Here is a 59,361-nt window from a genome sequence, read left to right on the forward strand (position 1 = left end):
ATCAGTGGAGGAGGGAAACAGTAGAAAGCCATTACCTGAGATGACACCAAGCAATCATATTGGATGAGTGCATACTGTTTAACAGTGCGGGCAACAGGAAAAAAATGTACTTGCCAACCTGCATGACTTCTGTGCTTCAAAATAAAAACAAAGAAAATGTGAATAACCTCTGACATAGTGGTGCTTTTGTTGTACTCAACATATATATATATTTATATATATTGATGGCTCGTGCAAGTGATAAGTGCCAGCACTACTCCTTTTATTCATGTTGGCGTGTGTATCAAAAAATTATTTATACTTTCTAAATGTCTACAGTGAATAAAAGATACTAAGAGATATTGCTGATGTTCACAATATAAATGTATTTATTTAACGGGGAAATTATTTCAATTATTGGATTATCTAGAGCAGTTCAAAACCTAGCATATGGCTAGACTGTGTATGAAACACTAGATGGCTTTTAATTTGAAACGATACAAGAAGTCGCAGCATTCGACAGGTTGGCATGTTGTATTATCTCACATCAGAACAAACAACCTTTTTTTCAGATGTTCACTTATTTATAGTTTGGTATGTGTTAAAGTTTTTGCTGCAGGTGTTTTTGCTGTTGCTAATGTTACAATAAAAATAGAAGATTCATTTCATAATTTTTTTTTGTTACGATTTTGGATGACATTTTTATGACATGCTGGACGACAGTTTTGTACGAGATTTTTTACAAGGATTTCCAAAGGCCTTTCATTTTTTCATGCTTAAATAATATGTCCAGTGAAATTCACTCTGGTATACTTGCAAGGCTGTGCTGAAGGACTAGTGTGCCATACACAATAGAATAAATACATTATGAGAATAAGAGTAAAATAAAAATCCAAAATTTTGAAATATAAAGATAAAAAATTAAAAGATGAAAATAATTATAGAATCAATTAATTCTCTTTTAAACTGTGTCATGCAAACAACTCCCATGTGCACACAAGACACCAATTATTCATACAAGCTAGAACCGGAAGGTAGTAAAAAAAAATTTATTTATTTTTTTTTTTTTTTTTCTTTTGTCATGTCCTGTCATGTCATGGGTCCGTGTTGCACGCACTCAGTCATTCTGTCTGATGTCTATCTGTGCAGGCTTAACAGGTTACCATGGAGAAGACATTGGTTTCCTGTCATGACGCAAACATATGACCGCTGTCTCTGCATCTCTGCATACCTGTTTCGCACTGTGTGTGTGCGTGCGTGCGTGCGTGCGTGCGTGTGTGTGTGTGTGTGTGTGTGTGTGTGTGAGAGAGTGTGTACAGGTGTCTGTATGTGAAAAGGTGAGGGAAGGGTGGTGCTGCCCATAGCAACAGTTGCCTTCACTGGTTGGTTTAGTTTGACAGAGAGTCCCTGCCTCGAGCAGCTGATTGGCTGAAAATAGAAAATCAGTTCCTGAAGTAGGCAGTCGTTTCTCACCTGCTGCTTGCCCTTTTAGAGTTACTTGCCGGGTAGGACAGGAGTGTTTCATTTAGTTTGTAAACTTGAATTTAAGAGATCAAGATACAGTCTTTCACTGTAAGTATGTATGAAGGTGTGTGAGTGTGTGCATGTGCATGAGTTGGAAGCGTTTACTTTTCATCATGAGTCTGAAAAGCCGGAAATTCTCACTGGACAGCTCTGTGTGAGTATTCATCTTTTTCTCTTCTGTCACTTTTATTTCCTCACCTGTCCCTTTGACATCCTCGATTAAGTTTGTTGTAGATACTGTTATTTTAAACTTATTAACAATGTAAATAAATCACTCTAAGCACCAGGTGTGCAGCATAGTTTTGTTATGACACCAGGCTTTGTGGTGGCTGGCTTACAAAAGGGAAAGAGTTCTCCAGAGATTCCTGCTGTTGCCCAGAGACAGCAAACTAACCTATTGGGCTGACAGCTGAAGCAGAGAGAGAAAGTCTTTGCAGCTGATAATCAAAGAGGTTTTATTAAGGACTGTGAAGCTATTTTTACTTATGCCTTCACATAAAAGAACTATTCAAACAGACAGAGATATTAGATGGGATTCACAACAAAGCATGTTCACTTCTTGTACCCATTTACTGTTCAGTCAAGTGTGCAGGGACTCTGTACAGATATTTTTTGTTGATGCCTTACCTAATAATTTATTTTACATAAACTACATTAATCTCAATGAAAAAAAATATTCTTCATTTGAGGCAAACAATAAAATGAGCATAATGAAATGTTTACTATGAGCCTGCGAGGGTTGTTTAAATCCATGCTGTTAAATTCACTGATGTTCCCATTTATTTATCATTATTATTATTATTATTATTTCTATTTTTATTTTTTTATTATTACTATTATGTGATTTCATAACTTTATGTCGTCTATATCGATCTGATTGTGTGCGTCATACAAAAGCTGGAATATCAGTCTGACATTTATCTCCTGGTCTCTCAAGGTAGCTGTCTGGATGGAGCTGGACTTCTCAGCTCGAATAGAGGCAGAGGCAGATTTAGTAGTAAGAAATATAGACAGAACCAGAATCTGGACGAGGCCCAGCTGGAGATCCAGGAACTACATCACAGCCTCAATTCCAACATGTCCCTCAAGTATGACTCGGCCTTCAACATTACACATAGTTTAGAGGAAAAACTGAGCAGGGGATGTCTTAAAATTTTAAACTTACATATCTCCCTGAAAACAGCTTTATCTGATTTGTGTTAGCACCGTGTATTTGAACTGTGTGTGTCCTCAGGGAGCAGACCATAGCTGAGGAGAATCTTGAGCAATCAGACATGCTTATCAACAATCACGTAAGTCTGCTTCACATCATCCTGCTAACTCCTGTTTCCTGCTTGTTTTGTCACATTTTTTGCCACACAGGGAGAATTAAAATGTTCATATATTGTATTTTTATCATAACATATTGAATGGCAATGTATAAACAATGTGAAGACATGAATGTGATAAACCTACAGAGAATTAACAATCAAATATGAAGCTCCTCTTGAATTTTCATGACATTATAGTGAGTTTCCTAACTCAACTTTATACTGTACTGGTTCTCTCTCACTGCTTTTTTTTCTGGACAGCAGCCGGAAAAGTTTCAAACCTGCAGCACGCTATCCAACAGCAGATAGACAGTTAATGACTATCTAATGAATAACTAATGGAGAATTTAGAGCCGGATATTTCCCTCAAGAGTAGGTAGTGACCAAAAACAGCTAAAAGCAGAGGGAATGTCAGACTTACATTCTCCATGTATCCAGAAACACAACTCCAAATGAATGATAATGCTCTTCAGTGACTGCTGGATGCATGAATAAGAAACTGTTAGCTAACAAGCTTCCATTTTGAAAGGTGTTGATGCTGTGTTCATAACTTGTTTCCACTGCTCCTAAGTGGCCAAAAACTATTATTGCAGGTTTCAAATCCATTACGAAACCTGCTTCTTGTGTATTTAAAAAACAGAAGCAAATTGCAGATGTGTCATGCAGTTCACACTTTGTAATCACTTCACTATTTTTCCCCACAGAGCTTCCTGAAGCACAATAAAAACTTCCACAAACTGTTTCAAGAGATTCCTGAGGGGGAAAACCTGATACACAGTGAGTTGAGCAGAGGTCCAGAGTCTGTTACTTATTTGCTGATATTGATTATGGAAATGGCATCGCATTGTGTCCTTTTTTCACTTTGTCCCTGATGTGTTTGCTGTGTGATTAAGTGCTGCCTCATACTTTGTTTGCCAACTGGTCTGCAGTGAATGCAGAGCTGAAACACTTTAGTAAATGATTCAGCAGACATGCCTCTGTTGTCTAGGAGACACTGCAGGGGTTTTTATTATTAGAAAAACACCTACCTAATATCTTTTAAACTGTGTGTGTGTGTGTGTGTGTGTGTGTGTGTGTGTGTGTGTGTGTGTGTGTGTGTGTGTGTGTGTGTGTGTGTGTGTGTGTATGTGTGTGTGTGTGTATGTGTGTGTGTGTGTGTGTGTGTGTGTGTGTGTAGCATTCACCTGTGCCTTGCAGAAGGAGCTGCTGTATCATGGAAAACTCTTTATTTCTGAGAACCACGTTTGCTTCTACTCCTCTGTGCTGCTCAAAGACACCAAGGTGACACGCTCAGACACGTTGTAGTGAAGCATAATCCACAGTGGTGAATTTAATTAACAGCACAGTGGCACTACATGTGCTTCCTCTGTTTCAACATTACATTGAAGGCCAATCAAAATGATGTTTTAAATTTTCCAGCAACAGTAAACAGCCTTTTAACTCACGTGTCCCAAAAGATGGAAATAAGCAGTCAATATTAACTTAAGCTATCCTGGGAATTTACTTGATCTTCTCCATTCAGGTGTTTTACCCAAATATCAAAGACTGACTACATAAAGGGAAACTATTTAAAAATGTGATAACAAGCTGCTTCTTTGAATTGTTTGTGTCACTTTGAGAGTGTTCAAGCAAATGTAATACGACTTTAATGTTCTCTCAAAGGCTGTAAAAGCAACCAGAATCAAATAATAACTCAGTCAACACATTTTAGGTGGTGATTCCTGTTTCCAGTGTGAGGGAGGTGAAGAAACACAACTCAGCTCTGTCCATGCTTTCTATTCAAACTTCTGATGGAGAGAAGGTCAGACACTACACACTTTTCAAAATACATATTTATATATACATATATAATATATATAAAGACTACTTTACAATATATATAAATGTGTAAAGTCATCTATGGGAGATGTAGCTATTTAAAGAAATGTTAAAATTGTTTGTATCTCTGCATTACAGATATAAAATATGACAATGCAGCTGAAATTTTAGATTGGAAGCAAATATAAACCGCATTTGCTATTATTAGATGTTCATGCCTAAGCATAATAATCAGGCTCCGGAGGTGCTCAGTAACACAGTGAAATCTCTCAGGGTTTCTGGCTCAGTAACACAGCATATATCTAAAGGGAATTACCGTTTTAAAACTACACTTACACAGATGTCTGTTTTTGTTTAACTTCTAACATAGAAATCACAACTGATTAATTATGCGGCCATTTTGAGCTCAGGCTAAAGCAGACAGATCAAACATGGAGGCATTAATGATCAGACTCATTTCATTGAATTTATATGATATTCTTATTGTATTACTGTATGTATTGTTTGTTGTCTTGTTTGGGTTTAGCTTTGTTTTGTGTATTTGTATAATGGGTCACTTAGGGACAGACAGTACAAGCTAGCTTCGTTTATAAATGCTCTGGTATGGCATGTACCAATAATATATTTGTTCCTATTAAAATAACATTAATTGGAGTCGTAATTTCTTGTTGATCATGTGTATAAATTAGTTAAGAATAACCATAATAGTTACATTTTGACTTGATTTAAACATGTCCATTGGTTTTAGTGTCAACTACCATTAATAAAAACGAAGATGGAAACTGGTTTTAAAGAAAGGAAATTGTGATTCAGGTTCCTGCAGTGAAACTGACATCTTTTATTCCAGCTCAAATCGTGTCTCTTTTTTTTTGTCTCTCAGTCCTCATTTGTGTCTTTGAGAAACCGGGACATGTGTTACAAATTCCTCCAAAGTGTCTGCTCAAAAGCACAGGTACGGTAGGTGCTCCCCTAATACGCAATCACATCACTGCATAATTTCTTTAAAACAATTTCACAATTTTTTTTTGTGTTTGTTTGAAACAGAAGGAGAGCGCTGACATCATCCCTCATCTCTCCTCTGCAGAGAATGAAACTGATCAGGATGTGGTAGGTTTGCTGCTGAGGAGTTTGCAGGCATCTTGTTAGAGTTGATTAAATATGAGTGCATGATTTATGATGACAGATAATTGTTAACATCCCCGTCCTTGCCTACAGCCCTCCAGTTACTCCAGTTTGGAGGACAGTGTGGATCATGATTTCAGCAGCAGCTTTTTAGACAACAGCTTTTCCCAGATGTCTAGTGAAGGTAGAGAGAGAAGTGTACCTGAGAAATAATGTTTATCTTTTTTCAATTATGACTTTAGTTGTTAAAGTTCCCTTTTCCATTTGAGATGATCATATTGAGTATTTTATTGCTGAGCTGAAGTATCTGAACAATAAAACAACAACACATTTGTGCCTTTTCAGGTCCCAGTAGATACAATTCCACCCATCAAAGGAACTTTACAAATGAAGACGACAGAGGTGTGTTTAAATGTACACGAATACACACACGAATGGCTCACAGTAACTCAAGTTACCCACAAGGTACAGAGTAAAGTGTCACTATAGAAAAACAAAAGTTTTTTTCTGCCCTCGTCAGATGTATTTTGGATTTGGAGAGTCGCCGAGAGAGTCACGCCGTTTTTCTTCTCCATGGGAATCAGAAAGTTCAGCCTTATCTTCTACATCTACATGATGCTGTGAGTGTTATTATTTCTCAGAGGATATGAAGTACTTGTACGTGAGCATTTTTATTTTGTGATACTTCAGATATTCTAGATAGATGTTGTATTTTTTTTACGCCACTCTTATGTTGTGTTTGGAGTTTAAGAAGAATATGAATTAATCTTTATATCCTACTTTATAAAGTTGTTAAAATTAGCTCCATATAAACCAGCTACAATAATATGATATAAAAAGTGCATGGGCCATTTTTCTTCATCTTTGAATGTTGGCATTTTCTTACATTTACTGAAGTAAAGCGTCTAAGTTATTCTTCCACCACCGTTTACCTCCCTGCGGTTTGATACACAGGTGTGCACTGAACCAATTTTGCTTTGTGCAACCTGTTAACGGAAAATGGTTGGAAGAAGATCCCTGAAGAACATGGATGTTAAAAAAAAAAAGCTTGAGGGACTTATTCTTTCAGACAATCTTCCTCAAGCATGTGCTTCGAGCCACGGCTGTAAATTTGGCCTAAAGTATTTTACGAGTAACGAGCAGCGCACAGACGGAGACTCGCTGTATGTCAAAATCTTTCCAGAACCCGATTTTTTAAGTGCTACGATGTGAAAACACACACCTATTTTGGTATGTTGACTTTCTGGATTAGCTAGAAGCTGTCAAGGAAAGGAAAATATCTAGAATATCGGAGAAGGGGAGGGTGCTGTGTTCCTTTGGAAGTTTCAGCACTTTCTCTGTGAAAGCTGTCAGTCTTTGATCACACTTTGTATTTTTTTTTTTTTTTTTTTTTTTTTTTTTTATAACCCAATCTGCACCAGTCCCCCCTCCCTCCCCCCCCACCCCCACGATCTCCCACACTCTCTGACAAGGAAAAAAACTGCACTTAATTTAAAAGTCTATAGCCTTTTTTTTTTTTTTTTTTTTGCTCTTCTTTTTTTTCTGAGATATTCTTGTTCTGAAGTGCCCGCCATGTGTTTTGGGAAATGTTCTCACACCCTGTTCACTCAGGCTCTGTACAGATATAGTTTCTTGATATCTTATTGTTATTATTGTATGGTATGTACACATTTTAGATTACATGCTCAGCCTTTGATTCATTCTGCACAGTGCACTTTCACTTTGTGAGTCAAGGTACATTGCAGTGAAAGACTGTGACACTTTAAGCATGTTTTATTGTGGTGGTTGCAGACTGGTGTTGCTCCTGTTGGTGTCTGGTTATATCGGGCTGAAGATCATAGCTCTGGAGGAGCAGCTGAACTCTTTGGGAGCCCTGACTGAATTGTCTTCATACCACAGAGAGTGAGTACACACACAAGGATGAAGGGTCTCAGGAGGAAGATGCAGGAGGAAGTCTGTTGGGGAAAAAAAAGTCAAACTGGCTGAAACCGGTTCTGGAGACTTGTAAAACCATTACTTGCAGATTAGATTAGACAAAGGTGAAGTAGTTCTACTGGTTCGAGTTGTATAAGTAATCACATGCCACGAGAGTCACACCCACTGGGAAGTTAGCTTTTTAAAATGAACATTTTGAGACGATGCGTTACACCACAATGGAAACACGCTTAAATCTCAATGTTATATTGATCTTTTCAGTAAAGGTTAAGAATTTAAAGTGCTAACAATTAAATGATTTACAAAAATTGCATGTACTTGAGTTTTTTTTTTTCATTTAATGCCATTTTAAACTTCTTACTCGGCCACATTCTTTAAGAGCCCCAGTCAGATTCAGGTTTTACACAAAACAAAATGAAAATATGAGAAACCACACACCTTCCATATTAAGTCGTTCAAATTAGCTTCACTTTGACTAACTACACCAAAACTGCTTACATCTATCATTAGAGCCAACTTGCGATGGCTAATGAAAAGCTTCAGGTTTGATGTTTTTATATATTTTGTTAATAATATTTTACAATTTTGAAGGAAGGATTTTTACTTGTGTTTTTAGATTATGGCATTGCTACTTTTACTGAATTAAAAGACTGCCCTTGTCTTATGCTGATTCCTCTTTTTTTTCTCTTTTTGACCAGGTACCAAGAAACATAGTCCTTGGCAGGGAGCAGTGACAACAAATCCGTCTAGGAATTCAATCCAATGTACCCCACTGTTAAAATCATTCAGTACATTGATCTCCATCCAGACAGTCACCCAAATGCATCTTAATACTGAGACTTTGTCCATTTCACTTACACTACGTCTGTCAGGTGAAAGTTTTTGTCCAAAGAAATGTTCAACATTGCCTTCGAACAATCCTCCTCGCAGGAGCTATGAAACCCCTGTGTTAGCGCTGTGTTCTCCAGGGGATGAAAATCAGCATCAAGATGCTTTTGGGATGTCTGAACCAGGCCGCACATCGTGAACTACATGGATGACTGATTGTGCTGGCAGAGAGTCATCAGGACAATATTTTGTGTTAGGAGCACATTAATTCTGTGCTGACAGATCAAAAACTGAAAGGGGCCTCTCCTGCACAGAGCCATATGGAGGCAGTCTGCTGAAGCCATGTTTATTTCCTGGCCGAGGAAGAGCTGAGCTCAGCTAGCAAAAGATGCCAGAGTCTTGGCTGTACATTTCTAGGATCAACACAATCTGCAACAGTGAGAGCATAGTGAAGTTGATCTTGACGATCTGTTTTTGCTTGATTTTAAGTTAATTTTACATTATGAATATGATAGTTCACACACTGTAAGTTGTCTATTATGTGGTGGTATGCTTTCCAGAAAGATTGTTAATGACAATAATCAGCCAGCAGGGGGCGGTCACTTCCATTAAACCCATGGCAGGATTCAGTTCAAGTGCACTTATACAATATAGATTTAGGCACTGAAATTGCTTTGACATCCAAAAAAAAAACCTCTTCTTCCTAACAATAAATATTGGGGAATTTATCACATCCAGGGTTTATGGACATTTTGGCCAAAGTTTTCCAGGAATTTAAACCCATTTTCATAAAGTTTATGGATGAAAATGTATCATATGTCTGCTCAAACACAATTTCTTTTACATAATACAGGGGTCCAGTTTAAAACAAATATTCTTTGAAATACATTAAACTGTTTTGGAAACTATTTTCCACAACTTACAATGGCATTTAATGGCCATTGAACCTCATCTGCATCTATCCCCTCTGATTGGAGAAAAGAATAGAAATGATGTTATATGGATTTTTTTTTTTTTTTTTTTTTTAATATATATATATTTATATAGTTTATACAAAACTCTTACTATCACTGGAGCGTTAAATCATCATTTACAAACAAGTTTTGCTATATTTTTGTCACTGCCTCAGATATTGGACACAATGTTATTAACTTATTGAGTGTGTAAAATCAAATGTCTGTTTTAAATCAATCCTGTCATTGTCATTGTTTTTGTACATAAGTGATTTTATTTTGTTGTCCATAAAAAGGTCAAGATTCAGTCCCATGAATTAATTTCAGTACATCATATTCTCAGTTCAAAAAAGCAACATAAAATTACAAATCATAATACAAAGAATAGAATAGGTAAGTACAGTAACCATATAAACAGTCCACTAATATTGTCTATCCCCCCCGACCCACCCGCCCACCACTGCCCCACTCAAACTCTAGCACAAAACTCAACAATACATCAGTTAGTATCAGCAATAAAAAAAAAAAATTCAAATGTCCCGTTTTTTTAAAAAGCGCTTCAATGTTCCAATGCCATGAGTTCAGCTTTACCCTCACATAGACTACACAATAGATAATGTCCCGTCATTTGCTCTGCAAAACACAACAGACATGCATACAGTTTTCACTGTTCAGCCCACCCCCACCCACCTCCCCCACACCCCCCATCAATAAACATTCAAGGCCAGAGGATACAATAAACATCAACCGTAGTGGTGCATCAATGAAACGACAAGTTTCCCCCCTGCTTCTTTTACCACATGACAGAAATGTGGCTCCAGAGTTTTTCCCTGATAACCCAACCTGTCCAGGAACAACTGAGGACTATGTTTACTTCCAGAGAGGCAGCGACTCGCTCTACTTCTTCTGACAGCTCAGATCCGTGTTTCAAGAAGGGAACCGATTTCCATTATTCAAATATCAGAGACGCAAATCACAGGATGAGAACGGGAAGAATCCCGGTTCAAAATGATGACAGGAAGTGAGTGGTGTTCAGTAACCTTTCCGCTGCTCGCCGAGACCCGCTTTGTACCCCAAGAATGGAGTAAATCAGATCAGTGTTAGTTCAGTAAATGTTCCCTTTAACAAAACACAGCTACTATCACCGAAACTGATGGGTCTCCTGTGGAGCAGGCGCCTTCTCGGACTTTTTCTGCTCTATTAGTACTTAATCCAAACAGGACCCTTGTATCCTTGATGCTGGCCTGTAGTACACAGTCAATAATAATGAAGAAGACACAGAGACTTACATTTTATACCCTTATTACACTTTGGATGCTTTGTACAATAGTGCTGAACTTAAGACCTGCTTTTTGTCATGCTTGATCTGATATATATAAATGTGTAAATATACTGTAAACGACAGTACGTGTATGTATGTGAGATGATGTGCAAGTGTGTGTGTGTGTGTGCGTGTGTGTGTGTGTGTGTGTGGTGGAACCTGCACCACACCAACAGTGAGAGGCTCACATATGGCTTGTGTCAGACATGAAGCGTGCTGCCACCCATAAGAGAGCTCCTGTACATTTAGGGCCACAGAGGTTAAAAGAGAGCTAGTAGGCATGATGTCCCCTCCTGGCACCTGATCTTAATTCGCATTGTTAGTCATAACAATCAACAAACATGGTTCTGAAACAAACAATCCATGGCCCCACACCACGACAAACACATTTGGATTAATTACATCAAGACAAAAACGCTAGGGAAAAAAAAATGTGCTGAAGGTGAACATGAGCCGGAGGCGGACTCTGGTGATGAGTGCTACAGGAACAAGACTGAAAACAAATTGTGTTGTAAGACTAGAAGTTAATCAGTGAAACTATGATGAAGCATGATTATTTTTGATTAAAGTGGACATAATCCTTGTTAGTTTGGTGAATGGAGCAGCTACTTTGTCTCATTATTCCTTCAGAGCCTTCAAATCCAACCAGAGCATTAAACTCAAACTCCACGAGGTTCTGTTCACCAGAAGAGACAAAAATTATTCACAACCTCCTCGAGAGCTGCACTTCAGACTTCAACGTATAGTTTGACATCTAGAAAATGTGCTAATGTGCGTTCTTGCTGAGGGTTAGACGAGATGTTTTGACACCACACTGTAAATACAAAGCTACGACCAGCAATTTCCAGCTTTGCACAAAGACTGCAAACGAGCCCGGCTTCGTCCAAAGGTGATGAAATCCACCTGTCAGCCACTCTGCAGCTCACTGTGTATCTGACAGGCTGTGGTTTTATGGAGTGTTATGTGCTGGACCATTTCTTGTCTGGGTGCAGTCACTTCCTGGAGTGTCTGCGCGGGAGTGATACAATTCTTCTCTGAGCAGCAAAACAGATGAGCATATTTCGAAAAATGTCAAACTAAATCAGACCTATTCCTCTTGAAATCTGGGAACCCATTGGTTATTGGTCTGATGCCAATTTAGCATCGGCGGGTGACGGTCAAGTTCCGGTGGAGTCTGCAAATATCTAGAGCTTTGGGACAAAACTTCACCTTCCATGTCCCAATCTTTGTTCACAGTCCGGTTAGCAATTGGAGAAGTAAGAATTAAATTGGGAAATTATTCATCTGTATGAACAGAAATCTGCATATCAATTTAAAAAAAAAAAAAAAAAAGCTAGGGTTCCAAGATTACATTTCGGCCAAGGCGTTTCACCATTTCTACTCTTCACACAGATGATCAACCTGCCTGCAACAAAAGCCCACTCAAACGTCATTGGTCAATACTACTCGGACTGCAAATGGAAATCAAAACAGCACCAAAACCTTGTTCAACAGATTCTGCTTTCATACGCAGTAATCTGTCTGTAGAGATCATTCCTGCTGATACCAAGTCAGTGCATTTTGTCTGCCCCTTTTAACATCACCCATCAGTATGCAGAGGGGCTACAGCTTTTTATTTAGAGCCAACCAAATTTAAAGAGACGTCAAAATTCTTCGAGACGTGCACTTCTTCAGCTGTTTGGTGAATTCCTCAGAAACAGATATTCTATGTGCGACTCTGAAAGACCCGTTTCCAATTCAACAACACAATCAGTCTTGTTCAGAAAAATGTAGGACTGAGTGGGAAAAAGAAATACAAGGAAATCAAAATGTTTCCCTTTAAATTGTTTCCGCCATTCTGTGGCGAGTAAAAGGCTGCAGCCAGGAAATAACATGGAATCAGGCCACTCTATGATCTTCTCGGAGTCAAAAAATTAACGAGAGGAAAGTGTGAGACACTCGAGACTCATACAAGCTATGACAGTTTTCCAGACTAGTCCTTGCTTTTCCAGCGCAACTGACACCAAAGGACAAGAGATGAACCCCCCAAAACCACACAAAGAGGGTAGGTTAGTGTTAGCTGGACAACAACGTGGGAAATGCCCTGGCAGTCAGACGGATGTCCGTTAACAAGTAAACAAGGAGTGGAGGAGGAAGGGGGGGGGGGGGGGGGGCACATGCTTGACCAGTGTTTGTCCACCGGAGAGAGAGCTGGTCAAGCTGTGGAGGTATTCTTCATACATACACGAGCAAAAACAAAAGAAACGCCAATAAGTCTCCGTAAGCCTCCTCCACTTGCAGCTGTCCAAGTCTTCAGGATGTCCTTCATTTCTCAGACATACAAACATGTGCACGCATTATTCAGGTGTCACAGGTCCATGGAGATATGAATACACACGCAACACTCGCATCATGACGCATACATCACCCACATGTCATACTTCCAAATTACATCTGTGTGCCTTTTAGGACAAAGCCTGTTGTTTTTACTTTGTAATTGAGTAAACACATTATAAAGCTGCAACTTTTCCCGTGTTACGAACTGCATTCGTGAAGTTGTTTCCTCTCTCCTCTTGGTTTTTAGTGTTTCACCGACACCGGACTGATGGATACAGCTGATGACATATTAAAAAAATGTTCCCACCTTTAAAACAGGAAACAGAACATAGGTTGTGTTTGTGTTTAACCTGAAGGTGTGCTGCTTCAAAGACACACAGATGTGACAAAAAAAAAAAAAAAAAAAAAAAAATCACACATCCTTTTTAAGTCGATTTCTCACCCACACTTTGCAAACATGCTAACATACTCCTTTTCAAACACATGCACGCACGCACGCACGCACACGGTCTCATTCAGACAAAACACAGAGAGGCTGTTGTTTGTTTCTCAGGCGTGCTGTGCAGCCAGGTCCTGGTTGATGAAGCGCCGTAGCCTCTCCAGGTACTGACTGTAAAGCTCAATGTCGTTGTGACCGGCTCCCTCCACCCAGAGGGGCTCCACGGCTTTGGGGCAGCGCTCAAACAGGGCGAGGCCGTGAGAGAAGTCGATCACCTCGTCCTCTGTACCGTGAATGATGAGAACCGGAGACGGGATCTTCGACACCTTCTCGATGCTGCAATAAAAATATTTGAGGAGTCAGGATCAAGTCATCATTGCATAATGACCAATCATAACAAATCGTGTGCATTTCAGTCTCTCTATATATATATAAAAGCTTTGTAGTTTCAGCTGATACTGCTGATCCAAATGCAAATCATTTGACCGTGAATCAATGTTAAATCAAGACATGCAGGGTTATCCAAGGTATGTGAATGGAGGTGCTGTGGTAGTAGTGGTGAGGGTGGTGGTCAGGTATTTGACTAAAAGCTATGCATTTTCTTTCAATTTTGAACTACCATCATTAGAATATCTATTAAAAAAAATGCACTGCCATAAAAATGATAATCAAAAAACAAAACCAAGCTTATATTAAAGCTATAGTGGCTTAGGAGCTGTGAGAAAAAAAAAGACTTGGGTGCTGCACCTACAGTAGGTGTTATAACGGTAAGTCTGAGATGTCTAAATACACGACATTACATCATCGGAATTTACAGCAATACAGAACATTTTTCGGAGATGTAATCAACAAACCATTTGTAGATAAACCTGTCAATTTAATACCTCACAAATGGAGGCACTTTAATCACACTGGCAGCAAGTACTGGGTTTCACATAACAATCAAAAATAACATTGTGTAAATCTAGTTCTGCCATGAAACAATCCTTCGATCAACTCTATGGGAAAATCTTTTACGGGACACGGTAATAGTCATACTATCCAACCGTATTAAATTACAAGTGCATTCAACCACCACAGAAACAGGAGCCAGACGATGTCTCTCTCTGCTTCCATGTCACACTATACTGCTCCTACAACAATCAAAACTGTGATGGAAGCTGAGTATTTACCAAAACGCCTGTTAGAGGACGTGTCCTTGGGACATGCAAATGGAGTTTCCCCCAGAAAAACACAGCTAATAATGCCACACCGACCGTAGTATTTGACCTCTTTGTAATACATGTACTCGTACGAGCTGTCCCTAAGCTCCGTGTCTCAGGTGGTGAACTTACTTGGGGAAGGCATCGAAGCAGTATGTTTTCTTGGTGTCGGGGAAGGCCACTCTCATGCCAGAGGTGAGAGGAGAGTGAAGGACCACCGCGGCACACTCGAACCGTGATGCCAAGTCCACTGTGGGCACCGTGCCGATGCTCTGTCCGTACAGGATTATATTCTCGGGGCTGATGCCGTACCTGAGACACAAATACTCATATTTCAGCGTGAAGTATCACAGCAAGGTACCTGTGTATTTTATCACAGTCTACAAGGCGTGCAAAGTTTCATATGCAGATGGGTATGGTTCAGCAAACCCGTCTTTCAGACATGTGAAAACAACTAGCTATTTAACACACAAAGGGCCTGATTTACTAAAGGTTTGCGTGTGTAAAATCACAGCAAACTCCACACCACCCGCAAAAAATGTCCAACCAGATCTACTAACGACGTGCAGTGAGGATCACGTCTTTCAAATGTGCAATTTAACTCACGTCGTCCATTTTGCGTGTTTTCCTGAATGCATATGTAATATTGGGCGTTTCTACTGGAACGTGCAAAATACTGGGAGGGGAAATACAAATATATACATTTAGCACCCGCAATGATATTTACTAAACCTGAAAGTAGAAACAGGAGAAGTGATTGATGTGTATTTTAGTACGACTGAAAGGAACCTATTAATCAGGTGCGCATATCTGGAGAGACAGCTGCTCTCATTGTTGTGAGAAGGAGACGCAGAGAAACTAAAGAATATGTAGAGAACGTGTTTTTACGCACGTGGAAACATTTCTGAGATGTCAGAGGCAAAACATTATTAAGATTTCTTAATTTTTCACATTTCTGAGTTATTGAATGAACTGAATGATGATTTACAGCCAACAACAAGGAGGAGCCACGAAGTACCAGCAATTCAAAAAACGTCTTACGACTCAGCATTTTCCTGCCTCTGGGTCGTTCCAGCGTATCTCTGCGGGAACATCACGCCCAGTCCCGTTAGTCAGGTGTGACGTCACAGGTGCTGAACGTGTCCCCGCAGAATTCACAGGTACATAAGGGTCCGGAACAGTCGCGAGGCTCTGAATGAAACTAATTCACCTGCTCATCACAGAAAGATCTGGACCTGCTGCTCAGTGTTTGTTGGAGGATCTCATCCACCGTCCTTCCCGTTTTACTATAAACCTTTTTTTCACCTTTTTGTTTTTCCCACAGTATTGACTTTCTTACTGATAATCTCCGATATAACGTTTTGTTCTTGTTATATTTATATTTCTTAATTTCAATTGGATCAGATTTCCTTTTGCGGGCGCTCTGTTTTCCATTGCTGGAATCACTTTAACACACGCAAACCCTTCATTTAAATACGGCGATTTGTACCCGATGTCAGTGACGCAATTACTCTGAGTAAATCACCCGCAAAACGGGTGCAAAATAAATGTGCAAACGTTTGGAAAAAAAAACACACAACTTAGTACCCTTTATTTGAGATCTTAGTAAATCAGGCCCAAAGTTTGAAACAGAAATTTATATTTAAAGAGTTTAATGACTAACTTCCAAGCAATGCAAAGTCAAAAAAACAATAATAGAAATGTAAATTAAATGTAATTATTTCCAGCCATCAATGTCACCAATATGACCTACTACCCCAAACATGGTCTTAAGTACAGAATTCAGGACCGTGTGAATAAATTCTGAATTCTTTATAACCTACATTTTGAAGGTCAGTTCCTGTTTATTTCAACCTGCTATATTTCCATTTATTGTGGCTGTTTGTGCGACGCCAACTTTGCACTCCCAACGTCCATTGTAAAGTTTCACAGAAGTAGCAGAGTTGCACAAAACGACGTATGCGTGTGAGGCTGCAGCTAGATTTGCGTTTCGTGTGTGCTCAAGGTTGGGCGGTAGTAGCCAACGAGATAAAACGGTTCGTGCCTGGGAGTTCCCGGATGACAAAAGAAAGACAACAAGTTACACGCTGCGCAGTTTTCCTCAACTACCGATGCACTAAAACGAAAGACTCCAGTCGTAGCAAGTATCTCTGCAAACTGACACGAACAAAAGTATCAAGGAATTATTCCTGCGTGTAGTGAACGTTTCAGAAGAAATAACCATGCGCATCCTGTCGGATCAAAACACCCGCATAACTTCTCCCTCAAACCTACAGCCGTTCCTCCAGTTGGAGCGCCCATAAAGTCTCCGTATGTTGTTTGCACACATTTGTTCAAATAACAGTCATTTCGACCTTTACTGTTGTTGTAACTGTTACTTACACTAACAAACTGGTTAGTTGCACTAACAGTTATCGAGCGGGCCCAAATGAACATACAGGGTGATTAAAAAATAGCTTCTTTTTTTTTTTTTAGCTTGCTGTAATTGCCCTATTACATGCAGGTTTGTGCGACTCCTCATTTCACCAAATCTCTAGAGTGGAGGTCGTAAAAGTGCAAACTTAGCATGATTCATAGAGCCACAACTGCCACATTAACAGGAAATATACTAGTTTGGATAAGTCTAATAATCCTTTGACTGTTCAGTGTCCTCTGTGTTGCCACCTGGAAATGTTAATTTTCTGCTCATTAACATACTGGCAGCAATTAAACAAGAGAAATGGTAAAAGAGTAGAATTTTAGATGCACTACTTCACATAGAGCACAGTATGGAACAGCCAGTAATCAGCGTGATTGATACTGAGCCACTACTTCGCTGTGACTCGACTGGCTGATGGTCAGAGAGAGGCTACAGTGATCAGCAGGGAAAACGTTTGTATAAAACTGAGCCAACCAAATGGTACTTTCACAAAAAGTTACTGGCCAGTGATGCGAGTGATTCCTAACGATTTATCTACCATCAACATTTGAATGGGTATTTGGTGCTTGTTGGCTGTCAACTTCAGACCCTGCATTGGATTGAGACAGAGAGTTTGTGTCTTCTTACCGGGAGCGCAGGGCGTGCCAGGCAGCATCAATGTCAGCATAAAGGTTCTTCTCAGAAGGCTTGCCAGTGCTAACACCATAGCCTGAGTAATCATAGGAGAAGATGTTGCAGTTGATGCGTGTGCCTAAGCCGATGTAGAAGCTGCTCATCTGACCCAGGTCCACTGCATTACCATGGGAAAACAACACTGTGAACCTAAGAGACACAGGACAAAGAGGGAAGAAAAAAAGCAGGGAGTTAGGCAGCAGGTTGGGAAGCCTAGAGTCCAAAACATAGAATATATACAGATAATCAGGTTGCAGATCTTTGTACCCAAGAATGTTAGGTCTCAAAGTGTTCGGGGGGGGGGGGGGGGGTGTTTGTGTCTCACCTGGCATTGGGGGCACAGCGAATGTACATACATCCAACCCTGTTCCCTCGGCTGGACCTGGTCAAGAATACATCCGTCACATCCAGCTCTCTCTGCGAATACTGGAACTCTGCTCTCTCTGTGAGATGCAGCTTCCACCTGCCCTCACTCCCTCCACCACCGGCACCAGCACCACCACCGCTACTGCTGCTGCCGCCGACGCTGCCGACGCTGCTGCTGCCGCCGCCTCCTCCTCCTCCTCCTCCGGCTCCTCCTCCTCCTCCTCCTCCACCACCACCACCTCCTCCTCCTCCTCCTCCTCCTCCTACCCCTCCACCAGCACCAGCACCAGGACCACCAGCACCAGGACCACCGCCTCCTCCTCCACCTCCTCTGTCACCTCCACTACCAGCACTTAGCCGGGAACGCAATCCCGGGGCTCCAAGAGACGGGATAGCAGCCCCGGAGTTGGACCCCGACGCAGCTCCAGCTCCAGAACCTGGGTCTGGATCAGGGAGAAGAGCGTAGGTGGGCTCTGGAGGGAGGAAAGCCAGTTTGGCTGCAATGCGGCTGGGGCAAGGGGGGCAGCAGAACAGGCAGCATAGCTCTCGTATGGACAGACCGTTCATTTTCTGGTAAAAATATAAACATGGCAAACATTAATTAGGTGGCAGAAAAACAGAACAAGAACAGCATGCATGAAGCAAAGCATTTCACTTCTAATTTACAACAGGGTTTCCCCACAGTGATTTGTAGATTCTCATCTTATTACGACAATTTAGTTAAAGATATATAATACATGTTATACATATAATGTACAACATTTGGGTCATTCAACTTAAGAAGAGCAGGGCCACTACATCCCACAGCAAAGGCCAAATAAACTCTCATCTGGTAACTATACTGAAAACAGGATGCAGGATTTGCAGGTTCACCTCAGTGATTGATTGATTGATTGATTGATTGATTGATTGATTGATTAAACTCTACGTTTGCCTTACAGAAATGAACCAGAGGTGGATGTTTCCACAACCAGGAGAAACAATTGACCTTTTATGAGTTGAACAAGTAAGACACAAACAGGCTCACTTCCTTTAATAGCCAATTTGCCTGTGGGGTGGAAACCCTGACAGACACTCTGCTCTGAATGTACCTGGATTCAGGAAGCCGGAGGTCTTGAAATCAACTGGCACGCAGCGGTGCCAAAGTCTTCTGGTCTTGTCACGGAGCCAACTGGATCTTGATTCAGAAGAAATAAAACATTAAAATAGTTCGTTGTCAGGCCACAAGGTACTTTATTTGCCAATTTGTAGACGGTTTTTCTTCCGAAGGGGCTTTTCAGTGCACAAACTGTCATCGCTGCTTCGTTACGGTAAAACATTTGAGACCAAATACAAAGACACGGAGCAACATCGTTGACAAGTGTCCTGGCATCGTCGTGGCCGTGATGAACCTCGACGCAAAGTAACGTGATAATACAGATGTATGAAATGGGTTGAAACGCGTCAGCTGTTGTTGACATCATTATACAGATCCTGCGAGGTGAATTAAAGGCAAAGATTATATACTTTTAGCGTTATTTACGGACCGCGGCAGCTAAAATCTCACTACGGGAATTAAAGTGATTTAAATGCCCCGGACAGGAGTAATTAATTAATGAATGAATTAATTAAAGCACCTCCTCGACACACACGGCGACTGATATGCTAATGGGGCAGCTATGATTATTAACCTCTCGCGTATATATATACATATATATATATATTACTGTAGCAGCCCGCTGATGTTACACACCTGCAAAAGCAAAGCAAGACAAGCGACGCGTTGTTACTGGATTAAAGCCGTCGTGCAGGTAAATGCGAGCAACCAGTCAAAGTATCCTCACTTCTCGTTAGCGTGTCCATCAGCTAGCGGCGGCAGCTAGCCCGCTAGCACGGTAGCCTTAAAGCGAGCCACTTACCGATTCACAGTAGGTCGGCGAGCAGGCTGCCGTGCCCTTATGTGTACATAGAAGCAGCGCAAGACTTCGAAAATCCTTTTTGTGTCTTGACATGGATGGTTTTACTCAAGTGTACTGACAGCTGTGCGTGGCTAGCTAGCTGAAATTCATGGCAACCTGATATTTTTTTTTTTTTTTTCTACTACTGTCAGACTACCGCCGGAAGTGACGTCAGACCGTAATTCCTTTTTTCAAAACTTTATCACGATGTGGCAGGGAATCATTTATTATCATGCCATTTACATCCTAATTGCGGTTACACGTATAAAAAAAAATTAAAAAAAAAAATTAAAAAAAAAAAAAAAAAAACGTACATGCAACTGAAGGTCGTAGCCTCCAATTTCAAAGTATGTTTTCCTCCTCGGTGGGTAAAATTGGCTTTTTTCTGGTGGCTGTCTCACTTTATAAATTCACTTGATATGTCACCATATATGTCTTCAAATATTAACAAAACAAAAAAAACAAAAATAAAAAAAGGAGCATACATAAATAAAGGGATTGTTTATCCTTCCAAAAATGTCGAGTGCTTGCTGAATTTTTGGTAACATCAAATCAATTAACCTATGTCGTGAGCTCAGGATAAAATGCTGAAGTCTCCAACCCCAGTTTGCTGTTTCTGTTTCAAATTAAAAACCCTCGTTAGTAATGAGTGAAATCATTAGAATTGGTAATGTTAGCAAAATCTCTGAGCATCTTTTATTCACTATAGAAATTCAGAATGTATTAATGATTTGCTGATACTGTCTGATTTATACCAACATGTCAATAAGAGCAGTACTGGCACCATTTTTTTTTTGCATCTGCCTCATAAAAGAGAGATCCATTGCATGCTTTGTACTCACTGATCACCCCTTTAACACTCTCCTCACATTACTGCTGTCTGGTAGATGCAGGATTTAAAATTTGAGAACAGCTTGCAAGAGTTTTGTCTCTTCAGCCATAACCCGACTCATTGACTCTGTTTGCATTGATCCAGACATATCTGTATGAGTGCATATTTCTATAAGTATGGATTGGGATATGGTATACAGTTCAAGCTTTGGGTGGAACATATGTTTCTGTATAGAATATGTAGCTGCAGGGGCAATACTATTCATCTATTTAACTGTGAAATAAACGTGGTGGTGTAAAAGTACAACATTTCCCTTAAAGTTAAGTGAGTATAATGTACCAAAAGGAAAAGTAAGTATCACCAAAGTATATGTATCTCTAAATGATTAGAACTTGATTGATGCACATGACTTGATGCAGAGAATTTTCTGTCTTTCTGTATTCAAATATTTTGCACAGTTTCAAAGATATATGCATCAGTATTCGAGACTCATTGATGGCATAATGATTCAAATTCAAACCTCTTTCCAGTCAATATTTGATCCTCTTCCTAAATAAGTGCTGGTGTATTTCTTGAACATATTTTTGTATTCCATTTTAAGAAAGTCTGCTATACATTATAAAGCCTGATTTATTTATATTACTAAATTGTCGCTATTCATGTTTTCCCCCCCTCCCCCCATATTCTTAGCTTTATGTTTAGGCTCTTTAACTCCACGTATTTTAAATCAAAGCGTCTATGTGTGTGTGTATGTGTGTGTGTGTGTGTGTGTGTGTGTGTGTGTGTGTGTGAGAGAGAGAGAGAGAGAGAGAGAGAGAGAGAGAGAGAGAGAGAGAGAGAGAGAGAGAGGTTCTCCATTCATCATTGATCCACTGCAGGACTGTGTTTCAGGGGGTGTGAATTATGGGCCCCTGTTGTCACCGTGCCTGCTCTGCGTTGAACATTTCACCTCGCCACTGTAAATTTAAAAAGGGGATTACGTTTTGCTGACTACTGATTTTAAAGCCGTACCTTGACCAAGTGCAGACAACTGCCCGCTGCCCCTGACAGAAGAAGACTTGATAGGGTGCTGCCTGCAATTGCAGGATTTGGGATTTTGCACGGGTCTGAATCAGGAAACCGGGAGAGTAAACGCATTCTGGATCTCACACCACGTCTAAAGGTTGCTGTTTGACTACGGACCCTTTCTCTCCAGGGGGAAGCAAACGTTTGTCAGTTAACTGGGCGTTTTGGACGCGCTCGGTAAACGGTGATGCTACGGCGACGCGCAGGAACCGTAGAGGGAAGAGACAGGTGAGGTGCGGCTGAGGAGCGTTATTTCAGAGAGCCTTTGGATAACGATCGCTGTGGTATCATCACCCTGTTCTCCACAGAGAGGAAGAGCGACCGGAGAGGGCGAGTTGGCGACTGGCACCTGCCTCAGCCTCCAATACCTGGCCATCTGGTGCGGTGAGTGTGCCAAATGGTGGGATTGAGAGACGGATATGTGCGAGGGAGACGGGGGGTGGCGGATGGGATGAACAGGTATACTGTATGTGCGCAATTGTATTAGTGCTACCAAAGGCGATGCTGCATCATTAGTCCTCTGGGTTAGCCAGTAGATTGTGTGTTTGGCACCGTCTGGACCTTTGTGGGCACGAGGTGGTCTTTGTGTCTGCTACAAGTTTGATGCGTTTTATTGGCAAATCATGTTCCTATCTTTGTTGCATATCATTGCTCTTTCACGTGTTGCATGGGGTCTTATAACATTCTTTCAGGTCTGAGTGATGTCTCAGCAAAAAGAGCTCACAATACACATAATAGCACTGCATTGAAGGGACGAGTACAAAGCCTAAGTCAAATTCTAATTGGATCCAAACCGGAGCATAGGTCGTGATCCAAGTGAGGTGTATAACCTTCTAATATTTTTTGTATTGTTCCCTTGTGTGAATTAAGGACATTTTTATTAAATGTTTGCTTAAGGTTTTCTGTTAATAAAAGTAAAGGTCAGATGTGATGATTTGGAAGCCATAAGTCAATTGATTATGTCATTACTCACTCAGCGGAGTAACTGGACAAATGCACAGGCACCATAAATGCACAGAAGAGAGGATATAATAAAGAAAAAGATGGTTATTGGTAATTTAGACAGGCTCCCTAAAGACAGACAAAAACTGGAGAAGACTCAAATGTGTAGTTTGAAATATGTTCAAAATGCACCTTGTACAGTTACAATAAGTTGTCACTTAAATTTTGCATAACCACGCTGCATGCTCAGAACCTCGATTGCATAAGTTAAATTCTCACTCACTCAGCTCTTAATGAAGTGAGTTTGGAGTTATATAGTTATATGTAATTTACTGTTTACAACTTCGTCCTTCGTCCTAAAAGCTATCAAGTTCCACAGAAGGACTATAACAGCTCCCAGCTGCTGTGGTTTATGTTTGTGTTTCTGTGTGAGTTGAAAGGCAAAAAGAGATGGCTGGAGACTCAAAATAAAAGAGGAGATGGAGAGACAGAAAACACAGACAGACAGATTGGGGATACAAAGGATAAAGTGTGTCAGATAGCAGTCTGACATATGGGATATACAGTGGGTGATCAGCAGAGAATGTAAAAGGCAGAAAAATAAATGGTGAAGCAGAGAGCGCAGAGGGAACGAGCGTTTAGGGAGAGGGGCTGCAGACAGCAGTCTGAGCGGGTGTGAATGGTTTCCCTGTTATCCCTGCTGCCCACACAGACAGCCACACAGCAGCCGTGTGAGCAGGTGCTAACCCCACCACACAGCAACGGCAGGGAACAACAGGTGCAGCCACTGTTTCCTTCAGCCTCCCTTTGGAAGTCCGTCTAACATAATCTCAAACAGCTATGCCACAGCCTTCTAACACCAAAACACCCACCGCCACATAGCGAAGGAAACCAAACGGATACTTCAATCTGCAGGAAGATAGCAAGCACAGGCCAGGCTTGAGGAATTCAATTATAAAATGAATTATGCTGTAAACAAAGTTGGAAACACTTGAAGCAATAAGGCAGAGCAGGCTGCAGGTAAAAGCAATCTACGAGTGCCTCAGGGTGAGACAACTGGCCACATGGACATTTAATGAGCTCTATTGATCACATAGGACCCTATTCAATCACATATGCTAAGCCTCAAACAGGGCATCCCAAGCACGGATTTTTTTTCTTTGGATTGAATTGCAGTTTAATACAGCCTACCACAAAGAGAGTAAATCAAAGGCAGATTAGCATGTTGGGGTTGCTAAGGAGCACATTTCTATAACTGTGAATGACAGTCTGAGTTCTTGTGCATGTTAAATAGAGTGAGATGAAACAGACAGAAGATGTAGGAAGGAGAGAGATGTTACCTAACAGCTTTTCTGTTCCTATTGCCAAGAGAACACGTCAAGCAACTGGCGACAAATTCCCTGTTTTTTACCTTCAGTACACAGAAAGGAACAGTCAGACACTCCTGGCTTTAACACTGGGGGGCCACACGCTGCCACTAAAGCAGGAGATCTCTAATTTGATTGACTTGTTTCCTTTTTGCCAACCCTGAAGACATATTATACTTCACCTACTTGGGTGGGTGAGCAGATTACTATAACTTAATATATTTTGCAATTGTATTGCTTGTTTACACCTATACTCACTGTAGCTTTCCTTGTTTTCACACTGTCTGGACATACCTACCCCACTGCTCTGCTGATGAAGGAATGTTAACATTCGCTTTTACAGTGTTTGCATTAACTTTAAGTTACTTTCATAACTCGATGTATGAATTCCCACCAAGTAGACAGGATTATTCTCTAATCTAATCATAAAACAGAGCAAAGTTTTGCCTTGTGTCTAGAGATTTGCAGAAATGCTTACTTTCCTCTAAAGCAGCCAGATAGAGCACATTATGAGGCTCCAGTTTCACTCACAGGGTGCCATGTTTATTTGGTGGAATTCTTAAGAACAAATTAACACTTCAAAAGGGTGTTGAAGTCCACAGACCTCAGGGCAATGAAATCAGAAGGATCTGAATGGGCAGGGCATCTGCTGGGTGACCCAGTCCAGCAGGGGCCTCAGGGAGTCATTCTGCAGGATTAACAGGGCCAAAGGGTCAGAAGTCACGCAGGCATACTTTCTTTACTTGTCAGAAACTAGCTCTTATCCTGAGACTGGTATTCAAAATAAACTCCTTCATACAAACATTCTCTGTGTTGATGTGAAAGGCTTTCAGGAGTCTAACCGGCCCTTTCCAATAAGCCCTTCCAGATGTTTTTGAAAAGGAGAGAAGCAAGATAACAGGTACCACACAAGCTGAGGTGCTTTACTCATGGCAAACTCAGCTGTAAATTCTCCATGGTGCCATAAACTGTACACCACATCATAAATGATGTTCAGGTGGCCAAGGTAGCTGCGCCATTTGGATTTGGTTGCTGCATCAGCCACATGTACCGTTGCAGTTATTTTCAATGTAAAACCCCCTCATATACTTTAGAGTGGCCATGCATCTTCACTTTTATGACCCTCTGTCCTCACTGATTCCTCCCCTGAGGTGCAGCTTCTTTTTATGTGTCCCTGTGCGCACTGTGTGGTCTCTGCACATGCTATAGCGCACTAACATGTGTTTTCATTTAGCAGTGTATTGTTCTTCCAACTGTATCACCTTAACAACCCCTCCGATACTGCCTCATCCAGGGGTCAGGCAGATAATTGCGTATGCATGATCTGGTGAGGTGTGAACATTAAGGGTACAAATATGCATATTTTATGTGTTTGTGTTGTATAGTATGCGAGGGTCATAAAACGTTTGTCTCTCAAATGAACCTATCTCTTTGCCTGTAACCGGTCGTCCGGTTTAACTGCCTGGCAGTCGGGTTGTGAATGATATCACAGCTGTTCCGACTCAAGAGAGATAAAGGTGGTCTAATCTCTTACATTCTGTGATCTCATTTACATCACAAAATTGCAAAGTGAGAAAATGACCATCCACTTCATGCTTTTACCGAAGCACTCACACGCATCTACACGCTCACACAATCAAGATAAGCAAATAACCAAGTAACCTTTTCTCAAATGCTACTGCTAAGGCACTTGACTTTTTACTGCTTTGCACAAAATGAATGGGGGTGTATATATTTCTTGGGAGCTTTGTCTATTTCTCATATTTTGCTGCTTTTGTTGTCCAATAAATTCAGCGAGCACCTATGCCAGAAGCAGGCTTTAGTTATGGCAGCTTAGCCAAAAGGATTTGGGAGACTTTTTTATTGGGAGATAAAGGCATTCGAGTCCTTTGTCTCCCAGCAAGTGGAGATAGTTTTGTAGCCTGATGAAGCTTTGTTGTGGCTAATCTTTCTTTCGCCTTCCTGTCCTCTCCTACATCCATCCCTTCTTCACAACAAACACAACTTTTGTCTTTTAATTATGGCTTTTCATTTGGAGCCCAGTCACAATTGAGAGGAGAGGAGCAAAGCAGCAGAAACGCAATTATACCTGCAAGGAGGAGAGAAGGCTCTCAGGGGAGTGTGTGCGCACGCATGCATCATGTGCATGCGTGTCAGTCTACAAGCAGGTTCCCTGGCATTTTGATATCTGTTGTGCAAAGACCACCTATTGTGAGCTATGATCCTCTTAGCAGGCTTCTGCCAAAAGAGCTATATTTACCTTTACTGGTGATCACAGCACACATAGAACCATGTTGGGAATATGAGCTACCTTTCGGCCTCTTTCTGCATGAGAGAAGGCACTAACAGAGTATGAGATGTATCTGACATATTTGTCTGGTATCACAGTTTCTTTGTGTAAAAAAACATTCCAGTTTTCAAGCTATAAGATTCTTTTTAAATGTTTAAAAAATAACAATGGTTTGTTCAGGATGAGGTTAAGAAAAAGAAGAGCTACTTCCAGGCACAGAAGTCGTTGACTGCCCTGTACAGTACGAACTGCAGCATTAAGACTGTGAAAAAACAGAATAATGATGGTATAAAAACAGGTCAAATCATAGATGAAAACCCCCCTCTGTCGCTGTCGTGTAATTAGACTGCATCTTCATTGTCGTCTTACGCACTGGCGTGCGTTTGACTCTGTGCTCATAGTGTGTGTCTGCGTGTGTGCACTGCATACTCATGTGCTCGCCTCTAGCTCAGAGCTGTGCAGTGAATGTATATGTGCTTACTGCAGTCAAACTCTGGTTAGTAACGTTTGCCCTTGCTGCAGCTTTGTACAGCACCATAAACGCTGGCGTATGTGCATGTGTGTGCGTCTGTGTGCGTGTTCTTTGAATTGTTTTCATGTGCATTTCTGCATCAGTGCACCTCTAGAAGCACATACGTTACCTGTTTTGTAGCCCAAATGTTGTCGTTTGCCAGTTTTTTGGTTGCTTTGCCCCCACGTTTCTGAGCTGTTTATCCCCCCCCCACCCTGTATGAACATGTCCATTCTCCATAAGCTGATAACTCACTGCATGCATAGACTACTGTGTGTCTGTCACTAGCAGCAATTTGGCTTCAGGCAGAAGGCCTGATTGGGGAAGAAGTCTGAGGGGAGCTGGAGCTCTCTTTGGCTAGCCTCCAGCTCTGTCCATCCTATTTTAATTACCTATGGCACTCACCCAGGGGAATATCTCTCTTCCTCCCTGCCTCTGTATCTTCTCTCCTCTCTTTTCCTTCATCTCCCTCCTCTCTTTGTGTTACCATCTTCTCCTCTCATCTCCGTCTATTTCATGACTCCTTCAGTCTCACTATCTCTCTCTTCTTTCTATCTTATTCCTTTTTCACACATAACCTAACAGCGCACAGCTGCGTCAAAGTGCAGTGGTAACCTTTTGCATTAGCATATAAATGACCCTGTAGATTGAATAGTATTTTAGGATATTTAACAGCAAAAGACAGATCCCCTTAACTGTGATTAGACCCGTTCTGAGGAGACAGGCAGCCACTTGAGGGAATATCACCTCCACCTCGATAAGATAAAGACTTGACACAGTGATTCCACCGCTGAGGAGCCCGTGATTGCATGTGTCTTTGTGCACATTTGCTCTTTACTCTGTTTGTATTTGAGAGCACGCAAACAGGCCCGTGTATCTGAATAGATATCACATGTAACCATTCCGAACTTGCTTCAAACTCTGAAGTCCCAGCAGACAATACTGGCTCATGTCATTCATAAAATCATAGTTATGTGGACATTTACAAACTGAGCTTCTTTTATAAATTACAATGACAATGTGAAATTAACGGACAGGTAAATGTTTTGGGAAATATGCTGATCTGCTGATACAGAGAATTAGCTGAAAACAGTGATGTCACTCTCCTGTCTGTATGTTAACACCACAGCCAGCAGCCAGTTGGCTTAGCTTAGCACAAAACACTGGAAAAAGGGGTGACAGTTGTCAAAAGGTAACCAACAACCCTAAAGCTCACCATTTATCACATTATAACCGAAGTGTAAAAACATCCATTCACATTTTTATAGGGCGTTTTAATGCTGGGATCAGTTATCGGCCAGCTCCACAAAGTCACTGCTCACAGCCAAGAAGCAAAGCGGCACATAACCCATGTGAGATAGTAAATGGTTGATCTTACCCTCCGGTTTTCTTTTAAGGCTCTTTGATTCCACGCTAACCTAACCTTCTGCTAGCAGCAACTTTCTATTTAACAGAAATTTATTTTAAAAAATTCCACTTGCAGGATCAATAAAGTATATCTATCTATCTATCTATCTATCTATCTATCTATCTATCTATCTATCTATCTATCTATCTATCTATCTATCTATCTATCTATCTATCTATCTATCTATCTATCTATCTATCTATCTATCAAAATGTCCAACTATTCATTTAACAGGGAAGTTACCTACAATATGCACAGAAAAAAAGCTATTTACTTGAAATACAAGTTTAGCACATTTAACATGTTTTACTCTTAATTGATCCTTTCACTTTTTACAACTGTCTTTGTAATACATTTTAAACATGCTTTATTTTGAAATAGAAAGGACTAACAACAAGCAGCAATGAACTACGACTACAAACATTTGTTCTCATATTAGATATGCTCCGCTCATGTTAATTCTGTGATTACCAGCATTTGTGTGTGAACTGACTCAAAGGTAGATTGTACTTAACAGTACTTTCACTTCAAGAGTTTTCCAGTTAATCAATTGCGGTGTTGATTTGAAATAGCCATTCTGGGTCGAGCCAATCTTTTAACCAGCATTCAGGAACGCTTTACAACATGAGACACCTGAGAGTAACATCTGTTAAGTTATCATAATCCACTTCATGGTGTTGTTAAGTTAAAGAAGCCTTCCGAATTCTTTCACAGTTATGTCTGCACAACCTTCTCTTTTTCAGCGGATATTTCTTTTAAGTCTATTAATGAAACGATAGTGCTCGTAGGGTAGAGTATACTGAAGTGTGAAGGTGACCCACTTCTCCCAGTTTAGCCCGTGTCTGTGTTTCTACCCTCAGGCCATCTTGCTTTATTCCGGGCTTTAACCTGCATACTGTCCTCAAGGAGCAAGTGTGTTACAAATGAGAGCAGGGTGTAAAGGATTCAGCCGAGTCTTCAGCGCCGATATATCCAGCATGAAGACTCGGTTTTACAGTTTGCAATTTTCTGAATCCAACTTTAACTTTCTGGCTCCGGCTTTTTTTAAACTGTAAATTGGCTTGTCATAATAATCCGGCTGAGGAAGTCTCTGAGATGCATTGGGGAGAAAAGCATTTTGAGAAAAAAAAGAGAGTTCTTCTCCGGCTTCATTTAGTCTGAAATCAAGTTTGTGGCAGCAGAGGAAGTTGTTCTCTTCAATGAATATGAATGTTTTTACATAAACAAGGAACAATAATCATAAAGCTAGCTCTCAGGGACTAATAGATTCAGCTACAATATTACATCTTTGAAGCAGAAATCCCATTAAAATAAGTCTTAGCAGGGCACATATTTCATAAATGCAAGTGTAATAAATGCATTGCTGTGTTTTCAGTAAACATATTGACCTAGTAATTTCAAATGAGCTACATTATGTATCCCAACAGTGTGTGGATAATGTGGAGACAAAATGCTTGCAGCTCCCCCATCCCCCTCCTTGCAGAGAGAGCGGGGACCCCCACTTCCTTATATATATGTCCATGTACGTGTTCATGCACACTCATTTGAATGCACGTGTTTGGGTTTAAGTGTATGCATTTGTGTGTGTGTATGTGTGTTAGTAAGCTCACACATATGTGTGAATGTACGTGTTAGAGGGCGGACGCGCCCTCCTCACGTTTACATCTACTGCAATAGAACATCTCTGCCTGGCTTTGCTATTGGTTGCTACGGTAACAAAGGCACAGAGTGGAGTGGCTGCAGCAGCCCAACAGAGAGCGAGAGGCAGAGGGAAGTAAAGAGAGAGAGAAAGATTGCCTGTAGACCTAATCACAACAAATGATTCAATGCAAGAAGCACAATTCAGATACAGTGATGAGTAAAATGTCAACGCCATTAAAAGATGGTCTTAGATCTGATTCATCTGATTTCAATCTCACACACACACACACACACACACACACATTTCAGGATTAATTCATGGCTGTACTGTAGTTGTGTGCAGCAGAGGTCAACGCTCTTGACGACAGTGCTTGTATTGGGTTGGGTTTGGTGAGCTGTGTGTCTGTTTCCTCGTGGTCAGTAAATGCTCCTCGGTGTGGACAGGGATGGGGCTCTTAATACTGCCTCTGTTTAGCTGGATGAAAGTGTATTGATCTTCCTCAGCAGCTTTAATAGTTGAGATGCCCTGTGCAAATATGAGCATGTCCAATGTACACTAAAAGCCACTGAGGCATTTTAGGATCATGGTTAAATATTAAGTAGATCACCATTAAATGGATATCATGTACATACCTTGTTGACATACTGGGGGTTGCATAGAAATTTCCAGCATGCTGCTTGCCCGCTGTCACTCAGCTGTGGCAGGTGAACAAGAGCACAGTGAGAAACCAACCTGTCCTGGCTGATAACTGCAAAACATATGGCCAAACTGATAAGAGGTGAAAGCAGGTGTGTATACTCCTTTGGATGACCTGCTGATTGGCTAATTATGCGGGTGTTAGCAGGTGATTTGCAAATGGGTTGCCTGATGAGGCTAGATTACACCGTGAGTCTGTCACCATCATTACATGCATCCCATGATAATGGTGTCAGTGTCACACCATTTAATCCTATCACACCAACATGATCTGACACAAATAGCATAACACCCTTTCTTCTCTGCGCTCGCTTGTCTCTCCTCCCTTGATTTCCTGATACTCATTCTGTCACCAGTCTGTTTTTTATAGTTTGATGAGCTGGAAGTCTGCGGCAGGCGGTGTCTCTCTTCCTCCTTTTCATCTTATATTAAAACCATCTCTATCTTTCATCTCTCTCTTCCGAGCTTTAGCTCAGCTGGGAAAACTCAGAACCGTTGATAATCAACCATCAAAGCGTTGCCCCAAACCCCATTTTACAGCCCCCAGTGTCAAAAATGCTGCCTTTGTCATGGCACTGTCCAGCAGCAGAGCTTTAATATGCTGGCCTTGGCCCAGGTTTATCTTATGGATCAATAAGCTTAATCAATAGGCACTCTAATGAGGAGGATTCATCAATAATTGGCCACAGGGTTGTGGTATGTTGTATGTGCAGTTTGCATATAGAGAGAGAGAAAGAGAGAAAAGAACAGTGTTTGCAAGCTTTTTAGCAGAATCGTTTTGTTTTTATGCAACCAAACAGTTTTATGTGAATTAAAATAGTTTGTTTTTATCTCTGTCACAGGTTTTAAACACATCTGTGGATGATTTGTCAGTGTTTTGAAAATTTAAGTACCATTGTGATCGGACTGTTTGAACTATAATAAAATATTTTGCTATTAATTTATAGTTTATTTTAAAAAAATAACATTATGGTTATAAATGATAGATTTTTACACTCCTATTATTATTATTACTTGTCTTGCATTGTATTGTTTTTTTAACTATACTTCCCATTGGGCTTTTATGTAAACAGAAATTATCATGAGACAGGCCATAGCTACAACTATCTCTACATATTTTGGCCAACTATTATTTTTATTTTGGCTATTTGGCAACATTAATTATGCCCAATCATCTGTTTTCAGCTTCTATTTGCAGTGTGCCCATGAACAGCTATAAGTGGATTAATTTACATTGAAGAAAACGTATATCTTTTTTCTGTGAATTCTAATTGAATTTATGGACATCTGTTTGTGACAGAAGTGTAAGTCACACTAAATATAAAAATATATAGTCTAGTGAGAAAAAGGAGTCTGATTTTTTTGACACAAACTGGTAGCAATGGGTTAGTGTGGCAAAGCTTATCCACACGATGGCTAATCTCGCTAACACACGGTTCAATTAATTTATTCCATCCAAACGTTCAGTCTAAACGAGGCAGTAGAATTTCATTTTAGGTTAAACATCACATTTGGGCCCTGCTCATGAAGTGGCCCTAATGAAATAAGGCTGACTCTAACCCTGACTCAATCAGTTCTAGTCTGGGGAATCCCAATGGAGAGTCAGATGAATCAAACCTTCCACCCCCCTTCAGGGCTCCTCCAATGCTTCTGATGAGGAAAAGGCTTAAAGATGTGAAACCTGCAATCTCTGGGCTTGAATTTCATTTGAAGTGGCCTCAGAGTATACTCCCCGGCCCACATCCCCTCCATGATGTTTTCAAACGCCCTGTCACTCAATCTAACGTAAAGTCTGAAGTGTTGGCAACACAGGTGACTGTGCTTGTGTATACAAGTATACTGTATGTGTGTTACATCAAGGTTCATCCGTGTGCTTCAAATAGCAGTTGTCATCACCGTAGCAACGAACACATCTACCTCTCTACCTTGTGTTTTTATCTCTAAAAGCAGTCGTAAGGTTGTTGTTTTTTATCTGGGAACAGATAAGATGAGAGATAGAAGAAGAGAGAGAAATGAAAGGAAGAGGTGGGTGATGGAGGCTCAGAGATAGAGGATGAAAGGAAATAAGTGGGGGGATGGGGAAATGTGAAACATGGCATTCAGGTTGATTTGATGGGAGCAGCATTGATGTTGCTCACATCTATCTCTTCAGTTTCTAACCTTCCATCAAACTTCACATTTTCCAGGATTTTAGCAGTGCTCTCAGCAGCCCAAGACAAATCCCGAACACTTCGCCCTGTACGCTCTCCTCATTTTGTCTTTTCTTCCCCTCTCTTTATGTTTCCTCTTCCCTTTCAAAGTATTCTCACGTCAAAGACAGCTCGTACTGCTACACAAGCTGTGTAGCTGAGCCACAGACATTTTGAGTAAATGCAAAGAAAAGCGTCCACATTCAAGCATGTGTTGGATGGTGTGGCTGCCACCATTTATATCTGGCAGTAACTTATGTGCAGCAGTATTATTCCACTGTCTTGGTTTTATAGGTGCATGGGATTCTGATATACACTGTGAAGGCTTGTTTTTGTCAGTTTGACCATTTATGTGTTTTTTTTTTAGCAATGTTATGGCTGCATATGGCAATATTAATGTGTCTGTTGGTCAATTGCTGTGGTCCAGCGTATCGCAATAATTATTGTATTTGTTGGCATGGAAATTTAAGCAGACTTTAATGGTCCCCAGAGGAAGCATCTCAATGACATCTCTTTGTTCAATACATTGGTCCTGGAGAACTATTGACATTCTCATTAGCCACCGATACTTTTTTTTAGTCTTAATTAACAAATGTAAGCTAATGATAAAAGTTTTGCGTGTTGAATATCATTCTTTTTAGCATGCTAGCGTCATCACTGAGCTACTTCACAGAGCCACCAGCACAACTCTAGACTCTTGCTATTTTCATGTGTCTGTGTATTTTGCCCAGTGTGACACTGTTGTGGCCTCTCACTTTTCTAAAAGACCAAAATCTGTTTCCTTCCTTTTCTTGTTCATGATTTACATCATTCTTGACTTTTGACCTTTAAAAAGACACAGTCCAGCATACTCAAGTCAGTCCCTTCATCTTTCCTTTTTCTCTCACTGTCTGGCTGATAAAGACCATCTATTCCTTTTTGTGGCTAATTACCCATTATACAGGCTTCATATGTCTGCACAGAAACACAATTAGTGAGAGGAGCATTACCACCCAGCGACTTGGTAACCCTGAGTGTTTTTGTCTCGGTGTGTTATATGGCTGTGAGAATCTCTTTCAATTCAAACAGTTTGACAATGGAGTGACATTTCTGACAATACATCCCATTACACCATGAGAGCAGACAATAGAAACACATTAGCTTCCTGCCGAATCCAGGTTTGTGGCAGCAGGCACCCTGCTGCACTTCTGACCCTGTCCTCTCTTCTCTCACGCAAACACACACACACACACACACACACACACACACACACACACACACACACACACACACACACACACACACACACACACACACACACACACACACACACAAAGACCTGTTGGTCAATTCCTCTGCAATGAGAAATCTGTCAAAATGTCAGTACACATCCTCACTTGCACTCTCACCCATGCACACACAAAGATATATACAGTGCACAATGAATTTTTTTGTCTCCCCTCTCTCTTTGTTAACAGTGCATGTGTGCTGCTGCCATGACAACTGTGGGTCCTCCCCTCACATTTCTGCTCCTGCTGCTTCAACTGGCTGATGGCTCATTCCCAGAGGAACCTAGTCCACTCAGCTACGTCCCCGTAGAGGGTACGTGTCCTTCCCCTCTATGTGTGTGTGCACGTGAGTGTAAGCACGTGCATGTGTGCATTGATGAATGGCTCCGCGATGGATGTGGAAATCGGGGGTTAAGGGTCAATGCCTTGGTGTGGAGCTGCTTTGGAGCTGCCCAGGCATACAGATAAAGGAAGAAACTTCACTCCACCTCTCTGTGGCAGCTCTGTAAATTAATAAATATGAGAGAGGAAAGAAGGTATAAAGGAAAGAAAGAAAGAAAGCAAGAGAGAGAAATGTGGGAGATAGCTGGATTGGATGGGGTGATACAGATGACGAGAGAGAAGGCTGAGTGTTGGGAGAGAGAAGGGGAGGAGGCCGGTGGAGATGGATCATTACGTCCGCTCTCCCTTTCCTGCAGTCAAGGACAGTGAGACATTTTCCCAATCTGTCTCCTGACGATGAGAGCTCCCTGTGGAGACCTCCACTTTGAAACTTTCTCATTGTCTGATAGTGCCACTTTCTCTCTCCACCTTATCTGTACTCTCTCATTTATCTGGCATGTGAAGGAGAGGGAGGAAATTGTAATTTTTTTTTTATAATGAAATAATAAATATAGTGATTACACAGTTTTTCTCATTATAGATCTGCATGCATCAACAACAGCAAAAAATACAAAGAGGATAAAAGCATTTCCGTGTGCTATAACTGCTATTCCATTCATCTGCCCATTATCTTTGTTTTCCCAAACACAAGTATCGAGAGTGAGTAAAGACATTATTAAAGTTAAAGTTAGTGAAGCTGTTTTATGGCCTGCCTGAGTACTTTGGGTGAATATAAATGGGAAAAGTGTTCTCTCTGTCCTCAGCTGTCAGAGAATCCTTTGAGCAAGGCACTTCATGTCTATAGCTTCACTTCTCTCGGTCTGTCTGTGTGTTCATGTCAGTGGTGAGGAGGTATCCAGTGTTCCTGGGCAGAGCTCATCGTTCAGCTCAAAGACAGGAGCTGCACATCCAGACGGTCCTCCAAGTCAACCGCACGCTCTACATAGGAGCCAGGTAACCAACAGCAACCGCCTCCAACCGTGTTGCTGACGTGTTCGCATTAATATGTTTTTGCTTTCATTTGATGCCACGGCTTCCATCTGCTGTCACTCTGCAGAGGACATTTTCAGTTTGTTCTGCTGATGATGAATTCATGCTTGTTGTTAAATGTCAAGTGAAAGCTGTTTGTGCACATTACTCTTGTACATGGAAAATAAGAATTGCCTTTTAGCACAGGTAGTCAAATAGCTGTCTGTGGGCTAACTACGGTCCTTTAGTAATAATATTTGCCCCTCCCCCCTCGTGAAAGTGTTCCCTTAAATACTTTACATTAAACTTTTAAATGATTTTTCACAAATGAACTGTAGAAAGCAATGTAAATAGAGTGTCCCTATAAATAGGAGTAAATATGATTGTGTAACGTCTCGTGTCTCCTCCTCAAGAAAGAGGCATGCAAACCTACAGAATATTTTGCCTTGTGCTCGAATGAAGTCTAAATTTGCCAAATAAATTCCACAAAAAAATAATACAATCCATCCCCATTTAACAAAATCATTTCAAAGTTCAAACACAATTTTAAATGCATGGCTTTAGCTTGTTTGACCAGAATAGATTTGTGTCACACACACAAACAGGTGGCAGTCTCACAGAAATGACATTCTGTAAACAGTTTGCTAATGTAACAACAACAGTACAGGTGTAAAAGAAATAGGACACTATTTTGTGCAATCTTAACTTTACATGTATGTATATTTAAAAAAAAAAAAAAAAAAAAGAGGATTTACATAGGCTTCTGCTCTGTTAACCCTTCCTTGACTGCATTTTATCTTCCAAAATAAAAGTTTTATATATCAGTTTTATTCTGAAATCAATGAAAAGACAAAAAAAAAACATGCAGGATTTTCACCTCTTATATAATACAGGAAAAAGCGGCCTGGTTCCAACCCCTTTCTTACTGTTTATATTGTATGTTAAATATGGCATATTATATTATTAGATTATTGTTATTTTGGGAGTAATTTGTTGTGTTGTGTGTTTCGTAGAGATGACTTGTACAGAGTGGAGCTGGATAACATGGCAGGTGATGAGATGTTCTACAGCAAGGTAGGAGTCGTGTTTGTTGCACACAATAATAAATTATATTGTTCACATATGTACATACAAGATAACACATACAGTGAGTTCTGACTGCGGTTTGTCTATTTCAGAAAAGGACATGGGAATCCAATAAGAATGACATTCGAGTGTGCCGGATGAAGGGCAAGCATGAGGTAAGATACATAGACAACACAGTGACTTTGAGATCCACTTGAACACGCATCAATGCTGTCTATCACATGCATGGACAGACACAACAGCTGTTACAGAAACCTTATTTCCTTTGGGTGCACCTGGATACGGTATTTACACAAATTTGATCTTGTTGATACAGAATCAGTGCATCGCTTAATCACGCCAGCTCAGTGAAACGTTATGTAAAGCTTGAGAGACATTTTTTTTATGCATACCTGCATTGTGCCACTTTTCTTCATGTATACCGCTCTAAGCCTGTGGGGAAGACAAGAAAGTGGGACAATTATGTGTGTGTACAGGGTGATATTTGACAATGTTGTGCAGTGTAAGGGAAATATGATCAAATCTGCAAAAGATAAAGATTTGATGGGATGGCAGGCCTGGTTGACAGGGTGGATACTAAAATACAAGCTTTATTGTACAAACGTAGCAGTGCCACAGGCAAAATGCAATCTGGGTGGAAAAAGATAGAGAGGCAACAGGAAACATTATAGCAGAGAAACTGAGCAGAGAGAGTGACACTGCCTCGGGGAGGAAACTGTAATTGAAATCAGTTGAGGGAGGGAGGTATAGGTAGGGATGTGTGGGTGGAAACACATGAGGAGACTGGGGCAGCCACCAGGTAGTAAGAATGAGGTGGAGGGATTCAAACAGCACAGATGAAAGAGGAGATGCTGTAGGAGTGAAAAAGCTCGAATCAAAGCTGTGATAAAAGTGGAACAAAGAGAGGAGGGGGAAGGGGGAGAGATGCTAAGAATGTGAAAGTTCGTTAAAACCGTCTCACTCAGATAATGAGATCAAATTATTAAGCTGGGGGTAAATGACATTAAGTCTTCTAGTAGTGGGCCACAGTCAGTAGACAAGGCTGGATACTATAGCTTCTGTAGGTGTGCAGCATCACCTCAGTCAAGCGATGACAGTTTCTTGTCAGACACTTTGACTTGTCATTGCAAAGAAAGCACAAGTACAATACTAATACTATTAGCTCATAAGCCAGTTAGTTGTGTTGTGTATTAGCTGTTAGCGAGCACAAGCAATGCCTGCACAATAAATCTGAAACACCTCAATATAATGGAAGCATTACTGATGTTATTGAAGGAATAGTTTGACATTTGAGATTACATTTATTCACTTTTTTTGCTCACAGTTAGATGAGAGGATCAATAACAAGTGTAAATGCGTAGCTTGGAGTGCATGTTTTCCCGACTCTCCGTGGGATACTTGCTGTACAGACTAATGAAACAAAGTGTAACGTTAATTGGTGAGCTGTAGGGGTGTTGGTTGGTGGATTTTGAGTACATTTGGACAGAGCTGGGCGAGCTGTTTTCAGTCTTTATGAAAAGTTTAGCTTTACACTACACACATAGTGTCAAATTAATGCAGAATAACACTGCAACGGTCAACTGACTCAATATCACTATCTGCCAAACGTCTCACTAATTCACAGGATTCTATACTAACACTATGCATGCTATACTCGCACACAAAAATAAGCAACCACCTAGTAAAAGGTCTTAGCAACAAGGTGAGAGTGTACAATCTCTCTCTGGAGTTATCAAGTGGTCACGTCCCTTCACCACTGTTTCATTCGGCCCACCAGTGTTTCATTAGGCCCACGACACCTCTGGAAAGGTCAACAGCAGTCCTGGTGTCCCACAACTGCTCTGAAGCTAAAGGCTGATACCATTCTTTTGATCTAATTCTTGTCGAGAAACTTATTACCTTTATCTCCCTAAAAATGTCCAAACTATTCCTTTTAGTTACTTCCACTTGTGATTTTCTGATGAACATATCTGGTGCTGTATTAAAAAAAAATGTCTCACTTATCTACCCACAGAGGTTATTTTATTGTTTTTTAGCTTCATATCTTCATATATTGTTGTAAAATACTATCACAAAGCAACCAAAGGGATAACAGTGTCACCAAGTTTCAGATTCACGAGTAGCGTCTTTAAACTTCAATCAGCAGCCTTCACTTTGAAGACTACTAAAGTCCCCATCCTATTGTTGCTCCAGATGGAGTGTGGCTGAGGGTGTTATTTCCTCTTAGGGTTGTTTTAAGCTGCTTTTTTCATATTTCACACTGGTCGTCTTCTTTCTCAGACTTTGTAGTGTAGCTTTTGTTAAAAAAAAATGTCTTTTTTTCACATTGCCCTGCACTTTATTTTCCCTCTTCTTCTCTAATCATTTCTTTTTGTTGTTGTTTTTTTCCTTCAGGGAGAGTGTCGTAATTTCATCAAGGTTTTGCTCAGCCAGCACGGTGGCCTGTTTGTATGTGGAACAAACGCCTTCAACCCACTGTGTGCCAACTACACTGTTAGTATCCATCTATTTGTCAGCTGGTCATTTTTTTGTGCATCTGCCAGTTGGTTTATCTATATCATTTTTTTTCCCTGTTGCAGAGAGACACTCTCGAAATGGTGGGAGAGCCTGTCAGTGGGATGGCACGGTGCCCGTATGACCCAAGGCATGCCAACGTGGCTTTATTTGCAGGTAGCATCTCGATTTTGCACTAAAGATGAAGAATTTAGTCTTTGTAGGAGACATCAGACTCGACTCCAGACATTGAAATGTCTGTGCCCTTGTGTTTACCTTTAGAAATGATTTATAGTCCGACCTCTCGCTGCATTGCTTGTTTGGTTTTAATCTTCCTGACCTTGTGCTATCTCTCCATCTGTATCTTCCCCTTCCTCTTCTTCTTAATCTCCTCCCTTCCTCTCTCTCGGTGCATCTTTCTCTTTCAGAAGGAAGCCTTTTTACCGGCACTGTGACAGACTTCCTGGCCATCGATGCAGTGATCTATCGTAGCCTCGGAGACAGCCCCGCCCTCCGCACAGTCAAGCACGACTCCAAATGGTTCAGAGGTACTTTTAGAAACAGACACATTAAAAATGACCCTCCAGAGCCAGACACCTTCAATAGATAATCAGCAAGCAAATAACAGAAACAATCACCATTATCTTCAGTACTCGACGAAAAGAAAATTGAACGGCTGTGGCTGTTTTTTATAAGTGGCTCACAGGTGAATAAGACCATTTTGGGGGGGAAAAAATAATAAGCCACATACAGCCAAACCAGACATGATTAGGAAACCTTTTAATAGATTTATTTTAAGTAGAGCGCAGTCAGCCAGATTGATGTATTGAGGTTGGTCAGACTCTACAGATTCAGGGTTTTAACAAGCCTCGGACCGAACACTGGGGTCTGTTTTCCATGGTGGAAAATCAAGCTGCGGAAGGTCAAAGCTGGAACAGTGCTGGATGAATAAATGATAAATAATATGTATCCTCTTGTCCATGATGATAAAGTAAACAGTACATGAATGTTTAATGAGCGAGGCTGGTGGACAGCAGCGGTTCATGTTGATGTGGTTGTTATTACAGCACCATGTCAGGGACTTTGGAGCGTTATGCGAATGCGTCGTCTAACAGGTTTTTTTTTTATGTTTCAGAGCCCTACTTTGTGAGCACCATGGAGTGGGGGCCTCATATTTACTTCTTCTTCAGAGAGATGGCCATGGAGTTTCATCATCTGGAGAAGGTGCTCTCCTTCTTTCTCTCCTTGGCTGCTTCCTTTATTCTCTCCCCTCTCAAATTAACCATACCTTCCTCTTTCTTACTCCAGGTGATGGTGTCCCGTGTGGCTCGGGTGTGTAAAGCAGACCTGGGTGGCTCTCAACGTGTTCTCGAGAAACAGTGGACCACGTTTCTAAAGGCACGGCTCAACTGCTCCGTCCCGGGAGACTCCCACTTTTACTTCAACCTCTTACACGCCACAAGCAACATCATCCACATGCAGGGACGGGACGTCATCCTGGGTCTCTTTTCCACGCCACCTAACAGGTACTAAGACACACAACTAATATGCACACAAATAAAGACAAACAATATGTTTTCTCATTGCTGTCTTCTTCCCCTCATCTCTGGTAGCATCCCCGGCTCTGCGGTGTGTGTGTTTGACATGCAGCAGCTGGCTCATGTCTTTGAGGGTCGGTTTAAAGAGCAGAAATCCCCCGAATCTATTTGGACACCTGTACCGGACGAAGCGGTGCCCAAACCAAGGTATTGCTATGCCAAGTGTATGCGAGGAGAACTTCAGCAGAATACTGCAGTGCTGCAGCTAGCTGAGTCTCTGTCTCACATATAGTCTCCCCTCTTATGAGCTCCAACTGTCAGTCACTCTACAACTTCACTATTCAGCAAATATACTAACAGCCTCCAGCAGATGAAAAAAATGAACCCCTCTGGCTCCTCTCGTCTTCTTTCTTTTCTATCTGTCTCTATTCATCTTCTTCTCTTTCTCTTTCTCTGTCTGCAGGCCAGGAGGATGTGCAGTGCAGGGATCCAGATTTAGCTCCTCTACCACACTGCCAGATGAGGTGCTGAACTTTGTGAAGACTCACCCACTAATGGACGAGACTGTTCCGCTGCTCGGACATAGACCCTGGGTGGTCAAGACTATGGGACGGTACACAGAATGACTCAGCTGTTTGATAGCATCCCTCCAGCTCTTTATATGTAAAATCTAAAATAGTTTGCATTAATGCCTTTAGGAAGGATAAGACCTCATTTATTGATTTATGTCTTTCTAGGTACCAGTTGACAACCATGGTGGTGGACACAGAAGCTGGCCCCCATAAGAACCGAACCGTCTTGTTCCTGGGCTCCACCCGAGGGACCATCCTCAAGTTCTTGATGATTCCCAGTGGAGATTCATTCTCTCACAGCAGTGTGTTTCTGGAGGAGGTGGAGGGATTCAACCCTGAGAAGTGAGTGGGACTCAAGAGCTCTTTGTTCTTGATCTCTAGTGAATTACAATTCTTGGCATATTGCTCCAAGTATATCAAATCTCACAGAACCTGCTTCCAGTTGATAACTCTGCTTTTCCACCCGAGAGCTGTCTTCCATTACACTTATTTGAATATCTGATTTTGACATTTTTGAAGCACAGCTCACAGTAAAAGCCTATTCAGTTATTTCTTTGACCATATCTGTTACAGGTACATTCACATATATCATATCCATTCAATTACTCACACAACAAACCAATAATCTCATCGTCCACCCATGCCAGGTTATCAGGCTGCCAGGCTACCAGGCTAATCTGCTACCTGTGACTAAAAAACACCTCAAGACATAGCACCTGTGTGCAAAAACGCAGGTGCCACAGGCAGTTAGTGAGTTACTCAGCATGTGAATATGTTCCACTAACATTGCAGTCCACATCATCTTCATGCACTACAGAAAATACAGTTTAAGTACCTGACCATTGTAGAAAAGTAGGATTTAGCAGCCAAAATAAAAGCAACAGTGCCTTGCCTTGATATCTAACTTTTTGTTGTCATTTTGTTCCTATTTTAGTATCAATTAATCTGCAGATTATTGTCTTGATTAATCAATTAAGTGTTTAGTCCAAAATATTTCAGATAGCGAAAGATCTTAATTTTGCAGATCCAAGACGACACGTTTAAAGAGTCCAAAGAGCCCAAATACATTTTTTTGTCATATGTGCACTTTTGAGAAGCTGAATAGAGAATTTTTCACATTTTGTCTTGAGAAATGAAAAAATTTCAAATTAAAAGAGTAGGAATTAATAGCAATAGCAGTTCAATTTCTGACTGATTTATTTGCTCAACATCTTAGCTGTTTAGCTTCTTTATTGCTGGAGTGATCCTAAATTATTTATACACTATTCCTCATTTGGTATCATCCAATCTTTTGTGGCACCAGAAAATCTTTGCAACTTAGATTTAATTATTGTCTCCCCGTGCCAACAAAAAAATTGTAGCAATAAAAAGGGGATTTTGGTTTTAGTCACTGGCAGCAAACTCAAAAAAGAGTTTAATTCTTCCCACAACACAGTTTGTTGTCTAAGTCCTCGATAAAACTGCAGGCGCCTGATATTGTTACCATTTGTATGAGGGTTCGGACGAAGGGCTTCCTCTTTGAGGCACCAAAAGATGAGGCCCTCAACCCTGGCAGAGATTTATTTGAGGCCAAAAAGAGAACAACGACCTCTCTCTTCTTGCTCTTTACCGTCTGCCTTCTGTCTTCACACCTCCTCTCACTGTCTTCAGGTGTGGCGAGGACTCTCCGCAGGCGCGTCAGCTCCTGTCTCTGTCTCTGGACCGTAGCAGCCACACTCTGCTGCTAGCCTTCTCCTCCTGTCTGGTCCGAGTCCCCACATCTCGCTGCCACCTGCACTCGCGCTGCATGAAGTGAGTGACACTCAGTCACCTGTTTTTTGTCTTTGGGAGTTTTTCGTCAATGTTTCTTTGGCTGATGATTAGCTATGTTTGAATGAAGTAGTGGCTGTTCGCCAAGGTAGTACGTACTGGCCAATTTCTGTTGTGTGTCTGCTTTTTCTCTCCCTGTGAGACATAATATTTAACTTGACGCAAGAGGATTTCAGATAGAGATTCATTCCGAATACCAAGAATGCATTTCTTTACTTCTGTCCATATGAGGAAAATGTTCCGAAGCAGGACGTTGTACAGTAAACCCGATTCCCACAGCAAACAATTTTCACATTTAGATACTGTGAACAATTAACAAGTTAATACAATATATGTATACAATATATGTACACAGCATAGGTTGTGTATGAAGAAAATACCTCTTGGGGAATTGTGATCTTATTGGTTTTACATATATTTCAAAACATATCATAAATAAATGTAATGTTTCAGTTAGGACATATTTCATATTTAGGGATTTTATTAATCCACTTTACTGCACCAGGTTTCCTGTTAGCCAGCTAGCTAATAAACTCTCTGGAATGGTCAAAACGGTCAAATCTGAGAATGAGATCAGTGCTCAGCATTTCTTAACATGTTGTTAGGGCCCGAGCACCGATGGTGCGAAAGCCCTATTGTTCCTGAAGGAATTATTTTTGTTCCTTATTATTATTATTATTATTATTACGTAAAGTGATTTGCCTTTTTGGAGGCTTTATCATATTCAAAAACTCATGAAAGTGGATACACATATTGTTTCCCGGCGAAAAATTTCGTATTCTAGTGGAGTCGCGAGTGGGCGTGGCCAAATGGCTCGAGAGCGCCCCCTAAAGAGATGCCCCGGCGGCCACATTTACCTAAATTCATAAAATCCGGTGGACACGTGTATCACACCTAGTTTTCATTGTTTCCGTATGTTTGTATGTATGCGTGCGTCTGTGTGTTTGTGTGCAGGAGCTGTCTGGCCTCCAGGGATCCATACTGTGGCTGGACCAGAGGCAGCACCTGCTCCTTCCTGAGACCAGGCACACGGTGAGGACAACAAACATACACATAGAGCTGGGATGTGTTTACTACCTTGGCAGATGTGCTGACTGCATTGTCAGATCATGTTAGGGGAAATAATTCAATGTTGTAAATACAATGCAATGCAGAAAAAATACAACTCAACAAAGTGAAAGGATAAGGTAATAAGGAAGGCATGGAAATTTAACACAAATATTCAGTAGTTACTTAAAAGTAAAAAAAAAAAAAAAAAAAAGTTTATTATTTTAGCAAACTTAACATAATTGTTCAACTCTTTGATGATTTAGTATGGACTATCATTTCCTCTGAAGTACCTGAGCATGACACTGAACCCACTGATCACATGGTATTGACAACTATTAAACTAGAAATTAGTTAAGAATAAGTTAGTTTTTTGTTTATTAATGTGTTTGAGGCTGCCAAAGCTTTATAATTCAGTTCAGGTCAATCTACCCATAAATGTTGCATTACTGTGAAAATGAGCACAGACACAGTTAGCCCACTGCAGTTTCTTGTCTAAATATTTATTGTTGTTTAAGTAATGCTGTGAATTAAGAGTCTAAATGTATTCTGTAGATTGAAAAGTTTTATTTTGGAAGCTTATTAAGCCGCTATGTGCGTTTGTGATTTGATTTATGCAGCCTGTGACAAACAAACCTTTATCAATTCATTGGTAATTTATTAACTACTACCATTATCCCTGACAAATGTGAATTCCCATAATCATTACTCAGTATTGTTATTGGTAATTGTTCCATAAAATACTTGTATCCGTATCCAAACATCGAACCCAGTATCGGACTTCCTACTTCCAGCTCCCATCGCCACCTGTATGGCTGACCCTGACCTTTGACCCCCCTGAGAGGTGGAAAGGAGAAAATCAATAATGGGATCAATAGTGTATCCCATTACAATGGGTGACGCATTAATCTATGCCATATAAATTTTATTGATTACATCTAACAAACATCATTCGTGTACAGTGTTTGACTCAAAAGTGAACCTGTTCTTATAAAAGGTCGGTTTTTACATTGATGAGATTTTTTCAGTCAGCTGTTCTGTTGTATTAGTCTGTAATCATACATTCCTCTTCATTACACACTACCATAAGAGCTCATATAGCTGTATATGGTGATATAAGGGGACTATATGTTTCCTACTATATGGCGTACAAAGAAAAATGTAAGTCTCTGATGTGCTGATGTGTGATCTCTCTGTGGCTGCAGGCTCCCTTTTCAACAAGACGTGGAATATGGAAACACCACCTCCCATCTAGGGGACTGTGATGGTAGGTTGCAGTACAATGACTAGGATGAGTCTGGCTGTGTACAGCGGACTGAGGACAGGCTCCGCCTAGTGGCACAGTTCTTCATTACACCTGTGTACTTGTCACTGAACATTTTGTTCTGGGAGGGAAAAAAAGTCTGATGCTACCAAGTCACAGAATATTCACAACAATTTATATAATTTAGCACACTTTAATGATGTGGTGTGTAACATGATTTAACGTCCTTACCGCAGCAATATTTATTGAAACTTGATATCAGCCACTGATTGCTTGGTCCCTTTGTTAGAGCTGAATCAGGTGGGAGTAGAACTGAGATTTTGGTTTCAGCCTCTCTTCCTACAGGTCAAAAACACTTCCAGTGTGAGATATTTTAATTAGGCAGGATGTGAAAGAAGTGTAGCTGCATGTAAACAATACGAGACTGTTGGATGGGAAGTGCGCCGTCCTCCTGCACGCAAGGTTTTGTTTTCTCAAAGCTGAGCATCTCAGGGAGAGGAGTGAGGTGGCTGGTAAGCAAGCTGGAAATAGCTTTGCATATGACTTGATGTCACTTGTGTTTAGAGGCTCAGATGTCAGTGCAGCAGCGCCACAGAGACTCTCTTTGAATGTTGCTCTGAAGTTCACAAAGTCAGTGGAAACCCCCCCAAAAAGTGATTTCCTTTCCAGCAGATTCTTTCAGAACTGTTCCGCTTGTTGTAGCCCAGTTTTGAAGTCACAAAATCCATTTAGTTTCCCAAAAACAACAGAACAAAGTATCCAAAGCACCTTCTAAGCCCTCAACATACTCATTTGCGTTATAGGCTTCTCGCTTTTATCCCTCTAAACTGATACCCCTAGACTAGAAGTCAGAGATGCCAGGCTGCAGACCTGACAACCTCTGATCTGAGTGATGAAAGCGCAGAAGAGGCCGAGCCAGATTCAGGCATGTGCTGCTGTGTCTGCAGATGGGAGTGATTAGAGCTGGGTGGAAACACTGAGGTAATGGTATGCTGCGAGGAGAGACTCCTTGACCAGGCTGCAGGATGGAAAGTGTGAGGAGAAGAGGGGAGAAAAAGAGAGTCAGCTGCTGTGGTCGGAGCTGCAATGATGATAAGTGCAGGCCTCTCTGAACCTGGAGCTTGTGGAGCCTCAAGGCCAAACTGGAGAGAAGTTCCTGTGAAACATCATCATCACAGAAAATAATCATATAATACTGGAGATGATCGCCAGTTATTAGTGTTATTGCAGTTATTGATTTATTATGATAAATGATGTCTTGGGAAGGGAAAAACACTAAGTAACAGAATAGCACTCCTTGTAATAATAGTAATTTTAAACTACACCCTGTGGACATACATTCAGAGGATATCCATTGGACTGTTCTACTAAATGTCATCTTCATAATTGTGTCTCTTAATCTTCAGGAATTCTGCAGCAGAGTTTGTTGATTGAACCCGAGAGTTTGGTCTCCCTCAACCTGCTCGTGGCGTCTGCAGTCTCCGCATTCACCATCGGGGCGGCGCTGTCCGGCCTCGCTGTCTGCTGGATCATGGCCCACAAACCTGCCAGCCGTCGCCATGGCAACGCATCCCAGTCCTCCATCCAGAGGCGCGAAAGAGGCCTGCTGAGTAACGGTGGCGGGATGGGAGGCTCAGTGCTGAGCGTGACACGGCAGGGAGGCGGGGAGCGCCCATGCTCTCAGGGCGGGGAGACCCTGTTTGTCATGCCCAACGGCTGGGTGAAGTCGGGAGAACTAGACCCTGGCTTCCTGCCCACCCCAGAGCACACGCCCCAGCAGAAACGCAGAGGTCTACGATTGTCTGACTCCAACTCGGGAGGGTGGGATACCAGCCAGACCTACCTGGGGGGAGGTTCTGTGGGTCTGGGTTCACCCTGCCGCATGCCCCCCTCCGTCTACCTGACCACCAGACTCTTCCAGCAGGGCGGAGGTGGGAGACACAGTGGTGAGAGCCGGGGGAATGACACGCCACGCCAGCACTACGTCTGTTTGAGCAAGCAAGAAAAAGGAGGGAAGGGGACACCCAGAGCCCCCCTCAGGAAGTCTGCAGGAGAATATGTGTACCCCATGACCCCCCAGGACTCGCCTGAGCGTCGGAGGGTGGTCTCAGCACCCAGCGCCCCCATGGAGTACAGCGAGCCGCTGCCTTTGCGCTGGCCAGCCCCGGAAGGATACATCCTCAGCAGCCACGGCATGGTCCCTGTCCCCTTGCCTCCATCCTCCATGCCCGCTCCCAGCAGCCAGGCTTACATGTCCCAGCAACACCCCCCCGGGCTGAGCAGGGCTCTCCTGAGAGGGGCCCTGGAGCGAGGGGAGTTGGGTGAGCTGGTGGATCTCAGCCAGCTGATGAGTAAGAAGAACTGCAGTGACAGGACTCAGGCTGGCCAGTGACTGTGGAGGAAATGAGGGGGACAGAATTCTGTCCATGTCCTAATCTCTGTTTGATTTACATAGATCTGTCTTTTCTCTTCACTCTGTCTATCCCTCTCTCCCTTCCTTTCTCTCTTCCTCACATCTTTATTTCATTGTCATTAAGCCCCCCCACCCACCCCCCACCCTCCGATCTTCTCTGTCAGTCTCTCAGGCAACCCCTCTTTCACTCCACAATGAGTCTCTTGTTATAACTGGCTGCTGGGTCTGCCACTCATATCCTGGCTCACACTAATTGGCCAGATGGACTGAGGTTGTTGCTGTGTCTGCATTGCAGAGTTGCCTCTCTCTCCTGCTCTCAGCAGCAGCAGGAAGAGGGAGGAGAGAGGACGGAGGGGGAAGATAGACAGAAAGGAAGCAGAATGGGGAGCAGAGAGGATGAGGACCGAGAGAAAGATGGACATGGCACATAGAGATTGCCTTCTCTGTTCAGATTGACTGAGCCTGCAGAGCCAGTCAAATGCTACTGCAGGAGTGGGATGCTTTTTCCCTCTCGGATACCATTAACAAGACTGCCAGCCATCTGTTCCCCACTATATTACCCGTTGGTCTGATTACCAACTAGGTACTTGAAGTGAAACTGCAAATTCTAAACATCATAAAAGTATCTAAATCTCTAGGGGAGTCATCAGACGAAAACTGAACTCATTCTCACTAAACAGAGATCTTTCCTCCTTTTCTCTCTTTCTCCCCGCTGCACACATAGAGCACTTGCATACATGTACTTGTACAGGTGGGTATTTAGTATTCTGTGTATACGAGAAGCATGACTTGTGTGCCAAATGCCTCTAACCTGTCTCATAGGGATATGGGACCATAACTCACGTCTGTGGAGAGCAGAGTGCAGGACTGAAATGTCAGCACTATTCCTGCCAACTGCATGCTCTCTGTACTGACGGCATCTCAGCTGTCTGCCGCACCATTCGTTTCCTCCTTCCACTCCATGTACTCTTTAATGACCAATAATTCCACAAGGACATCAGGTGGGATTGCACCACAACACCGGACTGACAGGAAAATCAGAGCTGAAATAGAAAGACTGGAAGAAAGGGAGGTATTTTAGAGGATATAAAGTGAATGCACTGCAATATATGAATACCTTATCTTACATTTTCACATTAAGGTTTTTCCCCGCACACGCACACACACACACACACACACACACACACACACACACATACACACATTCATTAGTCCTGCATTATAGAATGCAGTATGGTTTTATTGGGCATAATTGCCCCTTAAGCCCACAGTGGGTCAAGGTCCCACAGACATGATCCAGAGCACAGTGACAGTTACAGTGGTTATGATTGAAACCTCTGGCTTAACGCAGAGCCAGTAGGGGTAATGGAAATGTTCCCACCAGGCAAATGGAACCATATATCCAGCCCATCAAAGTGTCCAGTGGCATGAAGTGTTCTGCGTTTAGATCAACACAACATGGTTTGAGTGTATTACAGAGGGGATGGAAGTCATAAAAAAAAAGAGACAAGACAAAGAAGACAGAAACAAAAAGCAAGTGAGACACGATGACATGAGGTGCACCAACAACTACTACTATAGGGAAATAATGAGGATTTGTCATAGTGGATGAGATGATGACTGATGATTTTCACTCCTAGTCTGTTAGTCAACAAATGAATGCTGGTTTGTGCTGACCCTGTGAGCAGCAATAAGTTTTTTTATGTACATAGTAAACTTTCATTTTGATCAAATGATAATGTAAGACAAACAGTAACTCCAGAACATATAGGCAGGCATTAGCTTGCAAACAGAAACATGTATCATGTCACTATAACTGTTAATGTATGAAAATCTGTTTCCATATAAGAGTCATATCAACCTGCTCCAATATTGAAGTCACCGAGACACTTAAGTATTAACGGTGTCAAGTCGATGTGCCAAACAACCCAACTAATGAATGAGTTATAGATGCCTGGTTACTGAAGCAAAAAAATAAAAAAAATTTAAAAAATGGAGGGAAAGTTGTTTTCAAGTGCCATGAAGATCATTTCAGTCAGCAGTGCACTTTCCTCATGTGCTGTGGTGTTGAAGAGCTCACTTCTTGCAGTATACTTGTGATATGTACAGTATGCCTTTGACCTTACGTGCTGAATGTTGAAATATCTTTCATTTAGATGTTGGCTTGTACTGTTGAAATCTTTTTTTTTCAGCTCCTTTTGTCCGTTCGGATGCCTCTGACTCTGAATGCCACCGACAGTGTTTGAGGGTCTGCTTATAAACTACACATAGTGGCATAAACTGTAAATGTGTAAGAATGAATATAGACACTTTGCCATGCCCTTTCTGATCACTCTCTTAATGTATTCACCGACAACATGACATGATCTGTGTTTCTCAGAGTTCCTGATATGTAAGAATAATAATTCATAAGTAGTTCATAAGCAAACCTTCGAAAGGACTGAAAAGCAGTGAGGGAACACTGTGCAACTCATCTGCCCTGATTATTGACGTTTTGTCTTGTTCTGTAGTCTAGTGATCGTCTGTCTGTCATTGCCAACCGACTGCCATACTGGAGGATTTTGAAAGTACTGTGAGCAAAAGAATGGACTCATTCTTTTTATTTGTGGTCATTATACCATGCAGTAATAAGGAAAAGCACAAAAATGTGTCTTCTTTTTCTTTTCTTTTTTTTTTTTTTTTAGGAGCTGTTCTGTATCATTTGTGAATAGTGTAAATAGTCATCCTGAATGTATTGTGTATCAGTTTGGTTTGGGGTCGGGGCGGGGCGGGCGGGGTTTGGGGGGGGATCATCCATGCTCTTCTAAGACAGGACTGTGTTTGAAGTGTGCGGCTATTTTTCATTGCCAATGCTGTGAATAAGATGTATGTACAGTATTTACGTGACTTTGGCTGAGCGCAGAGTTCAGCTGTTTCCTTCCTGTTATTAGAGTAGAGTCGCAGGCCTGATCTCAGCCAGAACTGAGCCTTCTCATTTGACTGATGCCTGCCCATTTTTTTTTTGCAGTTGCTAAGCTGCTGCTGATATAATAACCATCAATCTTTGGAGTACTGCTATTAAATGGCATTATATAATTGACTGCTAATGTGGCTCTGAATGCACTCATTAAAATAAATGCATATCATTATACACGTTCCCACGCATATACACACAAAAACAGACTTTGACTAACGCAACTCGATTGCTTCACAGTCATTTTGGGTAATGTGTAGATCGTTATTGCACTTTATTTTCTTTAAATGAGACGTATCTGTCATCAGAGTGGCAAATTGAAGCTACAAAGCAGGCAAATTCAGAGCAGGGAGGAAGCAGAAAATCTTTCAAGCATGTGCTTTTCTGTCCACCAGAGGGCGCTGGACACTGGCTTGCATTCACCATCTGAGTCTCAATGAGGGAGTGAAAGGCATACATGCTCCCGTGGGTGCTCTTGCTGTAAGTGGACATTGTCGGACTGTGCTGCTGAGCTCGACACAGACTGTTGTCTGAGAAATGAGAGTATCCTTTGTTCTCTGATTTGATAGCGCATTAAAGTCAACATGTTGAATGAGTTAGATAAAAGCTATTTATATCTCAAAAGAGTTTAATATGGCAAATTGATGCTTTTGTCTAAGCCAAATGATATATAATGCATGTTTGTATTTACAAATTAACCGTACAATTAACCAACTAAACATAGAGACAGATGAAAAAAACATTTTTACATTAATATTTTACATTATTATCCATAAAACAGTCAAGAAAGTACCCATTAATAATCACAAATGTAACGTGCAGTCAGTCAGCTAGGGCTACTTTAGCAGGTTTGTATTGCATTTCCAAGAAACTTAGGGCATAATAATATTAAAAATGGTCAAAAACAAGGAGCAAAGGTATTCTAAATTTTAATCTCTGCAGTTTGTCAAACTGCCTTCTGTGATTCCCATAATGCAACTTGATAACAATTTTCATTAAACCAAATTCAAGTCATGTGGGAGGGAAGTTAAAGATGGACAAGTTATTATGGGAAATTCCAGCTGTCTTAATCAATTAAGACAAATAATTCTTCAAACAATGTCATAATATCTAGCGTGTACATAACACAATTAGTGGCTATTGTACAGGAGTGTAATTTGAACAAGGTGTGTGGTTTACTGCACAGTTGGACCTGTTGTGTACTTTTTTGCTCCAAGTCTAATATATCAAAGCTTTCAGAAAAATTCCACTTTCCCAGATGCAATTATGACTTGAGTGTTGGTTTGAACACTATTTACAGGCGAGAAACTGGAAATTACAGTCAAGATATAAATGAGACATTACACCTTTCCTGCCTCCTGGATGCCCACTTCTTTCAAACTCACAGCTTTAATTTGTAACACTGGTATATCTTTAAAAAAAAAAAAAAGAAAAAAAAAAAATTCCAAGCCAAGAGTAATTTTTTTAAATTCCCTCCAGAGCCACAGAAGACATTAAACAGGTGTTTTCAGAAGTACAGAATAAACACAACTTGAACTTTTTATCCTTTTACTTTAAAAATGACACCCAATCTGCTTTCAGTTAGAACAATTTCACTCTCACTGACTTGTGAATAAAACCATTTCAATAAAAATAATAGCTGATGGAATCAAAGCAGCAGTTTGCGGTAGCGATCCACTCAGACACCAATAAATATATGTGTGCAGGAAAATATGTAGAGTTCCAGTTTGCAGGTACATCATGAAAGTAGTTCACAGGGAAGCCAATGTGGATTGGCGTGTAGCAGATGATGAACACAATCATGTTTGCTGTTACTATGCCAATGACGCTTTTCTTTTCCTCTGATTTGTCATTCTTCTTTAACAAAATCCTGATGATCTGACTGGAGCAGAACACAACCATCAACAGTGGAGTGATTCAGCCTACACGTACCATAAGCCCAAAAAACTGTGGATGAAGTGGGTTGTCTTTCCATCTTCCATAGCACATCCAGAGTTTGTCAGGGTAGTTCTCCTTTCTGAATGCAGCACCCAGTGTCACCAGAAGTCCCCAAAAGGCACAAACACACAGCACACGCAGTCTCTTTCTTCCTCCTCCGTGATCTGGCCTGCAGCGGAAACCTTATAACCAGGTACCGCTGGACGCTGACGGCTGTCGTGGTCAAGATGCTGGCATACATGTTGATGAAATGTATGTTAATGAGGAAAATACACGAGAGTCTTTGGCAGGCAGAAGAAGGCATCGTAGATCCTAAAGGGCAGGAAGAGGGTGAGGGCAGAATCGGCTACAGCCAGGTTCAATATGTAGATGTGGGTTGTCTGTCCAGGAGCCCCATCTGGAAATGAAGGCATGCAGAGCAGCAGTATTGATGAGGAAACCCAAGAGAAACAAAGGACTGTAGGCCAAACCTTGAAGGGTATCCACTGTGCAGTTAGCATTAATGGCATTGAAGTACATGCTGTACCTGCAGTGAGAAGAGGCCCTGTGTCAGAATTTAAAAATAATTAGTATGTTCAATTAGAGAAAGCTCCTAATAGGTGAGCATATGGTTAATATTCATAGATGCATGCTGTTAATGGAAATTCCTTGCAGATTAGAGGATCTAGGGCATATTGTAATTTTTCAAGTCTGTCTTATTTGCAAGAAAATATGTACATTCAAATATATTATGTTGGCTTGTTGCATTCACTCAGAGGATAGATACAAAATCCATTGTCCTCACTGTATCTGTATCTATATCTTTCAATCTTGGAATATCTTTAGTACAAAATTGTGTACTAGAGCTCTGCAACAAACACAAAGACATTGGCACAAAATAAGTGTAAATCTGGAAGATACCCACTTGATTTTGCTGTGTTAGAAGGTGGCAAAACTGTAGGCAGCAGGGGGGAAAGAACATTTGTGTTTTTCTCTACTCCTTTGATTTCTTTCAGGGTGCTTGCAACTTGATTGGTTTCCACTAGTGCAGTCCATCCATGCTGTTCATTGGTTCCCTTGGATTCAGGCTGACCATCATCATTTGGGCCCTCACTAAAAAGAGCACAACTTCAGAATTCACCCTCTTCTCTTTGTCTGCCTGAGCTGATTGCACTCTGAGCAGTTTTTTTTAGTGGAAAATTAATCAAATCACGATACAAGTCATCTCAGGACACTTTACATAGTAAAGTCTTTACAACAGAACCTCAGCGATACTATAGAGATACCAAACAGTTCAACAATCGCCACATGAGCGACAGCAGGAAGGAAAAACTCCCTTAGAACAGGCATAAACCTCAGACACAAGCAGACACAGAGCTGGGCAACCATCTGTCTCGACCGGTGTTTAGAAATAATATAAATACAATAAAATAAACAATGTTAATTATTAAAAATCAATAAAATGTTGTAAATGTAATAAATAAAATGTTAAAACCATATGCAGCAGTGGCAGATCCTCGGAGAGCAGACGAGAGCAGAACATAAGGAAGGTTCAAGGTCATCTCCTGCTTTAATTATTACCTTTATCAAAAAGGAAAGCATGCAGTGGGTGGTGGAGGATGAGTTGTGGTAACTTTTATATTTTCACACAGGCAATTAACCTTTGTCTGGAAACACTAGGACTATTTGTTGGTGCCAACTCTTTATTTGTTTTGGTCTGTATTTCTGTTTTATTTTAGTACTGAATGCAATACAACCAATTTGTAGAAGGTTTTTCTTAAAAACTGAAGAACTTGGGACTATTTAACTGCCTTCTATTCGACAACAGGAAAACATTTCAGCGTCTGCCTTTTCAACTCAAAATTTCCGAACATGGAGCACAAGCATCTCCATCTCTCCTTTTTTTATGTCTCCCATGGGGAAGATTAGGTTTGCAGCCAGGTGACATCAGCCAGTAACACATCAGTTAAAAACAACAGAGATAAACAGAAACCCTAACAAAGTAACAACAAGTCTAATTTCCTGGCAACAAACCCATTTATTCAGAGGCAGAAAATATGATCAACTGATGATCAACGGCCAAAACTTACTAACTGTGCGGTAATCTTGTTCATAAACCCTCCTGAACTGATTTCACAGGCTGCTACATCAGTATGTCTTTGTCTTCTAGATACATGCTATCATGCATATTTCTGCTATGTTTGCACCATCTCCTCTCTTTTCAGAGCAAACAGTATGTCTCTGTGGCTAGTTGTATAACATCAGGGACGTAGACCAGCAGAGGTATGGTTGTTCTTCAATTGCAACAGCAGACCACAGCCCCACTTACCCTATGTGACACTGACTTTACTGTCTTGGCGAATAATATATCCACGTTCATATGTGGTAAATGAAAATCACACAAGTATTTGTGAAAGTAAACTGTGGCTCTGCAGTACATTTACCCAGTGCTGATTCAGTGTTTCAGTGCTGATTTATTTACAATTTTTGATGACAAATATGCCACTGAGGTGATAACTCAACTGCGGGGTAGAGTGAAAAGCACAAGGTCACACTATGATGCAGGTGAAAGCAGGAGGTCAAGAGCTGCCCAGACAAAGCCAGATGAAAAAAGGAAATTACAAAAACATTTTTGAGGCGGCATTTAGAGAACAACCTCCACACCACTCTTGATTGTAAAGAGAAGACTGAATTGTAAAGAGAAATGGGTCAGTGTTTTGTTTTGTTGGCCTAAAGTGGAGGCAACAAATTTCAGCCATCATGAAGGTAATGGGCTTTTACTTGGAAAATATGTGTCAGTGTGTCAGTTCTGATTGGGAAAATATTTGACTCACATTATTTTCTGTTGTCGTACATCAATTGACAAGCGGCCAAAATAGCCTCTGATTTCTCCAGATTGCCACCGGCTGACAGTCACCAGTAAAACAGTCACATCCCGCTGTATTAAACATCTTTTTATGAAAGAACCTTTGTAAATAGGTTTCTGAATTCAATAAGACAGAAAATTGAAACAGACTGGGAAATCATTGCGACATCTGCGGGCTTTTCTCTACCTTCATGCAGCTCTTTAATACTTGTTTCACATTGAGATATTTCATTATCAGTGCTTCCATCCAATCAGGGGGCGGACCGGCTGCCACTCGCAGAAAGCAGACGCTGCTAAATGATGACACGATTAGCAGCCAGTTAATTAGAAATGGAGCCACCAGTGTTCAAAGTGGGTCGGCACTCACCACTTTTGGTGTACAGTGACTTTTACCCAGGCACCAACCACTTCTCCTCACATGCTGCTGGTGATCTTTGCTGCCATCGCAATACCGTTATCTAAGCAATTCATAATGTCCCAAAATAAACTGCATTACCCAGGGGGCACTGCATGATGCTTACCTGTTCCATTTTCGCCTGTCTGGTTTCTTCTGTTGGTGGCTAGTCTAAGAAACATTACATTTTTCTTATAATAATGTCATGATGGCTCTAAAGGGGCACAAAGAAATACAATACAAGTCAGACTTTAAGACAGGCGAGCTTCAGAGGTCATAGTCCTCCCAGCCAAGACCACAACCATGCAGGCCAGGAGCCGCAAATTAAGTTAATTGCCACTGGTGAAAAATAGTTGGTGTTTTAAGGTTAGGAGTAATAACATCTGTGGCAACAAGTTTAACCCCAGAACATGCTGTAAGTATGTGAACGTTTATTCTAATTATAAACATCATTGTCTATTGCTTGCTGAATTCACACCAACAAGATATTAAATCCAATGGTCACCATTGTTCAGCCAAATGCCACAAAGTCCTGCACACGTTTCAAATAAAAATCCCTTAGCATTTCATACATTGTGGAGCCACACGAGGCTTTGACTTACAATTGTTACTCTAATAATTTAAATGGTTTCCCGCTTAAATAAATAACTTCATGCTGTGAAGATAAGCAACATCTCCTAGTACGTTATTCACAGTAGAAATTCAGAAGGTGATACTTCATTATTTGCTGATACAGGCAAATACAAACGCCTGACATGAATAAAGGAAGTCCTGGCATTCATTCTTTTCCACTTCAAGAACTGGGAGTTTTGCAGTTCTTCACAGAAAGAGTTTGAGTTTGCTTTGTTTAGTGGCACAGCAACTATGTCATGTAGTAACTATGTGCTTGTATATCTTCAGAGGTCTGATTCATTTGTTTGTGACAGAGGGTGTGTACACACCAGTGACTAAACTTCATTACACAAATCCGAGACATTGATTGAACATAATGCAATTTTAGAATTAGTCCTTTGTAATATTTAGTTCATGACGTGTACATGTACTGGTAATTAGTTTTTTTTGTGATAGACAGCCTTTGACTTTGGAGCAGAGGACATTACTGCAGGATTGAACTACACAAATTATTAGTAAACATTCACTTGGACATCTTGTCCACAATAGGACCTTGACCAGATTTCAATATGATGACACAGATTAATCATTGGCAGCATCACAAAATTTTATACAGCCTTGGTCCAACATTGTGCTCATGTTTTTAGTACGACGTTTTCACCCAAAGAAATGTCACCTGTTTCGGCGAAAGACATCTTTCTTGGGTCACGTCGTCAGTGCATCTGGAGTGTCCACTGACCCAGCAAAGGTGGCAGCAGTGAGGGACTGGCCTGTTCCCCACAATATTGCGGAGCTTCCTGGGTCTGGCCCCCTACTACGGTTTTTCATGCGGTTCATAAAAGACTTTGTCACCATTGCCAGCCCACTTCAACAGCTGACTCAGAAAGGTCGAGCGTTTCAGTGGGGCGAGGACTGTGCCGATGCCTTCACACAACTTCGGTCAGCACTCGTGGAGTCCCCCGTGCTGGCCTATCCAAACCCCCAGCGACCATTCATCGTAGACACTGATGCCAGCAGTGTGGGTCTTGGCGCAGTGCTGTCTCAGGAGGGGGAGCATGGTGAGCAGGTCGTGGCCTATTACAGCCACTCCCTCAGCTGACAGGAGAGAAACTACTGCGTCACCCGCCGGGAACTGCTAGCAGTCGTCCTAGGACTACACCACTTTCGACGATAGGTCTATGGGGTCAAATTCATCCTGCGCACAGACCATGCCTCTCTCACCTGGCTTCTCCATTTCAAGGAACCAGAGGGGCAGCTGGCTCGGTGGCTGGAGACATACAGGACTATAACCTCGAGATACACCACCGGGCTGGTCACCTTCACACTAATGCGGATGCCCTGTCAAGACGCCCCTGCAAAGCAGAAGAGTGCCGGTACTGGCAGCGAATTGAGGACTGTGACACAGCAGCTCCAGTGGTGGCAGCCCTGCACACCGGTCCCTCACGCGGTGACAATGCTTCCCCAGCAATAGCCGATGATGACAGTCTGGATGCCATTGATAGCCAACAGCTACAACGAGACCAGAGCCAAGACCCCATCCTCTCTCGAGTATGGAATTGGGTGAGGGCTCGCCAATGACCAACATGGCGAGCAGTATCTGCACTGGACCATGAGGCCAAGGCCCTCTATACCCAGTGGTCAAGCCTTGTCGACCGGGACGGCCTCCTTTATCATCGCTGGCAGGCCCCCGGGGGCCATCGTGACATCTTCCAGCTCTTGGTACCCCTCAAACTATGCCCCAAGATCCTCAAGCTTGTTCATAGCTCGGTGGGGGCAGGCCACTTTGGGGTCACCAAAACCTTAAAACAACTTCGGTCTCGGTTCTACTGGCCAGGGTGTCGCACGGACGTCGAGCTCCACATTCATCGGTGTGACTCTTGCACCGCCCGGAAAGGGCCGACTAGACGCACACATGCTCCCCTGCAACAGTACCAGGTGGGGTCCCCAATGGAGCGTGTGGGTGTAGACATCCTAGGTCCCTTTCCAACAACCGACCAAGGAAACCGCTACATTCTGGTAGCCATGGACTACTTCACCAAGTGGCCAGAAGCGTATGCGGTTCCTGACCAGAGTGCTGCTACCACCGCTGAGCACCTGGTCAACGAGATGTTCTGTCGCTTCGGTGCACCTGAAGAGCTACACAGCAACCAGGGACGGAACTTTGAGGCTCGAGTGTTCGCTGAGGTCTGTCGTCGACTGAGCATAAAAAAGACCCGGACAACACCACTGCATCCCCAGAGTGACAGGCTCGTTGAACGTTTCAACCGCACCCTGGCCATCCAGCTTGCTATCCTAACCAGCCAAAAGCAGCGAGATTGGGCTCAACACCTGCCGATAATCCTGTGGGCATACCGGACAGCAGTCCAGGAATCCACCAAGTGCACCCCAGCAGCTCTTATGTTTGGACACAAGCTCCGTACTCCTGTGGATTTGGTCTTTGGGCCACCCTCGGAGTCAGAGGTTGGGGGCGAGGCCGGTCTAAGCTACCTTTACGACCTCAGAGAGCGACTCCGTGTAGCGTACGAGTTGACCAGACATGCCCTGTCAGACACTGGGTCACGACAGAAGCGGGCGTATGACTCTCGCTGCAAGGGAGAGGACTTTGACCCCGGGACACAGGTGTGGGACTACAGCCCTGAAAGGAAGAAGGGCCATTCCCACAAACTCATGAGCCAGTGGGTTGGACCCTGCACCAT

General features: G+C 41.7%; 3 protein-coding genes and 1 pseudogene across 5 annotated transcripts; 2 read left to right on the top strand and 2 right to left on the bottom strand.

Annotated features, from left to right (window-relative positions):
• Positions 1–1,626: 1,626 nt before the first annotated feature.
• LOC138202813 (GRAM domain-containing protein 2B-like) lies at positions 1,627–9,934 on the top strand (the record flags this gene model as incomplete). The annotated part of the gene is made up of 13 exons (XM_069157096.1): positions 1,627–1,657; positions 2,441–2,591; positions 2,738–2,795; positions 3,518–3,590; positions 3,991–4,094; positions 4,525–4,614; positions 5,512–5,583; positions 5,676–5,738; positions 5,847–5,937; positions 6,099–6,155; positions 6,274–6,373; positions 7,545–7,655; positions 8,387–9,934. Coding segments are annotated over 13 exons (1,017 nt in total), but the record flags the coding sequence as incomplete, so codon positions are not given.
• Positions 9,935–11,466: 1,532 nt separating this feature from the next.
• LOC138202814 (alpha/beta hydrolase domain-containing protein 17A-like) lies at positions 11,467–20,289 on the bottom strand. Its single transcript, XM_069157098.1, has 7 exons — positions 20,103–20,289; positions 19,296–19,381; positions 18,516–18,774; positions 18,164–18,419; positions 17,794–17,988; positions 14,880–15,059; positions 11,467–13,881 (listed from the first exon to the last, which is right to left on the bottom strand). Exons 3-7 carry the CDS (start codon positions 18,769–18,771, stop codon positions 13,656–13,658), a joined length of 1,113 nt encoding a protein of 370 aa, XP_069013199.1. The 5' UTR covers positions 18,772–18,774; positions 19,296–19,381; positions 20,103–20,289; the 3' UTR covers positions 11,467–13,655.
• Positions 20,290–21,830: 1,541 nt separating this feature from the next.
• On the top strand, positions 21,831–50,681 carry LOC138202815 (semaphorin-6B-like). Of its 3 annotated transcripts, none has more exons than XM_069157101.1 (18): positions 21,831–22,266; positions 22,347–22,422; positions 34,541–34,664; positions 35,575–35,686; positions 36,715–36,775; positions 36,880–36,942; positions 39,182–39,280; positions 39,367–39,457; positions 39,712–39,828; positions 40,416–40,504; positions 40,589–40,806; positions 40,894–41,025; positions 41,282–41,431; positions 41,556–41,732; positions 43,041–43,181; positions 44,154–44,231; positions 45,452–45,513; positions 46,917–50,681. In XM_069157101.1, exons 1-18 carry the CDS (start codon positions 22,226–22,228, stop codon positions 47,900–47,902), a joined length of 2,817 nt encoding a protein of 938 aa, XP_069013202.1. In that variant the 5' UTR covers positions 21,831–22,225; the 3' UTR covers positions 47,903–50,681. The 3 variants fall into 3 exon arrangements, with proteins under 3 accessions (XP_069013202.1, XP_069013200.1, XP_069013201.1); XM_069157100.1 differs by having other exon boundaries at positions 21,832–22,266; positions 39,709–39,828; XM_069157099.1 differs by having other exon boundaries at positions 39,709–39,828; positions 40,416–40,806.
• A 461-nt stretch (positions 50,682–51,142) lies between these two features.
• Positions 51,143–58,352, bottom strand: LOC138202816 (G-protein coupled receptor 35-like; annotated as a pseudogene).
• Positions 58,353–59,361: the final 1,009 nt, after the last annotated feature.

This window comes from Embiotoca jacksoni, unplaced genomic scaffold (genome assembly GCF_022577435.1).
Source record: "Embiotoca jacksoni isolate LCO1_2020_lvr unplaced genomic scaffold, fEmbJac1.0.p SCAF_22, whole genome shotgun sequence".
Classification (NCBI taxonomy): domain Eukaryota; kingdom Metazoa; phylum Chordata; class Actinopteri; family Embiotocidae; genus Embiotoca; species Embiotoca jacksoni.

Coding starts and splice junctions, on each gene's coding strand:
- LOC138202815 (XM_069157099.1), top strand. CDS start 22,226: ATGCTACGGCGACGCGCAGGAACCGTAGAGGGAAGAGACAG. Junction 43,182..44,153: donor CTGCACTCGCGCTGCATGAA/GTGAGTGACACT, acceptor GTTTGTGTGCAG/GAGCTGTCTGGCCTCCAGGG. Junction 44,232..45,451: donor TTCCTGAGACCAGGCACACG/GTGAGGACAACA, acceptor CTGTGGCTGCAG/GCTCCCTTTTCAACAAGACG.
- LOC138202814 (XM_069157098.1), bottom strand. CDS start 18,771: ATGAACGGTCTGTCCATACGAGAGCTATGCTGCCTGTTCTGCTGCCCC. Junction 18,420..18,515: donor AGGAGGTGGAGGAGGAGGCG/GTGGTCCTGGTG, acceptor GAGGAGGAGGAG/GAGGAGGAGCCGGAGGAGGA. Junction 13,882..14,879: donor TGCTTCGATGCCTTCCCCAA/GTAAGTTCACCA, acceptor TTTTTATTGCAG/CATCGAGAAGGTGTCGAAGA.